General features: G+C 40.6%; 2 protein-coding genes and 1 pseudogene across 4 annotated transcripts; 2 read left to right on the top strand and 1 right to left on the bottom strand.

The window, feature by feature from the left end:
• Positions 1–8863: 8863 nt before the first annotated feature.
• LOC308642907 (centrosomal protein of 78 kDa-like) lies at positions 8864–14497 on the top strand. Of its 2 annotated transcripts, XM_081282291.1 has the most exons (5): positions 8864–9043; positions 11162–11328; positions 12198–12369; positions 12671–12718; positions 13299–14497. In XM_081282291.1, the coding sequence occupies exons 2-5, from the start codon at positions 11240–11242 to the stop codon at positions 13860–13862; spliced, it is 873 nt and encodes a 290-aa protein (XP_081138417.1). In that variant the 5' UTR covers positions 8864–9043; positions 11162–11239; the 3' UTR covers positions 13863–14497. The 2 variants fall into 2 exon arrangements, with proteins under 2 accessions (XP_081138417.1, XP_081138418.1); XM_081282292.1 differs by lacking the exon at positions 12671–12718 and having other exon boundaries at positions 8867–9043.
• Positions 14498–16790: 2293 nt separating this feature from the next.
• Positions 16791–19515, bottom strand: LOC308642557 (acyl-CoA 6-desaturase-like; annotated as a pseudogene). The gene has a single exon. The product of its transcript is annotated as an acyl-CoA 6-desaturase-like (transcript).
• Positions 19516–40922: 21407 nt separating this feature from the next.
• Positions 40923–69191, top strand: LOC308642369 (phosphoserine aminotransferase-like). The gene is given in 10 exon segments (XM_081281247.1): positions 40923–41055; positions 44094–44154; positions 45405–45474; positions 47844–47926; positions 47929–48048; positions 48925–49097; positions 49789–49958; positions 56428–56556; positions 66431–66568; positions 67820–69191. Coding segments are annotated over 10 exon segments (1110 nt in total). The 5' UTR covers positions 40923–40995; the 3' UTR covers positions 67926–69191.
• Positions 69192–72089: the final 2898 nt, after the last annotated feature.

Genomic DNA, 72089 nt, shown 5'->3' with positions numbered 1-72089 from the left:
ATGTTCAAAGAACTCAAAAAATTAAACAATAAGATAACAAATAACCCAATCAACAAATGGGCCAAGGACCTGAACAGACACTTCTCAGAGGAGGACATACAATCAATCAACAAGTACATGAAAAAATGCTCACCATCTCTAGCAGTCAGAGAAATGCAAATCAAAACCACCCTAAGATACCATCTCACTCCAGTAAGATTGGCAGCCATTATGAAGTCAAACAACAATAAGTGTTGGCGGGGATGTGGGGAAAAGGGTACACTTGTACACTGCTGGTGGGGCTGCAAAATGGTGAGGCCAATTTGGAAAGCAGTATGGAGATTCCTGGGAAAGCTGGGAATGGATCCACCATTTGACCCAGCTATCGCACTTCTCGGACTATTCCCTGAGGACCTTAAAAGAGCGCACTATAGGGATACGGCTGCATCAATGATTATAGCGGCACAATTCACAATAGCTAGACTGTGGAACCAACCTAGATGCCCCTCAATAGATGAATGGATAAAAAAAATGTGGCATCTATACACAATGGAGTATTATGCAGCACTAAGAAATGACAAAATCATAGAATTTGCAGGGAAATGGATGGCATTAGAGCAGATTATGCTAAGCGAAGCTAGCCAAGCCCTAAAAAACAAATGCCAAATGTCTGCTTTGATATAAAGAGAACAACTAAGAACAGAACAGGAAGGAAGAGCATGAAGAAAAGACTACATCAAACAAAGACGAATGGGGGGAGAGAAACGGTGAGAGAAGGGAAAGCATATGGAAATGGTAGGAGACCTTCAATGATACATAAAATTATAAGAGGTTATGAGGGGCAAGGGGAGGGGAAAAAAGGGAGAGAATTGAACAACAGCAAGGGAGGTAGAGAGGGAAGATGGGAGGGGAGGAGAGGGGAGGGGGGATAGTAGGGGATAGGAAAGGTAGCAGAATACAACAGTCACTAATATGGCATTATGTAAAAATGTGAATATGTAACAGATGTGATTCTGCAATCTGTATTTGGGGTGAAAATGGGAGTTCAAAACACAATTTGAGTCAAATGTGTGAAAGATGATATATCATGAGCTATGTAATACTTTAAATAATCAATAAAATATTGTGTGGTACTTACTTGGCAGAAAGCTTGACTGTGAAACAACCCTGGATACCTTGAATGGGATCTGTTTACCCCTTTTCTAATTCATATCCCCTGGAAAGGTTTCTTTTTTTAGAGCAAGGGGACAGAAGAACATGTGACTACTACAAAATAAAAATCAAAACATATCACCAATAATATATTTTTCTTTTTTTAGAATCATAGAATATTATATTTAAGGAGATCATAAAATAAACTCAAGGAAACTAAATATTGTATGATGTAGTCACCCAATTCATTGTTCTTATTTTACATACCAAGAAATTAATGGGCTGGGGCTGGGGCTCAGCGATAGTGTACTTGCCTGGCATGTGTGAGGCACTGGGTTTGATTCTCAGCACTGCATATAAATAAAGGTCTATTAGCAACTAAAAAATTTTTAAAAATCTAATTAAAAACTGATGGTTTAGTTGAATTTTCTTGTAAGATAAAATTATAACTTTGTGCTTAATAAAAGTAAAAGGGAAGAAAAGTTTTGATATTCTCCTTTCATAAATAAATTTTGTTACTTTATATTGCCTCACATCTAATCTCATTCTATTCTTCTGTTTATGTGGCCAGAAAATAAAAATTTATAATATTTTTGTACCTTAAAAAAGATTGTATTTATTTATTTTCAATTTTAAAGTAGAGCTTATAACTTATAGTAAGGGAAACACCATTTGGAGAGTTCCTGTTCTTTGTGTGTGTGTACTACAAAGTTCTTATTTTATTTCTTTGTTTTGTTTATTTATTTTTTTTGGTACGGAGGATGGAACCCAGGGTGTTGCACATAACAGGCCACAAAGCTACACACCTAGCCCCCCACATAAAATTATGATTTTATTTTAGAATGAGACTTTAAAATATAGAAAGTTATCCCTTTCTATATTTATCTACTGACTTATAAACAATAGAAATTTAATTTTCACTATTCTGGAGGCTAGAGAATCCAGGATCAAGGTGCTGGCAACTTTGATATCTGGGCGGGGGCCTGCATTTTGGTTCACAGATGGCACCATGTTGCCATGTTCTCCCGTAGTTGAAGGGCAGTTTCCTATTTTTATGTGACTATGGAGATTACTGATCCGGGGGAAAAAAAAATAGAAAGCCATTTGAGGCATAGCTCAGTGGTAGAATACTTTCCTATCACGCATGTGGCTCTGGGTTCAATCCCTATCACCAAAAGAAAAAAATAAATAAAAAGCACCAGACTTTCATTTTTTTAAAATTACTAATTTGCCGAGTAGAGACAAAATCTTTGGTTATCTAATCCTAATCCATTGTTGTTTTAGATGTGTTACATTTATTCCCTTCACCAGGGCACTACAAGATTACATTTCTAAAAGTGGTTAGAGCCATTGGGAAAGATCAAGGTTCAAAAATGTAGATAGACAACTTCTGGTGTCCTCTAAGCTCTTCTTCATTTTGAGAACCCTCTAAAATGATGGCATCAAGAAATTCTAACTATGTAAACCCATAGCAATCAACAGTCTAGAAGAAATTCTAGGCCAGATGTGGTGGTGCATGCTTATAATCCCAGCAACTCAGGAATCTGAGGCAGGGATATTGCAAGTTCAAAGCCAGCTTCAGCAATTTATGGAGACCCTGTCTCAAAATTTAAAAAAAAAAAAAAAAGCCATTGTAGAAGAAATTCTAATACAATTTTGAAAAATAGAAGACAAGTGGAAGAAAATCTAACTGAACAGAAGAATAAAAGAAAATCATCACCTGGAATATGCACAGGGGCAGCCCATGCTCAAAGGGAACCTAATCCTCCCTGCAGAAACTGCTCCATGCTCCGCTGTGCCTGCCAGAGGGAGTGGGATTAGAACTGTGACTAAAGTAGGGGTTGCTCCTTACAGTTTATATGTAGAAGAGTTGACTCCCAGCCCTACCTTCACTCTCTTAAAGTGAGGTAATCTGACTTTGGAAAAAAGGTAAATGATCTGAGAAGTAGAGTAACTAGAGTGAATTTCACGCCCTAGGAAAGGACAGTTGGGGATATCGTAACCTAACTGGCGGCCCACTTCTTTAAGCATAAAAGAAGCCAATCATCAGTTTCCAATGAGCTTCTATTCTTTTATTCTTAAATACAAAATAACTGTGGTTCACCGCTGGTTCAATAAAACTTACATGACAGGGGAAAAACAAGATGAAAAATGCATCCTGGTAGGGCCAGAAATAATTGAGGGAACAAAAATATTTTAGGAAAAAGGCATCTATAAAATAATAATAGGGTATAGTTTAAAAAGGAACTTTCAGAAAGCAAGAAAGGTCTCTGGAGGTTAAAATATGACTGTTGAGTCATGTGTGGTGGCACATACCTGTAATCCCAATAGCTCAGGAGACTGAAGCAGAAGGATTACAAGTTCAAGGCCAGGCCCCACAACTTAGTGAGACCCTGTCTCAAAATAAAAAGGACTAGAAATATAGCTTAGTGGTAGAGTGCCCCAAATATGTGTACATTTGTTGAAATAAATTCAATAGGAGTTAAGGAAACTTATTTCTCATTATATGTAAAACAAAGAAATGGAAAATATGACAAATGATATGGTCTTGAGGCTGTGTCTGTGAGGTCTAACATATTACTACATGTTACCTATACCTTGTCTGAAATGTTTGGGACCAGAAGTGTTTTCAAGTCTCATATTTTTTAGTTTTGGAATGTTTGCATATATATGCAAATATAATGAAATGTCTTGGAACTGAGACCTAAGTCTCAAAACACAAAAGTTACTTACATTTTATATTCATCTTATACACAAATCCTGAAGATAAGTTTATACAGTATTTTTGATATGCCTGTGGGTGTTTTTTTTTAAGTTGTCAATGGACTTTTATTTTATTTATTTATATGCAATGCTGAGAATTGAACCCAGTGCCTCACACATGCTAGGCAAGTGCTATGCCACTGAGCCACAACCCCAGCCCAGTATGCCTGTGTTTTGACTGCAACCTCACATGAAGTCAGATGTAGAATTTTCCACTTGTGGCACCATGTTGGTGCTTAAAAACTTTCACACTTTGAAGCATTTCATATTTTAGATTAAGGGCTGAAATCTCTGGTCAGGAGAGAAGGAAATTATCCCTCCAAAAGCAAGCAAATGTCTCTTAACAGTAAATCAAGGTCTCAGGTGTTTTGCAAAGGGCTACCCTGTGTTGAACAAGATGAATGAAAATAGACTTATATAATTGGACACTCTTTTTTTTTATAATATTTTATTGTTGGTTGTTCAAAACATTACATAGTTCTTAATATACCATATTTCACAGATTGATTCAAGTGGGTTATGAACTCCCATTTTTACCCCGTATACAGATTGCTGTGTCACATCAGTTACATTTCCATTGATTTATAAATTGCCTTTCTAGTGACTGATGTATTCTGCTGTCTATCCCATTCTCCACTATCCCCCCTCCCCTCCCCTCCCCTCCCCTCCCCTTCTCTCTCTCCACCCCCTCTACTATAAATCGTTTCTTCCACTTATATAATTTTTATCCTACTCCTCCTTTCCTCTTATATGTAATTGTGTATAACCCTGAGGCTCACCTTCCAATTCCATGCAATTTCCCTTAACTCTCCCTTTCCCTCCCGCCTATCCTCCCTGTTTAATGTTAATCTTCTTCTCCAGCTCTTCGTCTCTACCCTGTCCTTGGTTACTCCCCTTATATCAAAGAAGACATTTGGCATTTGTTTTTTAAGGATTGGCTAGCTTCACTTAGCATAATCTGCGACACTCTTTTTTTTTTTTTAAGCTACACATGACAGTACAATGATCTTGACAATTCATACATTTGAATCAAATGGGGTATAATTTCTCATTTTTCTGATTGTACAGGTTGCAGAATCACATTGGTCATACAGTCACCTATATACATACAGCAATAATAATGTATAATTAGACACTCTTCGTTGTGAAATTTTAAAACAGTGAGGAAAGATATTTCAAAAAGAAAAAAAAGTTAAATTTCTAAAAAAGAATAAAAATTAACCTTTTTCATGCTTCTTATCATCTATTATAGATTCCAGAAGGCATTGGAAAGATACTTCAAAGTTTTAAAGGCAAATAATTTTGCACCTAGGGTTTTGTATGTAACCAAGCTGTCAGTCTTAAGTGGTGGCTGAATAGGATATTTTGTACATTAACAAATTTGAAAATTTACCTCCTATGCTACAGCTTTCCTTGTTTAAAAATGTATGTAATCCAGCAAAATCGGGGGAAAAAATAAACCCAAAAGGAAGATGAATTCAGTATAGAACAACCAGTCTAGATTTGTAACTTTCAGTGATTGTGTGATTGAGAGCTTTAAAAAAACTTGAAGCACATTACCATGTATTCAGCACAATTAGAAGGGAGGAGGGAAGATTGAGAAGGAAGAAGGACATCAAACTCCAGAGGAGGAGAAAGCTCTGTTGACACAAACATAAAGCAGATTATAATGGGGCAGATTTTTAAACTACCATTGGTGTATGACAGGGAAGAAGAATCCACTTGGATTTGATAGTAAGAATACAAGTTAGTAGAATATTTTGTTGAGTGATTTTACTTTGTAATTTTTTGTTCCATAGTCCCTATTTTCTTCAAGGAGCATGAATTACTCCTAAAGGAGTTGTTAGGACAAAGGGGTATTGCTTTTTCATGAAAATGGGACATTATGTTTTAATTCCACTAGAGGGAGAAACTATTTCATGTAATTGTACTTTGGTGTTCTATATAGAACCAGTCAAGAATGGAAAAGTTTAATCTCTTTCCAGTGATGAGAGATTTTTGTTGTTGTTTGTTTGCATCATTGCTTAAATTTCAGTGTCAGTTTTTAGTATTAAAACCATTATATGAATAGTAAGAAGAGGCATTCTGAAATTTCTTTTTCCCTTTTGCTGTAAATATTTGGTTGGCTTTAACATTAAGAATCAGAAGTTACTACTGGGCTCAGTGATACACACCTATAATCCCAGCTACTTGGGAGACTGAGACTGGATAATAGCAAGTTTCAGACAAACCTTAGTAACTTAGCAAGACCCTGTCTCAAAAAAAAAAAAAAAAAAAAAAAAAAAAAAAAGAAAAGAAAAGAAACAAAGAATTTGAAGTTTTTAGAGCATTTACTTATTTTCAAACATGTTCTGAGTATAAAAGTATATACTTATTAAGGATAAATTTGAGTATAATGAAAAATTTAATTTAAAGGAAAACCATTTATGCGTGGTTTTATGAATTTTATTTTATTTTTGTACTGGGGATTGAATCCAAGGGTGCTTTACCACTGAGCCACATCTCCAAGTCCTTTTTAATTAAAATTTTTAAAAAATATGTTTTTGCAATTGTAGATGGACACAACACCTCCATTTATTTTTATGTGATGCCGAGGATTGAACCCAGCGCCTCACACGTACTAGGCAGGCACTGTATACCACTGAGCCCCAGCCCCCAATTTTTTAAATTTTGAGACAGGATCTTGCTAAATTGTTCTGGCTGGCCTTGAATTTGTAATCTGGGATTACATAACAAAATATTTTTTTAAAAAGAGGGTAGATTATAAAAAATCAAGACATGCACCACTATGCCCAGCACATCTGAATATTTTATAATCTACACTTTTTTTTAAAAAAAAGAAAGTATCAAAATATTTTGTCATTGAATACTCTTCAGAGAATATGTTTAACCTTATGAACCATCTCTCAAAGAAAAAATGCAGAAAAATTTTAAAGATACTTCTAAAGCTCATTTAGTAACTCTGATTGAGATCTTTATTATCATTGTTTTTTAGTGGCTTCATAGAATGTTCCTTCACATGGATGTGCTATTTTTTGTTTTACTAATTACAGTTTGGAAACTTTTACTTCTAGGGTTTTGTTTTAGTTCTCTGACATTATGTTGATAGTTCACCTTGCCCACATTTGTGATTATTTCCTGAGGGAAATCAGAGAAAATTGTTGGTATAATCTAGAGATTACTCCAGAAAATGCTATCAGTTTCCTTTCCTAATGTCAATTTGTAGTAGAGCATCTCCACTCAACACATAAGCAGGGTTAAACCTAAAGTTGAAACTGTGTTTAAGTGAATATTCAAAGCCTTTAAAATAAAAATGTATCCTGTTGTTTTAGTAAACATACATGTTCTGTTCATTTACTGTTGCACAACCACTCCAAACTAGTGGCTTAAAACAGCAGTAGTCATTTATTTTGTTTATGAACCTGGGGGTTGAGTTGTACATTAATTTTCTATCGCTATAAACGTGGTGGCTTTAAACAGTACTCACTTATTAGCTCATAATTCTATCAGTCAGAAGTCTGGGATAGGACATGATAAGCATCTCTGCTCAGAGCATAAAGCTGAGGCCCAGGTGTCAGTCAGGCTGTGTTATCATATGAATGCTCTGTAAAGAACCCTCTTCTATTCATGCATACATAATTCACTTGCCTATAGTCTCAGCAACTTGGCAAGGCCCTCAGCATCTTAGATCCTGTCTCAGTATAAATAAAAATAGATGGACAGGTGATGTAGCTCAGTGGTAAAGGGACCCCAGGTTCAATCCCCAGTGCCAAAAACAAACAAAAAATCCTAAACAACAGCCTCGAAAAAAGCAGTTCCCTTCCTGTGGTTAGGACTGAGATCCCATTTCCTTGCCACCTGTCAGTTTGGGGACTGTCTTAGCTGTTAGCCATCCCCTCCTTGCATTCTTTGCAACAACATCATACTTCAAAAGAAGCCAGCAATGGAGAATTTCTCTTGTGTCTAATTCCTTTTTTACTTGATACCTTTTATCAGGAAGAGCTTGGTCCCTTTTAATTGGTTGCTTGATTAGGTCACATCCACCCAGGGTAATTTTCTTATCTTAAGATCAATTGCTTTGGGGATCTTAATTGCTGTGTTTGATTGAATAGTGGGAGGTGCAAGAGGGTACCCCAGCAAAAGGATTCTTTGGGGGTCATTTTAAGGTTCTGCCTACCATAAGTAGTGACCCCTACTTTCAAGGAGTCTTAGTTCCTGAAAATGATAAAGGAGTTAACCCATTTGCATTTTATTTTTTTGACCTTGATGAAGGAGAAGATTACCATATTTGTGACCAAGACTGGCACCCAACTTCCTTAATTCAAACCTGGCTCTACTACTTAACTAATGATGTGATCTTGAGTGTGTTAATCTACTTTTCCTTTCCTTAGTTTTCTTATAAATAAAATAACACAATAATTGTACTTTACTTGTAAGGTTTTGATAATTCAATTAGATAATACCAAGAAAACTCTTCATATATCTGGAACAATGCTTGACATATGATAAAGTGCTTTGAAAGTGTTTACTTTTTAAAAATGCATTGTAGTTTGCAATTACAAAGTATGTTAATAGTTTCCTGCCAGACTCGGGAGGTTGAAACAAGAGGTGAGTTCAAAGCCACCTTCAGCAATGGTGAGGCGCTTAGTAACTCAGTGAGACCGTCTCTAAATAAAATACAAAATAGGGCTGGGGATGTGGTTTAGTAGTCCAGATTTCCCAGTACAAAAAAAAAAAAAAAAGTTTCCTATTATGAAGGACTCACAAATAAGAACAGAATTTTCCTTTCATGGCCTTTACTTTTCATTTATGAATCACTAACTAGATCATGTATACACCTTAGGGTGAACTGCCACAAATGTCTTGGAAACAGTGAGATTTAAATAAATTTGTAGCATGCTAATTTGGTATGTTTTGCTAATTAATTTCATTAGTGTGGTATGATATCACAAGTAGTATTCTGTAATTCCAGCTCTGCCCCTGAATACTTGGTGGAATCTGTAACTGGAAGAGCTTTGGGATAAGAGATCATAGTATGAATGAATTATAATATTTACTCTCTTCATTCTAGGGAAAACTGGAGGAGTGCCTAAAGCAGTTAAAAGAGGAAAGAGTAATAAGGCTTAAAGCTGATAAACGAGTCAGTGAGGTAAATAAGTTTTACATTCTGAAAGTTTTTTGTTTTTTAGTTTGAGCTTGATTTAATTCTAAGCCATATATACATACATACATGTAAACTTTTAAATATAGTTTAAAGTAAGAAAATAATAGTGATTGCAAATTGGTTCCATTAGGATAAGCTTTTTTATTTTGATGTCATACCTGTATTTGTTTTTGACAGTATTTGCTGACATATATGAGTATTTTTTTTTATTTGTTGTTTTAAGATATACATGATAGTAGGTATAATTTGAAATTACACATATATAGGGTGCAATCCATTACAATTTTGATCTCGTTCTTGTGGTTGTACATAATGTAGAGTTACATTGGTTGTGTATTCATATATGATTATAGAAAGTTACGTCCAGTTCTCTACTATCTTTCCTATACCCATCTCCCTATCCTTCCCTTCCCTTCATCCCCCTTTGTCTAATTTAATGAACTGCTATACTTTCCCACCTTATTCTCCCTTGTTATGGATGAGCATCCACATATCAGAGAGAACATTTTTTTCTGGCTTTTGGCTTTTTGGGACTAATTTCACTTAGCATGATATTCTATAGTTCCATCCATTTACCTGCAAATGCCATAATTTCATTCTTCTTTATGGCTGATTAATATTCCATTGTATATATATATACCGAATATTCTTTATCCATTCATCTGTTGAAGGGCACCTAGGTTGGTTCCATAGCATGGCTATTGTGAATTGAACTCTTATAAACATTGATGTGGCTGCATCCCTGTAGTAGGTTGTATTATTTTAATCTTTGTATTTATTTATATTTAGTGTCATGTAATTATATTTAAAGTAAGATGTAGTCTCTTATTTGTCTCTAGGCCTTTATACGACTGCAGTTTATTTTCTAACGCATGAAATGGACTTATTAGGCTTATACTGCATGTGCAGTAGCATAAAATGAATAATTTAAGTATAAGATAGTGGAAACACCACAAATGCAATGACAGATAAAAATCTATACTATATAGAGTATTAAATTAGACTAAGATGCATGAAAGCTAGAACATTTTTTATAAACATATATAATAATATAATTTGTACAAAGAGTATAGGGAGGAATTTTTGATAGTAATGCATTAGATTGAAGGACACTTAGTCAATTAAGAAATACTGAACACCTGATTGTATAAGGCAAAAATTACATTGCAAAGAAATGGTCTTTCTGAGAAATTAGTGCTGGGTTTGTGTATGATTTTAGATAAGTATATGATGAGAGGCAGCAGCATGCAGGGGAGTAAATATTTTCAAGAAGCCAACAAGGAGGTTGCAGGTATTGGTCGTTACCAGTTAACAAGACTTCCAAATCTTAAATTACTCTCAACTTAATTAATCCTTAACATTTAGCAGAATTATAATGGACTTTGCTCAAATCAGTCTCTATATTTTGTTTTCTAATTTACTTATTTTGTGCTTTTTAGTTGTAGATGGACACAATACCTTCATTTTGTTTGTTTATTTTTATGTGATGCTGGGGATCAAACCCAGTGCCCACACATGCAAGGCAAACTCTCCACCACTGAGCCACAACCCCTCGTTTTCTAATTTAAAAGAAAATCTTAGGCACCTAATTTTCTAGTGTAGAATGATCTGGTATAAAAATGTAACCAGTTAATGATCTTTTGAAATATTATTAATGAAATAATAACTTCCTGTTTTTCAGGAAATTTTGTCAAATGTCTCCAAGTTGTTTTTTTTGTTTGTTTGTTTGTTTGTTTGCTTGGTTGGTTTTTGTTTTTATTTTTTGGTACTGGGGATTGAACCTAGGGGTACTTAACCACAGAGCCACATTTCCAGTCCTTTTTTATTTTGAGACAGGGCCTCACTAAGTTGCTGAGGCTGGCTTTGTACTCAGGATCCTCCTGTCTCAGCTTCTCAAACTGCTGGGATTATAGGTGTGTGCCGCAGTGCCCAGATGTTTCCAAGTTTTGATCTGTTTACTCTTCTTGTCATCACTGTGAAGACTTATACAAATTAATTATATTTTTTAAATGTTTTATTTTAGTTTTGTTACTTAAAATTTTTTCTTTAGATTACAAAAAAAATGTATGAAAATTGTGTCACACTCTCAACCTTCTTTTGTAGCTGGAACATGAAAATGCCCAGTTAAGAAATATAAATCTCACTTTGTCTGAAGCCCTTCATTCACAGTCCGTGGCAAGCATGATCCTGGATGATGAAGGTGTTTTGGGCAGTATTGAGAATTCCTTCCAGAAATTTCACGCTTTCTTGGATCTCCTTAAAGATGCTGGGTTAGTTTATTTCTGTCTAGGGCATTTTTCCTTCCATAATTTTAATCTTAGTTTGCTAAGGAACCTGAGTGATTTTCAGAGCTCTGTAAGCTATATTTAGTTTGTAATGATAATATACTTGTTTTTTACATGAAAAATTTAGTTGTTAAAAAATGCAAAATGGCAATTCTGCCTTGGTAGAGAGCCCATCATAAAAAGTAGTGCTGTAGTAATTGGTAGGTATAACTCTTGGCACAGACTAAATTAAAGGCAATTATAATTGAAAATATTCAGGAATGTGTAGAAATTTTCTTGCCTTTTATTCATCTTTCTTGTTGAATAAGTTTAAATTGATATTTTTGTCCTATTGTAATGCTTATTAATCTCCTGGATAGATATAAATACAAATATAGATTGGTGGTTCTAAACCAGGAATAATTTTGCTAAAAGAAAGAGTTGGAGATAGTTGTTGAGTGATATTTTATATGTGAATGGGTTGATAGTGGAAATATTCATATTCTTAGAAATCGTAGGAAAAGTGGTAAAGTGTATGGGGATAAGAGGCACAAGGTGCCCCTGGTAAGTTAGAGCTTAAAATGGAGGAGTGATGCTAAGGACATAAAGTCAAAAGATATTAATACAAAGTTGTAGAGAATATGGAGTACAGGAAGGATTGGAGATCCAGTATGTACCCCAAGCATGAATATGGGAAGATCTGAGAAATATAGAGAGATGGGGGTTATGATCTGAAGTAAAATAATGGCTTCTAAGATCTTAGAAGCTTAGGTATTCATTTATACAAATATTTTGTGCTTGTAGGAGTAGGGAAATCCAAATTATTCTGATGAGATTACAGTAACCCTTCTTTCTCGTTTGTTCCTCTTATGCAGGCTTGGGCAACTTGCCACAATGGCTGGTATAGATCAGTCAGATTTTCATTTACTAGGTCGTCCTCAGATGAATTCTACTATTAGTAGTGCACCTAAAGAAGAAAAGAAGGCACTTGAAGAAGAAAAAACAGATCCAAAGCAAAATGCCCTAGGACAAATGCAGAATATCCAAGTAAGTGGGCAGAACTTAATGATCAAAGAATGATTAGTAAAAAGGGAATTATTCAATTAGAGAGAAAATGAGAACTGTTCCTCAGCTCCCAAGCTGGGGGACCAGAAGCCTCTTTAGGGTCCTTTCCATGTCTGAGATTAGTAAGTTTGTGTCCATTTCATAATATTATATTGTAAATAAGAAACTTATTTTGACAGTTTATGATTTAAAGCAGATTGTCTTCAGTAAAGAAGGAAAGATTAGAGAAAATACTCTAAATTTTAAATTTTGTAAATGTCTATTTTATTCACATTTCATCTAGGTTTCTATTTGTATGCAGTCAGCTTACAATGAAGGAACACTAATGAAGGTACAAATACTGATACAGATAATTTTAAAAAATAAGTAGTCCAGATATAACTAAAAGGCAATATATTGTAGGTAGCCACTGGTGATGGGAATGGGAGGGGAAAACCTGTCTGCCACAGGACTCCCCTGCTGCTTTTCCCCTGCCTTACCTGGAGCCCCATCTCTCATCAACCAATCTCAGACTGTTCTCAGGAACTGACAGTTTGAGAACTCAGTTGAGTTACACATTGGATACTACTTACATGCATGTGTTATATAGAAAATAAATTCATTTTCTTAGGAAATAGGTGTTGTTTTGTTGTTTTAGGTTTATTTGTTGCTGTTTTTGAAGGAGGGAAAGGGAAATGGACAGTAATTACATTAAACACAAAATCTGAAAACGTTCTAGACCTAACTCTGAATATAGCACATTTTGAGTGTGGAGTCATTTGCCAAGATACAATTAGTGGGGAAAAATGACTCTAAAATCTTCTGAGCAATCAGCTGATGGCTTAACAACAAGATTACAGAATTACAATCAAGTTCTGCACTCTTTAATGGTTAGCTTTGTTTATGACTGAATTTTTTGTTTTCCTTTCCAGTTTCAGAAAATCACGGGTGATGCTAGAATTCCTTTGCCTCTTGACCCCTTCCATGTCCCAGTTTCTACTCAGGAGGCCTCAGGAACTTCCAAAGACAACCTGGGAGACCCAGCTCCTGAGCAGCGGCAGGAATCTTTTGAAGGATTCATGGCGAGAACATGTTCTCCTTTAGCAGATATGATTTCTGGAACTGGAAATCAAAGAGAAGAAGAGGAATTATCTAGAAATAGCAGTTCACCCTCAGAGAAAATGACCCAAGCAGGTGAATATACCAAAAAACACTTTGCCAAGAAACAGCCTGGGAAGGACCTGCATTCCTATTCTGACTCCTTTATAAACCAGAAAAGCAAAGGAATTGGGGAAAATAGGTCTTTGGTTCATGAGTCAATTAAAAGTGAGTCTTCAAAAAACTACATTTCTGTCAAGAAAGAAAGTAGAATAGTGACTGTTTCATCCAAGACAAATAAAAGTAAATCCAATCCACTAGAACATTCTGAAAGTGATACTCTTGGATCTGATTTTGAAATTCAAGAAAGCATCCATTCTCTATCACGCTTGACGTAGGTCTAAACCTTCTGAAATTATGTTTTTACCTTCAAATTTTAATAAATTTTCTTATGTTTTTATTATGGCATATGGTGTCTTAAAATATAGGAATGGAAGCCATTAAAGGAATGTTTATCTGTGCTTTTTATCATAATGAAGATTCTGGCATATTTTCCCTTTTGATACTTTGCACTGTTCATTCAACAAATGTTTACAATACTATTCTGGGTACTGTGGCTTTCAGCAACAAAGAAAGCAAAGCTTTTACCCTTATGGAACTAATACTATGTGGAGGGAGAAAACAACAGCGACAATGCAGGGGAAGGGGACTAGAAAGGGATGAGATTAAGTTGATTAAGTTAGATATAGAAATGCAAATCACATGGCCAGAGGTCATTTGTCATTGACCAGAGCAACAAACATGTACTTAGGTACTTAACCAACCATGTTATGGATTACAGCAACCCTATACAGGAGTAAACTACTGTTATGCGCATTCCGTAGGTGAACTTGAGGAGATTGTGAATTGCCCAAAGTTGTCCAGATATAAACAGTACAGCTGGGTTTGGAACCAGAACCAGTGCTCATATTCATTTATCCATTTTCCCTGTTAGGAGAGAAACAGCTTAACAGATGGCAAGAGAAAAGCCAATGAGCACAAGAGGTGCAAAAGGGGCGGGGGTTTATCAGAAAGTATACCTATCCCTTACCCCAGCCTTTTTCAAAGGCAGAGTATGTAAATATGACCACATATCTAGACTAAATCATCCCTCCTCAGTAAAATATGCACAGATAAATCCTGTAGAACAACCAGACTAAGAGAAAAGCTGAGAGTGTCTGATTTCTCCTAAACACTCCTTCCTGTATGTTATCAAAGGACTACTACAATACTCTTGAATCCATTAATCTTGGCGCTTTAATAGTATGTGGGGTGGAGAGACTCAAGATGATATTTTAAAACTGTGTGTTCCATTCCATGGTGGGAATACTGAATGAATTTAATGTGTAGGGAAAAAGGAAGCTGTGAGAACGATTATATGAGACTAAGGTCATGTTTTTATCTAAGAAGAGATCATTTGGGTACCTAAGCTAAGTCTTAAAGTAGTTAGAAGCTGGTGAATAAGGAGATGAAGAGAACCACAAAAACAGGTAGTTCAGAGTTCCTGGAATGTCATCAGACAATGACATGTGACATTCAAGTAGGCACCCAAGAGGATGAGACCTGGTCTTAACAATCCCTGTTGCCTGAAACTAGTTCTCTTTCCTCAGGAAATAATGAGCTAATAAGAAATGACAGTCCTAGGTTTGAACATTAGATCACTTAGTATGGAAGATACACTAAAGAAGCATGGAGATTATTTTTCTTCTTTTCTGAGGAGAATTTTAAAAAATTTTTATTAATTCATTTGTTGGTATTGAGGATTGAACTCAGGGATGCTTTACCACTGAGCTACATTCCCAGCCTTTTTTATTTTTTGAGACAAGTTCTTGCTAAGTTGCCCAGGCTGGCCTTGAACTTATGATCTATTGCCTCAGTCTACTGAATCATTGGAATTATAGGTTTGTATAACTACAAATGGTGGGTTTTTAATTAAAGAACTTAAGCTCCCACTTACTGTCCTACCCCTACTGAAAGTATTTTGTGGACAAACGTAATAGAGATAGTGGCTTAAATAAAACTAAGCTGTTTTTTGTTGTTGTGTTGTTTTTTTTTTTTTTTTTTGCAGTGCACCTCACACATGCCAGGCAAACACTCCACCCTGAGCCATATCCTTATTCCCTCAAGCTGGTTTCTTCACTGTAGGCCTTCTCAGCACAACATAGGGCAGTGTTCATTCTAAATCTTTAATAAGATAGTCATATTGTAGCTGAGCATGATAGTACATGGCTGTGATCCCATTGACTTGGGCAGGAGGACCACAAGTTCAAGGCCAGCCTCAGCAACTTAGTGAGGCCTTAAAAAATGTAGTGAAACCTTGTCTCAAAAAGGGCCGGGGAATAACTCAGTGGTAAAGTGCCCCAGGGTTCAATCCCCAGTTCTTAAAACATCTTTTTCTTTCTTCTTTTTTTTTTTTTTTATGTGCAGCCATTCTCAAAAATGTTTGATTATAGAGTCCTTTTAAAATAGGCGTTCCTAGCAACTGATTATACAATTTGATAACTTCTGAGTTAGTCATAGTAAGAGGAGAAAGATTTGAAATAAGTATGATGAAGGAAATAAGCTTGAATCTTAGGAAATAAGATAGCAGTTTGTTACAGCAGTTAGCTTACTGGATATCACCCTCAATTTTGAAGAAGGAGCGGTATGTACATCCTTTGTGCAGTATGTACTCCATAAGATTGGGTGGTGGTGTCAGGGTTGAAAATAACCAAACTGCTTTGGAGAAAAGAGTTTGGTTTCGGATGTGGTGAGCTGTAAAGCACCTGTAGAATTCAGGAGGAGGTGACTGGTAGATTTTTTTTTTTTTTTTGAGAATAAAATTACTGCTTTTATTTCCCAAAACCGTAGGGGTGGGGAAGCAACGTGATAAAAATGAAGATCAGTTCCCTAGGATTCATTCTGCCTCCGGAGAGCACATAGGAGCTAGGTGGTGGGAGGGGTCGATGCTGCGGCGGTTCCCTTGGGGTCTCAGCCCCACTGAACTGTCATCAATCTAAATGTTGGTTAGTGGGTTAGACGGTAGAACTAGGCCGCTGGGCCGCAGCCTTCCCCCTCCCGCACACTCTCCCAAAGCCTTCATATGTCCTGGTCTCCGGCCGGCCTCCTCCTCTTCCTGACACCCACCTGGCCCTCACTGGGCCCCCCACCCCCCTGGCGCCTCAGGGTGGCCTCCTGAGACTCCCCTCCCTCCTTGCTTCCCTGCCCTCCTGCCAGCAGTGGTCTCCACACCCTGGGCCTGGAGGAGCCCACGGGGGGGGGGGGGGGGGGGGGGGGGGGGACTCATAAAAGGCATATGTCCCAAGACCCAGCCCATTGCCCTCCGCCAGAATGCATACCGTGGAACATGTTAAAATGGCAAAGATTAAAAGCAGTAAGACAGGAGAGCGAGGCTCAGTGCTGTCCCCCTGACACCCATTCTGGGGAGGGCCTGTGGCAAGCTCTAGTGCCCTCCTGCAAGGCCCAAGTCCTTGAGCCAAGTAGCCAAGGACTGACCGGAGCCTTTGGGGGGAGAATCTGAAGGCTGAATCTCGGACACTCAACTAGGACAAATATCTGAAAGAGGTGGGCGCGGGGCTGAGCCTCCAGGCTGGCCAGCCCCCCCACAACCTGGCCACCACCTCTGCCGAGCCCACACAAGGGACGCCCCTCTGCTCCCAAGGTCGTGGGCTCTGGAGTTAGGAAGACGGAGGAACAGAAGCTGCACAAGCCTGGGGGCCCAGAGCTCCAGTGGTAGGCGGTGGACATCCCCTGGGCCTCAAGGTCTGAGCTGGCCATGCTGCAGGCCTGGAGCCCTGGACAGCTGGAGGGAGGCCCCAGGTACAGACCCCAGCCGTGGGAAGGAGACCCAGTGCACAAAGCACACCTCCCTCCAAACAGGAGGGCAGAGCCAGGCCAGGACCCTGCCCACAGACCCCAAGAGTATCCGAGGGACTAGGATTTGTCAGGCCTGGTGGCCAGGTAGAAGGGGAGGAGTCCCAGGCCAGACCCGATGGATCTCTGGTCTCCTCAGATCTTTGGGGGCAAAGGCTGGAGGCAGGGACAGAGCCACTTCCCATGGCCACCTTTCTCTCTGCTCCTGGGGAGAAGGAGCCAGGAGGTAGTGGGTGAGGGTTAGGGCTGGGAGGGGGCAGGCCCCAGAGGGGTTGGTGGGGTGAAGGGAAAGAAGAGAAAGAAAACCAAACATGGGGTCCATAGGCCAGTGTGTACCCCAGCCTCATGGAAAACCCTCAGCACAAAAGCCAGCCCCTCCCTCTGGCCACCGCCCCCACCTGCGCCCCTTCCCCATGGGGCCCTCTGGGGGGAGAATCTGACGCTGAATCTCGGGGCGCTCAACTAGGACCAACATCTGAGAGAGGTGGGCGCGGGGCTGAGGGCGGCCACTTCACTTGTGGAGGTAGGCGTCCAGCCACAGCTCCCCAGACTTCTTCAGGGAACTGATGATGTCCATCAGGGCCCTCAGCAGAGGCTTCTCCTGGTACTCGATGCCGTGCTTGGCGCACAGAGACTTCACCAGCGGGGCGATCTTGTGCAAGTTGTGCCGGGGCATGGTGGGGAAGAGGTGGTGCTCGATCTGGAAGTTGAGGTGCCCGCTGAACCAGTCGTTGAAGAAGGACTGCTCCACGTTGCAGGTGGCTGCCAGCTGGCTGCTGAACCAGTCGCGGTAGTGGTCCAGGTCAATCTCCATGACGATATGATTCATCTGTGTGACCCACACAAACCAGTGGCTCTCCAGGAACCTGATGAAGTTGAGGAAAAGGAGGGACCCCAGGATGCCGTAGAAGGGGATGTAGGTGCAGAAGAAGCGGGCATAGTAGCTGATGGCCCAGGCCAAGTCCACCCAGTGTTTGTGAACGATCATGGTCATGATGATCTGATACTGGAAATACAGGGGTATGAGCAGCGGCGGCCCAATCAGGAAGAAGTACTGGTGCTGGTGGTTGTAGGGAAGGTACTTCAGCTTCTTCTTGCTGTACTCAAGGGCCTGCCATTCACCGAGGACGAACACGTGAAGCATCTGCACATCTGGATCCTTGTGGAAGATGTTGGGCTTGGCGTGGTGCTGGAAGTGGCGATGGTTCCACCACTTGGCAGAGGCTCCCTTTAAGTGGCCGATGACGAACCTGTGGACGATGTGGTTCCACTTGGACTTCTGGTAGACAGAAAGGTGGCCATAATCATGTTGCAGCCATCCAGCTTGGGCCTGAGAGGTAGCAAGGACAAAGGCTGTGACGAGGGTAGAAATCCAGCCATTGCCGAAGTAAAAGACAGTGAACCAGGCGATGCTCTCCGTGGCGATGATGTGGGCCAGGAGGAGGAAGAAGAACAGGTGGTTGGTCTTGAACAGGTTCATGTCCTCAGCAGTCTTCTTCAGGTTCCGGAAGTCCTAGGTGATCTGAGCACTCTTGCCACGATCCAGGCTGGGCTCCTCTGGGGCCCACTCGCCAATCAGCAGAGGCTTCAGGAACTTGCGGGCAAAGTCAAGGTCAGGGTGGAAGGCATTGAAGGGATCCGTAGCATCTTCTCCCGCGTAGTGCGCGATGACCCGGTGGCCCCCCGGGTGCCGCGTGGACCATTTGGTGACGTTGTAGACCTTGCAGTCGACCACGAGCCACTTGTCGGTGCGCTGGTTGCGCTTCTGAATCTCCTCCCAGCTGAAGGTGGGCATCGGCGCCTCGCGCTCGGTGGCCCCCTCGCCCTGGTTCCCCCCCTTCCCCATGCTGCCTACCCACCGGGATGCTTCGTGCGCCGCGGTTTCTGGGAGCCGGCGGCTGGCTGCACGGACCTTTCCCTCCTGGCCCGCACCCTCCTCGCTTTCGGCTTTTGTCTTCTCCTACTCCTCCTCCCACCGCGACCCCTCCCCTCGCCTTCGCTCCTCCTCGCCTTGCAAGTATCCCTGCCTTCCTCCGGTGTATCCCGGTTTCCCGGTGCCCCCAAGTGGTCCCCTTCCTCCGCCCCACCCTCAGCCCGCCCGCTACGACTTTTGCCTCCAGTAAAAACTCCCGGGGAGCTCACGGCCTCGACGCCTCCTCCTCCCGCCCCTCCAGCTCCCCCCGCCCGGGGTTCCGCATCCTCCCGCGTTCCCCGCCGCCTGGGTTTCCACAGGGATCAGCAGAGCGCCTGCACCAATCAAGGATCGTCGCCCCGCCTGCCATTGGCCCAGGAGGATCTTTCGAAGGCCAGCGGGCTGGAGCGGTGGGTCCCCGGCTCCCCCGCCCGCCCGCGTGGAGTCCAGCCCTGCGGCGAGGCCCGCTACGTGTCCGACCTCCTCCCGCCCCTAGATGCAGCCCTAGGGCCCGGAGGAGATCCCAGAGGGGCAGACCAGGGGCGGCGACTGGGCTCGGCCGAGCTCTGGGGCCATTGGTAGACGTTTTGATGAGTAATTGAAGACATGGAAAGAAAGAAAAAAGTCAATCAGCATAGTAGCTAATATGAGAGTGGATGAGATTGCCAGGAATTGTGGGGACTGAAATAAATGACAAGCAAAGAAAGGGTTCTGAAAGATATAAGTGATTGTGTTTCAAGAAGAAAGAAAAAAAAAATATATGATACCATGCTATGAAGAAGTGTTCATTGGATTTTGGCAGTTAAATCCTGGTGACCTTAGGGCAATTCAATGAATTGGTTGATGGAAAAATTACAGTAAGTAGATGGGACAGGGCTGTCCTGAGGAGACAGAGAAGACAAGATAGATTACTCTTTGAAGGAATTTGGATAAGAAGAGGAAACAGCTAAAGACAAATTCTTTAGAATAAGAAGGACTTGAATTTGATGGGATGACAGGAAAGAACTAATTGAAGAAGAGGACCATGTATGCAGCAGGATCTCAGATAAGGTGGAGCATAATATATGCTTATAAGACTTCAATAGATCTGAACAGATGAGGATGGAGATTTGGTTTCTGGATTTGAGGTGGCTCATCTGCATACATCAGGGCAACAAGTTCTTAAGATCTGGGAAATAGAGATTAAAAATCAGATAAGGTCACATCACAAAATACATAAAAAATAATTATGTACTATCAGAGTTGGAAGATGACTGGTTAGTGTGGAGGGAGATAAAGGTGGAAAATGGAAGTTAAAAGAAGTGCCTTCATTTTCTAATCAGTCTAATTTCAAAAGGGTAGTTATAATCTCTAGCCTTAGAGTCTAACACTTGATTTTCACAGAATCAGCAAGATAGGAGATGACTGTTTTTTTTTTTTTAATTTGATTACGTACCACATGCAGGAACTTGTATATAACATGATATATTTATATGACTTAACACATTCTTCTGCTCTTCCAGAATCCTCTTGAAATGACTGTAGAAGCGTTAAAACTTTTTAAAAAATTAATAGCAGAGTTGGAAAACCAGAAAATGAATAATATGGTATTTCTAGAAGACTAAAAGGCAGATTATTGAAGGACCAGTTAGTTAATATGTGGAATAGCTAAGCTATTCCACTTTGGAGCATCTAATTCTGGATTTTGATAACCAGAACTAAGTAAGTGCTATTTCAAGTGGAAATTATGACATAGGCAACTTTGGGATTGGAGAATAAGGTCATTATCCAAAATGACTACAAGAAGGAACTGAAGTTCCCACCCACACTCTTTTGCTATAGTAACCTGCCACTTCCCTTTATAATTGCCATAGGTACCTAAAATTAGAGTTTGTATTCATTGAAAGTTAACCAGTATTCTCATTTGGCTGAGGAAAAGTACTTCATGGTTTAATCTGTGGCCCTCATCTATAAATAGGAATAGCCAAGAATCATCAAATCTGAAGCAAACTGGTTACAAAAAGGGAGAGAATCCTAGGAGAACAGAATTGACATATATATTTGTTGAATTAATGACACAACACAAATATCAAGTTGGTATTAGACTTTACATCAGTAACTATATAACTAAGCAAACTGAACAATGGATTTTCAATTCAAGGAAACTGATGAACAGAGATAAGAATAACCCCTTGTCTTGGTGACCTGCTAATCCCCTTTAACAGAAAAAGGTTATAAAAGGTTAAATACTTACACATATGTGAAAAAGTCTAACTAAAATATAACATGGATGGAGACAGGGCAGGATATAGGAAGTGAAAACATGTGCAGGAGGTTGTAATATTCAAGGGCAGGATAGAGATAATGTTTTATTCTTGGTATTGATAGAAAAATAAAGTTAAGGGTATACTAGCAAAGTTAGGTGATGCTTCAGTAACAACCTCCAAATCTTGATTTCCAACATAGTTTTATTTGTGTTCATGCTACTTGACAAATTGTCTAGCGTTCCTACTGGATATCACCCTCAATTTTGAGAGCCAGCCTGGTAGAACATTATGTGGAACATTCCTTGTTGTGCCCAAGGAAAGTGTATGGACGGAACATACAATATGACTTCAAAGCTTCTACCTAGATGTAGTGAACGTCACCACTACTCACGTTTCACTGGCCAAACAAAGTCACATAGCCATGCCTGAGTTAATAGAATAATGAAGTTCAGACTTGCCACATGGCAAGAGAAGGAGAGAGAGAACCAAATACATGTCGACAACTTTAATAGCTACTAAACGACCAGGAAATGGAATTGAATTTTAAAATCTGCCAAAAGATAGAAGAAAAAAAAAATACAAAACCATGAGTAAAAAGACCAAGTTCTTTTCTTACAGTAAATGTGAATAAGTTAAATTCTGGAATCCCTAAGCTTAATGAAAAATACAAAATCTAATTATATATTATTTGCAAAAGATAAATTTAAAAGTAATGTCATTGATTATGAAGAGACAGGCAAAAATATAGCAGGCAGATGCTAACAAAAGTAGATGTGTTATAAGAAAAATAGTAGAATGAAACAGACATTATTACTTTATGTATATATGTGACTGTATGACCAATGTGATTCTACAATATATATAATCAGGAAAATGAGAAATTATATCCCATCTATGTATGGTATATCAAAGTATATAAGTGCATTCTACTGTGATGTATAACTACTTAAAACAAATAAAAAATGCAAAATAAAAGAAAAGGAAAAAAGTTGAATAAAATTATCTACCCATTAAAAAAAAAATAGATGTGTTGACTTCAGACTAGAACCCAAGGTGAAAACCATTAAAGAGGACCTAGAAAATTTAGAAGAACACTATTGCACAAAGATTTTTTAAATGTCTGCAGTTTTAAAACTTCATTTCAAAATTATAAAGTAAAAATCTTAAAATACAAGAAAAAAAGAAATCTGTAACACCTGTACCTCAGATACAGTATTTAATCGCCAAGATATACAAAGAACTCAAAAAACTTAACACCAAAAAATAATAATAATAATAACCCAATCAATAAATGAGCTAAGGAACTGAACAGCCACTTAACAGAATAAATACAAATACTCAAAAAATATATGAAAAATTTTTTAACATTTATAGCAATTAGAAAAATGCAAATTAAAACTACACTGAGATTCTATCTCACTCCAGTCAGAATGGCAATTATCAAGAATACAAGTAACAATACATCTTGGTGAGGATGTGGAGAAAAAGTTTCACTCATACATTGCTGATAGGACTGCAAATTAGTACAACCACTCCAGAAAGCAGTATGGAGATTTAGAAAACTTGGAATGGAATCACCATTTGACCCAGTTATCTCACTCCTTGGCTTACATCCAAAGTACTTAAAATCAGCTACAATAATGTAGAACTATGGTACTATAAATAAAAGACAAAAGATTGGGAAATGTGTGTAATACAACAAAAGGTTTAAGGTACATAATATAAAGTAACTACAAACAAAAAATTGGACACCAATTACACACTTAAGAAGAAATACAGCACATAAAAACATTCAGCTTCACAAGCTGAGTTATTTTAATACATTAAAATGACACTTAAGAATTGGTAATAGTGCTGGAGAAGATGATGTATGGAAATCAGTACTTTCAGTCATTGTTGAAGGAAATATAAATAAGTAGTTTTTTGAGTGGGTAACTTGGTGGTGTTTGTCAATATTTAAAATGATCTGCCTTTGATCTAACAACTCTAAATGTAGCCATTTACCCTAAATATTCATGCAAGTATCCTCTGGGGTATATGGCAGTGTGTACTGAAGCATTTTTTTAAATAAAAAATTAGAAACCATAATTGTACAAAAATGCAGAAATTGTTGAATTAGAATATACCCATTCTGCTCTTATTTACACTTTGGGGCTAATATTACATATGGCACAATGACATATGTAGTATTATGATTGACAAGATCATCTCCGATAGGATTAAGATATAATTTTTTTAAAAAAGATAATTTACTGACATGTCTCTGACAATCTGACTTACTAGACAGCAAACAATATATAATACTGGACAAATATTTCTTTATTCAGGAGTGAGTCATGGAAAATTTAGGACATTCAGATTATTTAACTTGAGTTCAGCCTTTTTGTGACTTTTCTGAAAGTGCAAATAATTCTTTGGATTCAGAAAGTTATACAATATGCATGGTTTCTTAAGTTTGGTTTTAAAATCTAAAGTTTTAAAAAGAAAGTCCATTATAAAGAATCAAATGCATAGACAATATGTTAAGTTCACTCTGGAGGCCAAAAACCTCCAAAGAAAGCAAGAAGAAACAAAGAAAATGTAGAATTTTTATATAAATACAAAGTATGTATTGAAGATCTATTTCTACCAATAAATATTAAAACAAAGAAAAAAATTTCTAATTCCTACCATGTAATAGTCTGCAGCAAATAAAGACAATAGTTCTACAGTGTGGACATGAAAATATTTCTGAGACATACTGACAGAAAAAAACAAGTGGCACAATAATCACACACTCCAGTTTACATTCATATAGTTAAAACCAGTTTACAAATACATACTGCTTTTGTGTATCTGTGTGTGCCTAGACAGTAGTACATACTAAGTTAACTGGTTTCTTCTACTAAAGCAGTTGTTTTGAGGGAGGAAGAATGCAAGACAGTTTTTCATATTTTAACTCCATTTACTTTTGGGTTATTGAATTTTTTTAAAGTAAGTCTGGTTTTATGTTTGATAAGTGTATAAATTCCTCTTCTGTCATGAACCTGGGTGATGTTGGGTACACAGGCAGAAGAATTCACCAAAACAAAGAGAAGCAGTTTAGAGTTCATTAGGGAAATGATACCCTAACCCTAACCCTAATCCTAACCCAGGATGTCTGCCAATGACTCAGAGGGTATAAGATCAGGGCTTATGTGCACTTTTGAGTCCTTTGTTCACCTTTGGTGGACTTTTTCCTAGGAGTGGTTTATGCAAAGCAAGGGGTGATTGACAGATTCCTGTCCCTTTTTCATATGCTTATTGTGCATGTGCCATGTGCTTGTTCCCGGGGTTTTAGACAAGGACTTTTCCTTATTAGGTTACTCTAGGTCAAACTTGGATCTCTGTGCATGCTTCTCAAGATGGTTGGCCAATATTTTGAAAAACAGGATATTTTTGTTTACACTTGGGGAAGTTAGTTCCTCAGATAATACAATGGGTTGGGATAAAAGAGAGTCTTTAGGCTTATATCAGCTATGCTAATTGAGATGGGATGGGGCTTGAGACCTATCTTGACTCATTTTCATTGTAGAAATTTGGAAAATTAAAATGTGTGATGTTATTCCTTATGCCCTGTGTTCTTTTTTTTTAATCCTGTCTTATTTTTTATGTCTGTCTTATTTCCTTATCTATGTGAATGAAAAACAAGCTTTACTATGTAAAATTCTCTCAGAGCTTTGGACCTTGGAGTGTTGGTGGAGCCTATATAATGTACTCAAACCTTCTTGGATAGCAACCTATCATATGATCATATTTTCTACTTGTGTGCACATACCATGAATGGAAAATTTCATAAACAATTCTTATTGTACATCTAGCATCTCACTCTGATTTGTTCTCTTCTAGTTCATGCCTTTAAAGAAAATTCTGCTTACAACCTACTGTTTCACAGTCCTGTAACGGGTCATGTCCTATAATTTGAAAACATCAGCTACAAGGTTTTAAACATCAGTTCTGTGAACCCCTGATAAAGCTGGTGGCATAGGGCAAATCTTTCCTACATTTGCTTTATTTTGGCTAAAAGTAATTTCTACATTCAGGCCTTACATCAAAGCCTAGCTTTCCTTTTTTTTTTTTTTTTTTTTTCATTTTCTGTTTTTTTATAGGTGCACTATAATTATACATAATGGTGGAATATTTGTACACGATATAACAATTTTGTCAATACCATTTCCAGAGTATTTCCCCTTTTGCTCTTCTCCTCACTCCCCTCAAAGTGTAGCTTTCTTCACCTCTTCATCTCTTAATAGTCTTAAGGTAATTCTCATTAGATTCTTTTTTAAAAAACTTTGGATTTTCACATATGATTTGGTTAAAAACGTAGAAAACAAGAGACTTCACCCTGTGGTTTAAGGCATTTGGTATGCCTCGCTGTTCCCAAACACAGAATGTACTGTAGAGGTTGAAAGAGCTCAGCCTGATGCCTGGATTCTCTTAGTACAATTTTTAAATTTTAAACCAGTTTGAATTTAAAAAGAAAAAAATCCCACCAATCTCTGAGTCAAACAACCCTGAAATAGATGGAGTAAAATATGTAAAGCTTCCTTGTGTACTTCCTCACTCAACACTACCCCTGGTAGTTTAGGAATAGATAAGAATACCTCCTATAGATCAAATAACCATTAACTTTGTTCCAGAGAAGCCTGTGAAGATTAGTTGGTTTATTTAATGTCTTAGAAAGATAGTCCTCAAAATCCTTGAAATGTGGAAGAGGCTTTATCTCTTTAAAAAACAGAAAACAAAATCTTAAACTAGAAAATCCTAATTCAGGACCTTAAATGATAAAATTTGAGTAGGATTTGAATACACTAAAATCAATTTGATAGTCAATCCCAATTTTTTTTTACCAAAGTCAAAATTTACTTAACCCTCCTGGGAATCGCATGCTTTATTGTATACCAGACAAGAGACACTTTCATACATTATTCCAAGAATCAAGAACCTGTAGGGGGAAAGTCTTATCTTTATCTTAAAGATGAAATGAGGCCCCTAGAAGAATTGATTAAGTTTTTAGGGGGTTTCAAGGCAGGAGCAGGATTTGTTGCTTTCAAATCTGTTTTCTTCCCACAGTGTGGCTTTTGGCGCTCTTTGATGCACAAATTTATTCCAAAATATTTATTGTCACTGGTTGTCACCATATATTCAGAGAGGCTGAAGCAGTGAATGATCCCCTAGCCTGAGCTGTTGCTGTAGTAAAAGGGACTAGAACAGCCCATGTGCAAGAAACGTTTTTCTTCATTTTTTGTTCTTTATGGACACTTGGGTTTATATCACTTTCTGTAATTATTTTCCTTTCCTTGGTATAGCACTATAAGTTTAAATTGGCTAGTGCCTCTAAATGTTTTGGTGTGTTTTCCATTCTATTTATTTATTTTTTAAAAATTAAATATTAGCTAGGTACAGTGGCACACTCCTATAACCCCATCCCTCTGGGAGACCAAAGCAGGAGGGTCTTAAGTTCAAGGTCAACTGAGACAACTTAGTGAAACCCTATCTCCAAAAATAAAAATGACTGAGGATGTAGCTCAGTAGGCCCTGGTTTTAAACCTCAGTACTACAAAAAAAATTTTTTTTTAAATTAAATATTAAAGAATTTAAATTAACTTTTTTGCTGAAATCATTTATTTTAGCGTGAAGTCCATAGTCTTTAAGGCCTAGATATTGAGTACAATAGACAAGATACAGTTTGATGTTTTCTCTCACTAGAAAGAGTAGATTTACCCTGAGTCTTTTACCAGAGATTAAGATTTTTATATCTTTCACTTTAAGATAAAATAGAACTTCAGGTCTAAGGCCCTTGACTGCCCATGATTTTGCCATCCCTTTGAAGTGATTGCTTTTTTAATTATGACTTTGTTTTGCCAGGTGTGGTAGCTTGGGCCTGTAATCACAGCTACCTGGGAGGCTGACACAGGAGGATCAAATTTTGAGGCCAGCCTCAGCAATTTAGTAAGACCCTGTCTCAAAATAAAATAAAAAGGGCTGGGAATGTAGTTCAGAGGTAGAATACTTCTGTGTTCAATACCCAGTACTGCAAAAATAATATGGACCATGTTAGATTTTACCATTTAACCTGAGTTAAAACATTCTATAAAATTCATGATGATTCTGATCATTTAGGGGTTTTTCAAGTCATGTTTGAGACTGGACTTGAACTTGAGACTCATAACTGTTCCCTACAATAAAATTTTATTTTCTAAGCTGAGAAGTGGCTTGCACCTATAGTCCTACATATGTGGGAAGGAGGATTGCTTCAGCCTAGGAGTTCTGGGCCAGCCTGGGCAACATAGTGAGACCTTGTCTCGAATAAATAAGTAAATAAAATAAATAAATAAAAGTAAAGAAGATTCTTTTCCAGCTGCCTATTCCATCTCACCCTTTCTCCGTAAGGGGTAAGTCTCATTCCCTTGGCTTTTAGGTTGGAGAATGTGGCCCTTGGTTGTCTGAGCATGAAGTGGCCCTACAAGCTTAGACACCAGGGGTCTTCTGTCAGGAATGGCTCCGGGGGACTTCAGAGTCCTGTGTGGAAGAGGCACAGTGCTTGCTAGCCCTGGCAGAATCTTACCTCAAATCCTCAAATCAGCCAGAGATGCCTCTTACAAGTGGGTTTCCTTTTAAAACCTTGAGTGGCAGCAGCTCCTGAGGAGAGCCACCGAGCAGCAAGACAGCCCTCAGCCAGCCCTGGACCTGTGCCAGCAACGCTGCCTTATAAGACCGGATTCTCCAATTATATCCGCTAGTCCTGGACTTCAGACTATTGGCCAAGACACTGATTTCTGGAAGAGCCAGAAGCTGAGATTCTTCTGTATGGATTGCGGCTGCCAGAGAAGCCAGACTCGACCACCATTTCTAAATGAGAACCTTCTCACTGACCCTGAACTTAGAGAAATTGGACAGGAAATTTTTAAATTTTTTTGGACCTCCACCTGGGCTTTACATTTTTTTAGACTTCTACCTCCCTGAAATTTTAATAATGGGAAGTATTTCATATGGTTCAAATCAGAGCATTTTAATATTGCTGGTATTTATTATTTGGAATAGTTTTATGGCTTCATTTAAGTTTATTGAATATTCTCCAGTGAGCTCTACTGAACGTCCTACCTGGGAAAATTAAGGTGGAAAACAGATTGGAAAGTGAATTTTTAGGACAGAGCATGTTATAGCCTTGAATAAATTCAACCAGTGTTCTCTTCAGACTCATTTCAGAGCCTTCAGGTCTCATCAGTGACCTCAGGAGGATTCCTGAAAGAATTTTGAAATACTCCCATGCATGTTCTTTCCAGAAAGAACAGCTGCATCTGTGCTGTGCTGTGCTGAGCTGAGCTGAGCTGTGTGAAGAGGCAGCGGAGAGACATATTCCCTCCCTTCCAGTGTCAGCCAAATCCATAAAGACGAGTGTCTGTTTTTCAGAGGCTTTGGGGACTAGACTTTTGCTCTTCTAGCAGACTCCCTTCTTTCAGACTGACGGAGTAACTTATTCAGCCTGATGAGATTGGCAAAAAGCTTACTATGCAGGCTCCCTCTGGTTCTGTTTTGGCTGTCTCCTATTCCTGGGCAGCATGCTGTCTTCCCTCTGGTCTTATGCTTTTCTATTGTAAATTCACCAGGACCTTGTCTGCCTCCGTTATAAAATGGAGCATAGCAGGCCTACCATTGCCTCCTGAGTAAATTCCATTTGTTGGGGAAGAGGAATGGGAAGACAGGACTTGGCTTCCAGTCATAGTCTCCAGTTCACCTTGAAAAGTGCTGAAGGTCAGATAGAAGCAAGAACTCTGGTGTGCTATTGCACAGGTGGGTGATTATAAATAACAATAATTACTGTACACTAAGAAATGGTTATGAAAGTTTTCACCATAAAGAAATGATAAATGTTTGAGGATAAAGTTATGTTTAACCTGATTTAAACATTATACAATATACACCGGTATCAAAACCTCACATCAGGCCTGGGGCTGTAGCTCAGTGGCAAAGTACTTGCCTAGCTAGCATGTGTGAGACACTGGATTCCATCCTCAGCAACACATAAAAAATAACATATAAAAAAAATAAAACATTCTGTCCATCTGCAACTACAAAAAAAGTTAAAACAACAACAAAAAAAACAAGCCTCACATCATATCCCTTTAATATGGACATTTTTATGTTTCTACATACCAGCTAAAAATAAATTTTAAAAGACAAAAGCTGGATGTGGTGGCACATATCTGTAATTCCAGATACTTGGGAAGCGGAGGCTGGACGATTGAGTATGAAGCCAGCCTCAGAAACTTAGGCCCTGAACAATTTAGCAAGAACTTGTCTCAAAATAAAAAATAATAAAAAGGGCTGGGGATGTGGCTCAATTGTTAAGTACCCCTGGGTTCAATTCCATATATATATATATATATATATATATATATATATATATGTGTGTGTGTGTGTGTGCTGAGGCTGCTATTCCAATTCTTTTGGTGCCCGTTGGGCTTCTATGAAGACATTTTGGTGGGCTCAGAATTTTGGAGGGAGCAGAGTAGGAATAAGTAATATCCTAAAAGTTCAACACACACTGTCTTCCATCACATATGAAAAAAAAATATGACAATTGACTCTAGAGTTCACCCCCATAGTATAGCTTCTGTCATAGAAAGACTTCTTCAGTTCTAGCTAAAAATCCTGGGAATGGGTCTGGAGTTGTGGCTCAGTAGTAGATCCCCTGCCTAGCATGTGTGAGGCACTGGTTTGGTCCTTAGTACCAAATAAATAAATAAATAAATAAATAAATAAATGAAGTTATTTAAAAAAAAAAAAAATCCTGGGGATGCCATCTAACACTCATTAGAATGGCTACTATCAAAAAAGCAAAACAAAATAGAAAATAACAAGGGCTGGCAAGAATATAAAGAAATTTGAATCTTTTGGGGATGCAAAACAGTACAGCCACTATAGAAAGCAGTACAGAGGCTACTCAAAAAATTAAGAATGCTATTACCATACGATCCACCAATCACATTTCTGGATATATAGCCAAAAGAACTGAAAGCAAGATCTTGAAGAGTTATTTATACACCTATATTCATAGCAGCATTATTCCCAATAGGCAAAGATGGAAGCAACCTGAGTGTACCCTGATGGATGAATGTATAAACAAAATGTGGTGTATGGGATATTATTCAGCCAACATATGAATCTCCACTCCTGGAGGGAAGAACGCCGAATATCCACTGCTGCCTACCGTCATATAATGTCATATAATTTGAGACAAGTGAGATGTTGGAAAACTCTGGAATCCTGTAGCTAAAAATCTTTGTGACAAAGAAACTCATAAATGGAACTGACGTGTTATCAAAATTTTTGCTGAACAAACAATTCTGTAGTTTTTCTTTTTTTACAAAAGGAGGAATGAGATATTTATTCTTTTTGAGTTGTTCAAGTCAGAAAAATAAAACTACTAAATCTCAGGAATTCAATCTGGGATGACAGGGCAGGATGTGCAAGAAAGATTTTGTTGTTATTCTATTTTTTGCCAAAGCTCTAGGATAGCAAAAACGTTCTTGTATGATATTTCCAATGATGTATGGTCTTCTAAGTCTAGCAGTCATATGCAACTCAGAGCCACAATGAATTACTGATTTTAAAATAAAACCTTTTTGTTTTTGTAACCTCACCTCACGCTTGGGTTTGAGATAAAATGTGTCATTCATTTTCTATTGAAATGTAGATTTCAGTGGGCTAGTACCTCCTTCTAAGAGGACTCCCTGTGTGAATAGTGACTTGGAATGTCTGGGAGACAGTTCATATCCCCGAAACTCTCAAGTTTCTGAATGTTGACAAAAATTGTGATGGTGTCACTGGGCAGAGCTGTGTAAAGGAGGAGGGAGGACGAGGTTGATATATGGCATTTACCTTCTCAGCCTTCTGCCTCTCTTCTGCTAAGAACATTTCCATTTGGGCTTGAACTACCCCCACTCTATGGTATTGTGGTTCATTGGATGCTGCCAATTGTATTGCTCTGTGTTATGGTTTGGATATAAGGTGCCCCCCCCCCAAATTCCTGTGTTGATGTAGGGATATTCAGAGATAAGATGGGAGCCGTAATCTAATCTGTCCAACCTAGTTTGAATGGACTGACTGGGTGGTAACTGTAGACAAGTGGGTATGAATGGAGGAGCTGGGTACTGGAATGGTTCACTTCCCAGTGGCCTCTTCCTCCTCCTCTGCTGGCTGCCATGAATAGAGCTGCACTCCTCCACCACACCCTTCTGCCATGATGTTCTGCCTCATTTGGGGCCCATAGAAATGAGTCAGCCTGCTATGGAGTGAACCTCTGAAACCATGAGCCGACATAAAACTTTTCCTCCGGTAGGTTGTTCTTGTTGGGTATTTGTTCACATCAGTGAAAAGCGGATTAACGCAATCTGCATCTCACAGTGCAGGAGTGGGGGTCTGTGTGACCCAAAGGCATTGAAGTCATTCTGAGTTGATTTTCAACCTAGAAACAAGAGGAGAGAGAGTCTTTTCTCTAATGACAAAGATGGCACAGTCACTGTGGTCACAGGCTTGAGGTGAATGCCAGTTTGAGTGAATGAAATGATGTGTGAGAGAAGAAAAGATAAGGAAAGAAAGACATCCACAGATGCAAACCTCCTGGCATCTGGGTTTTTTGTTCACCCACACTGAGGTTTGGGTCTAGGTTCTATGAATGGATTCAATCTGCTAACCTGGTCAGAGTTGAATTTATTTTATTTCTTTTTTTGGTGCTTGGGATTGAACCCAAGGGTCTTGCATATGATAGGCAAGGGTTCTACCACTGAGCTACATCCCTAACCTGGAGTTGGATTTCTGTCACTTTAAATTCCAGGGTTGGAGCTCAGGGCACCAAGCACAGTCCACCTAGCATTTCTCCAGATGAAGGAAGCGCTCTTCTGAGGATGGAGTTGTCATCCAATTGGGCTATTACCTTCCCTTCAAGAGAAAACCACAAAGAGCAGGAAAAGGTCCCTGGAACACTGAACAAAGGAGGGAGCACCAGTTTACTTCAACCATTAATGGGCCATTGATCTTGGGTGAGTTATTTTCAGATCCTCTGTAAAATGTGGGGTTAGACAACAATGTCTGAAGGGGCACTTTCAGCTCTTATGTTCTTTCATATACCTCAGTGTCAATCTGATTATGCTATTGAGTCTTGGATTTTACTCCACCTCCACCTTCAGGTTTTCTTTCTTTTAGTCAATTCTTGCTTACATTTTTAGAAGGCTTTAACATTTTGTTCTTCTTGGGTTGGCCAGAGGAACAAAGTCAGGGAAAAAAATGCATATCCTATATCTCCCTAGTTAATTAAACATCCAGAAATTTAATAAAGAAATCACAGCAGAGTAGGGTATAGAAAAGGCAAAAGAAAGAACTGTCAAATGGTCTTGGGGATATTCCAAGACTGGATACAGTTTCCCAAGATAGAAGTAGCTCAAAGATAGAAGGGGATGTAGCCAGAGATTTGGTTGTACTGTTTGAAAAGTGGTTTGAATTGCTATTATGGAAGACACTGGAAAAATTCCCTGTGTAGGTCTGAGTTCCCCCAAAATAGCAACCTAAAAGCTGTTTAAAAGACTGGGACTATTTGTTCTTAAAAAAAAAATACACTGGGGTGCCTGTGTTCAAAAAATATCTTGTCTGTTGTGATGAACGAAAATAACGGGGTGTCTTTTCAAAGGACTTAGTCCTTTGCTTATTTGTTCCTTTGAAATGTGTGTGTGTGGTGGAGGTTAGGGGAATGTCAAAACAAATTTTTAAAAATTGTCATTTGTTGACACTGTAAATTTTCTTTTTTTAATTATTTTTTATTTTTAGTTGTAGATGGACATAATATCTTTGTTTCATTTTTATGTGGTGCTGAGGTTTGAACCCAGTGCCTCACGTGTGCTAGGTGAGCACTCTATCACTGAGCCACAACCCCAGCCCCACACTGTGAGTTTTCAATTTTTATGTTGGGAGAAATAACAAAATGTGTCAGAGGATTTCTTGAAACAATTGCGCTTTTAGAGGCTCTAATGAACTATTAAACAAAATCAAAGGCTTGGGCATAGGGATGTAGCTCAGTGGTAGAGTGTTTACTTAGCATGTGCAAGGCCCTGGATTCAAACTCCAGCACCAAAACCAAAACCAAAACCAATTCCGAGGCTGGCTACCTTCATCAGCTCTGGAGCCTGGGTTGACAAGTCTTAACTCTCAGAGGCTGATAATTTTATTTCTATTCATACTATATTTAATAGTAAAAAAGGAAAAATTCTCTACTTGCTGTCTCTTAAAATGCTGTGATTTCTGTTTCCTTGTGAGAAAAGAGTCAAAGAGTAGAAATGCCCAGAGGAGAGGAATCCTGGACTTGGGTTGATTCTGAAAACAACAGAGTCTCATAGTGTCTTCTGAATAAGCAAGAGATGTGCCTGGGCAGTTCTGCTCTCAGTTAAGGTCCGGACCCCACCTTCTGCTGCCATCTATCAATAGCATCTTCTCATCCAAATCTGTTATCTCAGAAATGGATGTTTTCCCCCTCACTGGTTTATGTCTTTGTAAGGTATAGCAGTCAAATACTTTATCTTGTTTAGTAAGACAAAGAACAAAAGAAAAGTATGTTTGTGTGTTTGCACCCACATGTACCTACATGTATGTGTACATATAGTCTCTAATATGTTTTGTGTTAAGTAAGAAAAATCAAAATATGCTTAATATTTGGAATGTTAAAGAAAGACGCAAAGCAGTGCATATAGTATGCTACATTCTGTGGTAGATAGGGAACATGTATGTATTTGTATTTGCTAAAGAAACTGGAAAGGAACAAAAGAACCCATAAAATTTGCTACTAGTGGAGTTGAGGCAGAACCTAGAAGGTGAAGGACAAGGAAAATTTCAATGCACATGTTTTATGTTTGATTTTGAAAAAATTATTTATTCTTAAGTTTTAGGTGGACAAAATATCTTTATCTTACATTTACCTGGTGCTGAGGATTGAACACAGTGCTTTGTAAATGCTAGGCGAGCACTCTACCACTGAGCCACAACCCCAGCCTCTGTTTGATATTTTTAACCATGCGAATTATAAACTAAAGTTGTCCTGGAGAGCTGGATAGTTGATGACTACACTCGAAGTTCTGTAATATTTGAACATTTAAAAATGGTTGGATGCTGGGCTGGGGTTGTGGCTCAGTGGTAGAATGTTTGCCTAGCATGCATGAGGCATTGGGTTCGATCCCCAGCACCACATTAAAAACAAAACAAAACAAAAAACTAAAACAAAATAAAGGTATTGTGTCCATCTGCAACAAAAAATAAAATAAAATAAAAATGGCTGAATGCTGTGGTGCATACTTATAATCCCAGCAACCTGAGAGGCAGGAGAATCTGAAGTTCGAGGTCAGCCTCAGCAACTTAGTAAGATCCTAAGCGATTTGGTGACACCCTGTCTCAGAATTTCTAAATAAATAAATAAATAGATAGGGCTAGGGAAGGAGTTCTGAGTTCTCTCACAGTACAGTTTTTTTTTTTTTTTTTTTTTAGGTAAACAACAAATGCTATTAACATTTTTCCTAAGTAAGGAAACCTAGGAAAGCAAAGGCAAAGCATCAGAGGTTACTTCAGGAACTAAAACCACATGTGAATGTTCAAATAGTAGAGAGGAACAGTCTCCCAACTATTGGATCTTCTGTGTAAACTAATCTCAATATTTTAATCGCAAACCAATAGCTTCTCCTCTGAGCCACAGCCTAAGGATAGTTAAACATTTCCCTATGACACTTAGCAGTTGCAGCAAGGTCGAAGACCAGGCCAATGGTAATAGCTAACTTGGTGATAAACACATGGAAAGAGCCATAGATCTACAAAGAATAATGTAAAACTTTAGCCAAGGCTGCAGAAGATACCATGCATCAAATCCAAAGCTGGTAGGATAGGAGGACTTCACCAGTGAGAATCCACAAAAGCGAAGTCCTGTCTTCCTACTGGAAGGAAGGAGGAGCTGCAGCATCTCCAGGAGGCAGGGTAGGGCAGGGCGCAGACTTGTGCAATGGCTTCCCTGCCCACACCCTTCATTTTCTAGATCTTATCTGATTGCTCAGGTTCAGTTTGTACCTCTCAGAGATGGCTCCTTCTTGGGAGAATTTAAAAGTCTTTATCTTTAAATCACCTTTAAAAATAGGGCAGTGTGCATAATACAGAGGATTATATTCTCTGGAAAGGAAATGTAGTAGTTTGGTGTCCTTTCCTTGGTTCGGTTCAATGACCAGAATCTTGGTGATCCTGGACAAATCCTCGATTTGGGGGCTGGGGAAGTATCTCAGTGGTGGAGCACTTAGCTAGCAGGCGTGAGGCCCTGGGTTTGATCCACAGCACCGCTAAAAAAAAAAAAAAAAAAAAAAAAAAAAAAGAAAATCCTTGATTCGGGTTTTACCTTTTCCTTCTATGAAATGAAAAAAAAAAATGTATTACTAGTAAGGTACAGAAGATTTACCTATGAAGCCACAGATGGAAGGACAGTCTTCCACAGGTATATCCTTGGGCGATTTCAAAAAGTGAAGGAGTTGCTCCTGGGATTTGTGATCTGAATTTAACAATTCAGTTCCCAAAACCCAACATCCAACACACACACACACACACACACACACACACACATGCATGCACACAAGACACAATGAAAATACTTCATATTTTGATATGCGAAAATGATCCTGTATTGTTTGAAAGAGAGTGGATATCTTTGCCTTTACTATTCATTGGGACATTTGGTAATTTTCTTTGATCTGTAAACTGAAGAGTTTAGAATTCATGCAGTTTCTTTTGTCTCCTGAATTCTACATGGTCAGTACATCTGGTTAGGATTCATTAAAATTATCTTCAACTCCCTAAGGAAATTTATTTCCATTTAGAGATTTGAGACATGAGGGAATAGCTTGGGGACACTGAGTCATTTTGTTACTTAACAGTGCCATTTGGGGGCTGGGGCTGTAGCTCAGTGGCAGAGTGCTTGCCTAGCATGTGCGAGGCACTGGGTTTGATCCTTAGTACCATATATAAATAAAATAAAGGCATTCTGTCAATCTACAACTACAAAAAAAATTAGAAAAAAAGAGTTACATTTGGATGATACAAGTCAAAGGATGCTGGGATGTACATAGTTCATATAAATAGCATTAAACATTTTTTTTCATTCTGTTTCTCAGTTCTGTCAACCTCTTTCCAAATCTTTGGCCTGTCATCTGGGAACAGCTTTGTGCTGATTTACAGGGAATGTAATTTTCCCTCCTCACTGCCTCAGGACAATGCTGTGAGAGGTTGGCTGTCAGAATGTGTGGGTAGATGATTCTAGATGATATTCCAAGATTCCTTCCAGCACTGTGAGTTTGGGAAACAAATGTACGCAACACCCTGTTCGTCTAACTACCTCTTCTCCCTCACAAAACACATCTCTTGCACAGTCTGCACCTTGCCAAGGTCTGCTGTAAACTTTGAATAGTTGTGCAAATCTAGAGAAGAGTGACTGGAACTAAAGCAAGTTGAATAGAAGCAAAGTTTTTGGTGATCTCCCACATGTAGCATCATTTGTCAGTAAAAGCACTGACCTAGAATTCTAGTGGCAGGGCAACATGTTAGTGCCCGATGAAGCATGTAACCTTGGCAGAAAAAAGGAAGAAGGGCCTTGGCAGCCACAGGCTCTCAAAGGCTGCAAATGGGTGCCCCTGGATCTTCAGGGTTTTTTGATGGTTGTTAGGCCTATCCTCACCCCACTTTTTCAAAATATCCAACTTTTAAAAGCATGTGCTGGAGGGGCTGGGGATGTGGCTCAGGCGGTAACGCGCTCGCCTGGCATGCGTGCGGCCCGGGTTCGATCCTCAGCACCACATACCAACAAAGATGTTGTGTCCACCGAGAACTAAGAAAAAAATAAATAAATATTAAAATTCTCTCTCTCTCTCTGTCCCCCTCTCTCTCTCACTCTCTCTTTAAAAAAAAAAAAAAAAAGCATGTGCTGGACATGGTGGTGCATGCCTGTAATCGCAGAGATTTAGGAGGCTGAGGCAGAGGGATTGCAAGTTCAAGGCCAACCTGAGCAATTTAGCAAGAAGACCCTCAACATCTTAATGATGCCCTGTATCAACATATAAATAAAAAGGACTGGAATGTAGCACCCTGGGTTCAATTCTCAGTAGTGAAACAAACACATAAAACCACAACAACCCCCTCCCCAAACAAAACAAAACATGATTATTAATTTTTAAATGTCCACCATAGGAAATTCTGAAGAATAAAGGGCTGAGAAGGTGGAACACTGGTAGTCCACTTGCCTAGCATGTGCGAGGCCCTGGATTTCATCCCCAGCACTGCAAAAATACCCTAAAGCCAAAACAAAACATTTATTTCCTTTCTTCTGTCTTACATGTTTACTCAAGAAGTATCTGTCAAATTTCTAATATGCTTGATGCTGAAGATACAAACATAATCTCAGCTCTTCAGAGAATTTACATCCTAGTGAGGGGGTGATCCCTAAATAGGTAGTACTATTGCAGAGACTGCTGAGTTATGAGAGACAGCTAAGGGCTGAGCCAAGTGGTAACCAAGAACCAGGTCAGTTATAGTCTTGTGGATCCATTAGAAGTTTGGTGGTTGTTCTCACTGCGTTGGGAAGCCTTTAGAGGGCTTTCAGCAGGGAAGTTACATGATCTCTTTATGCATGTTTTGAAAAGTTGACTGTGAGCTGGGAGTGTAGCTCAGTGGCACCACACCTGCCTAGACTGTGAGCCCTGAGTTCCAATTACCAGTTGATGGAGGTTCCTATTTGGAGTTGAAATGGGAAGGAAGGTAAGATGGCAAAGAGAGTGGGAGGGGGGCAGGGGAAGAAAAAGAGGGAGAAGTTCTGAGGTAGAATAGACTATGAGAATGAGGAAAGAGAAGACCTTCTTGAAACTATGCCAAATGGGGAAGGGGAACATTAACCCATAAGGGCAAATAGTTTCCTGTCTCTAGAGGTAAAGACTTGAACTTCAAGATAGGCCTCTTTTTAGTTTAGGGTGATTATCGAAATAGATCCATTATTTATAAATTCATTCTTTCATTCAAGAAATCTCCATCATGAGTTTACCCTGGGCTAGGCACTGTTCTTGGTATATCAGGAAACCAAGAAGAAGAAAGTGCAACCCTCATAGAGCTTACATTTTACCAGACAGGCAATGCTTGTAATAAATGGACTAATGATATAGCATGTGAGGTGATTCATGCTTTGGAAAAAAGAAAAAGTTAGCAGGAATCAGGTGGACCAGTTGTGGAGAGGAAGGTTGTGGTTTAAAGAGGGTATTTGTGTTGAGATGTTTTACATGAAAGTCCAGTCAGGCATTGTGATGGGATATGGGGGTGGAGGATGACGAGACTTTCTTCACACACAAGAAGCTTTCAGTACAAAGAGAGACAAAACAAAACAAAACAAAACAAAACAAAACAAAACAAAACAAAAAAACCCAAACAAACAAACAAACAAAAACCAAAAAACCATGAGAAACCATCACAGTCATGCAGAGACTAAGGAGACATGGCAAGTCAATAGGATGTGGACCCCAGGACAGAATAAGGATATTAGGTTAAAAACTAAGGAAATCTATGGACTTAATACACCAATACTGGTTCATTAATCATAATAAATGTAGCATACCAACATGTGATGTTAATAGTGGGGGAAGCTGAGTGAGAGGTGCACATGGAAATTATGTGATGTCATCTCAATTTTACTATAAATCTAAAACTATTGGAATAAATTAAAGTCCACTAATAAAAAGACATGAAAAAATAAAATAAAATAGAGTGTATTTGTGCAGGCCTCATTGATTGGATGACAATTGTAAAGTGGAAAATTATTCTAAATACCAGAAGCTTCAGAAGGGCAGGTGCCATGCCTGACGTCTTCATTGCATGTAGTAGCAATGCACAATGTGTTGAGTTACAAATGAAAGCTAAATGACCAAATCTGAATGCATTTGTTTATGTTCTGGTTTACGAGAATAAAGAGCGGAAATTGTGGCTCTAAGAAAGTGGGATTTTAAATTTTTATTTATTTTTTTAAGTTGGGGTATTGTTATTTTGGCTGTGTGCAAAGAGATGAGGTGATGGGAAAACAGTTTTTATTTTATTTTTATTTCACATGGCATATTCCTACATCATTTAATGATTTTTAATGGTCATCATAGCACATCCTGCCACATTTAATCAACTTTGCCCCTCCCTTCTCCAATTTCATTTCTGCGATTAGATGGGATTACAAAAATGCCACTCCAAATTTCACTCAAAGACCTTGGGAAGATATTTTCGTAGCAAAAGAAGCTAAGATAAATTATGAAGTAGATGTAAAATTCACATTAAATGATGAAAGTCTGGACTTCAAAGGAACTCCTTTCTGCAGAGAAGAGGGCCTCCCTGTTTCAAATCTCCATGTGAGTCTCCACTGGAGTTCTTTCCAGAGGGGAACCTATGTGGAAAAATTTGAGTTGCGCTGGCTCTGTGCCGGGCTTGGCTCAGTGCCTCCTTCCTCTGGCTTGGTCTGTGGCTTCCGCTGTGTGTGACATTCCTATTAGTTATCTTCTCACGTTTCTGAACTCACAGTTGGCGCAACCCGAGAGAGAACGCCAGCCTCCAGCTCGTCCTTTCACAAAAAGGGAAAGGAGAATCAGTAACTTTAAAGGATTTGCTTGGGGGCATGCAGCCACCCACAGTCCTGGGACACCTCCATCCTTTCATCTTGCAGGAACTAGGGGTCCAAGTGCGGGTACAAAGAATCTTATCCACTCATCCCCCACCCCCGCACTTCCCTCCATTCTCGACTTTGCATCTTGGGTGTCTTGCCAGACTGAGTCTGGCAGTCGTGAGGGTGCTTAGAAAAGTTTGGTGAATTAATGACTGTTGTGGTTCTGGAACAAAAAGTTATCACAGCCCAGTCCAGAGGCTAGTGGAAGAGAGATGGGTGGATTAAGAGCGACTGATTTGCATCGCTTCTCCGGATCCGGCCCAGAAAGACAGGCTGGGTCGGAGTTGGGGTAGTGGAACCAAAGGAGGGTTCAGAGGCGCGAACACAGTTTGGTAGGACCAGCCTCTTCTCGCCGCCCACCGTCTTCAGAAGGCAGCTCAGCCAAGCCGGCCGGCTGGTGCAATCTCCCGAGCGCCTTGCATTGATCCAAAAGGGGGACGAAACACCGAAAGCGAGGAGCAACCGTAACCGTAAAGGGTTGGTGAATGAGACCAATGCGGACGCAAGCTTTCTAATGAGAACCAATCGGCACAGGGCTTGCGACAGCGGACCAATGGGGCGCCGGTTTGACGCTGGAAGAAGGCAGGGGCTTGGTGCCCGCGGCAGACTAGCAGGGCTGCTGTTAAGAGTCGCTGGTGTTCCACGCGGTCTGTCCTATCTAGCTGACTAGCTGCTCTCCTTGCTGCACCATGGACGCCCTGAAGCAAGTAATCAACTTCGGGCCCGGGCCCGCCAAACTGCCGCACTCGGTAAGACTCGGCGGCGTGCTTGGGAGTTAGCTCGAATTAGATCGCTCACCTGGGTGGTTTTGCATCCGTGCTCCGGGTGCCCAGATCCCGGCTTTCCAACGCGAGTCCCCCAACCTCTTTGCAACCTGCATGCATGAGGGGTTCAGGAGCTCTTGTGAGAAGGATTCTAGAAGAATGGATTTGGCAGAGGAAGCTCTTTGGGACATGTCTCTGCAGCTGTTCTTGGCTCTGACTGCAGCTCTCCTGCATGCAGATCCCGTGGCGGTGCCTTCTCCCCGACCCAACTGGACCAGGCGGGAAATGCGGCGCGGTAGAAAAGAAAAAGTTCTTATCTCGGCTGTGCTGCAATCCCTGGCAGTGTGCATGGAATGCATGACTGGGTACTGTGAGTGAATGATACAAGGGAATGAGCAGATAATAGATTTTGCATACTGCAGTGGTTCAGGATTTCTGAAGGGGATTGCAAACTGAGGGATCGCTTGCCCTCACCCCCAAACGTATTTAGTTCAGCCGTCGCTGGGAATACTGTAGTCAGAAATTAGATTTGAAAACCCCCTGGTTCCTGTCCTCCACAGAACTGACCCATTCTTTCTTCTCTCTGTTGTGTTTTTAAAACCTGCTTGTCCTCTAAATTAGGCATTCAATGATTCAAACTCTAGTAGCATTGGTCTGCTTTAGTCCAGTCTGTTCACTTTGTTCTGGAGCAAGTAGATTAGATTCCCCCCCCCCCCCCCCCCCCCCCCCCCCGGGCTACAACCACACGAAGTAAATGCAAGTGGAACTCAATTCTTGCCTCCCAGCCCCCAGCCAGGCTCTGGCCCCTCCCTTCTCACCACCCTCCCCACGAGCACCCTCCCCCAGCTCCATCAGCTGTGAAGAAGGCATTGTCTCTGATGTGCCTTGCACCCTTTGACAGGCTTCCGCCGCCTGTCTGATAATGTGCAGCAGCATGGGAGCGTAGCCAAGTATTTTACAATTATCTATTGTTGAACACTAGAAATGTCCCTGGGACAGAGCCTTCTCTGTGTGGTGGTAAGAACAGGGAATCTTACAATGTGAGAGAGGAAAGGAGATCTTGCTCTTCCTGGGCGCTCACAGTAGCTGAGAACAGAGCCCACCTGCAGCACTGGGGATTGAACCTGGCCCTGCACGTGCTAGGCATGTGCTCTTTCTCTGAGCTGCATCTCCAGCCCCCAGGGCTCATTTTTTTCTGTTACCATTGTTCATTTTCGCTGATAGAGCTATGGAAATAATTCCTGTAGTGCCCCTCATGCCCAGCTGTGTTTTAGAGTCTTCCAAGTATTTGTATCCCCCTGTTATTTGTTATGAAATTGATTATGGTGGCATTTGTCATAAATAATACACTTACTTATTAATTATTTTTCCTGAGAGGACTTTTTTTTTCCTTCTATTACCCTGTAACCTGGTGGGGCAGGTGCTGCTGCTTGGGTGTCTTCTTGATTTAGTTGAATTGTAAGAATTAGAAAAGTTTTCAACCTCTGTCACCATAGTGGAAAATATGTTTTACAAGATGATGAAGTACATGCATTATAATTATAATTATAATCTAAAAATATTAGGAAATAATATTTATCCTACTTGTGATAGACACTCTTTTTGTGTTCTATTCTGCTCTAGTTTGCTCTGTTTCCTTAAATAAATTAGTTGTGAACCACAAAAACTATTGCATTCTGCAGTTTGGAAAAAACCTCACTGCATTATAGGGGTGTGTTTGTGGGTGGGTGGGGGGTTTGGCTAGAAGTCTTTTTAAAAACTCCTTGTGATGATTTTAGAAACTTTTATAGTTGTATTTTTCAAGGAATGCTGTCTAGAAGAAAAATTTAAAGTCTTAAAGCAAATTCAAAGATGTTTCTGGGGATGGTGGTGTAGCTCAGGGGTAGAAGGCTTGCCTAACACTTGTTAAATGAGGCCCTGGGTTTAGTCCTCAACACCAAAAAAAGTAAAAATTAAAAAAAAAATAGTCTGGATTATTTTGTTTCTCTTTATTAAACAAAAGGATTCACATAAGTTTGTTTTTATTCTTTTTGGTTAACTGTACATATATATGGGGTAAGATTTTATCACCTGTGTACTCTGTGATCAAGTCAGTAATTTGATCAGCCAGTGCTAGCTAATAAGCATTCAACAATTCAAAACACAATAACACTTTCTTGAATCTCACCGTTGAGGCAGTCTTTGTGTAATTCTTATTAAAATATTTTTTCAGACAAGTTGCAGGTCAGCTTGTATTTTAATGATGTCTTCCTTATCTAACATCTTTTAAAGAAGTAATCTCCCATTTGGAGTCCACAAAGGGTCTCTTGTTCTTTGTGTTCATTTCTTAGAGCTTTTCATTTTCTCTGTATTTTTTGTTATGGAAATCCTCAATTCACTCAGGTTTAGAGAGAATAATGTAGTGAACTCCCAGGTACCCATCTATCAGCATTTTGCTAATCTTGTTTTAACACATTGAGATAACACCCCCAACCTCCTTCAAACCCAGGGCTTGGGATGAATCTTAATTTACAGCAGGTGCTTCCTTTTTTTTTTTTCTTTTTTTCTTTTCTTTTTCCCACCTTACCTGTCCTAATCTAAAAAAAAAAAAAAAAAAAAAAAAAAAAAAAAAAAAAAAAAAAGCCTGGAAAATTGATTTAACTGTATCTCTATAATTAGAGACTAATTGATTTTTTTGTTTGTTTGTTTGTTTCCTGGACCTAGAACTTTATGCATCCTGTACATTTAACTTTTAGGGAGTGGCAAATGAGGTTGTGGAGGGAACATTTTCTAGGGAATTGGTAAATTCATGTCTTTGGGAACGCATGTCTTAGCATCTATTTTGTTGCCTCATTTCAGGCTCAACTTGTGTGTAAGTTGCATTAGAAAAGCTCCTGTGGGAATGGGGAGGAGGAGGTTTGCCTGGGACAGAAGCCTGGGAATCTCACAGGCTTGTGTGTGGACTCCCTCTTCTTCTTCAGGTTCATATATACAGAGGGAAAGCTGTGTATAGCATATTGAAATCACTTTTTTTTTTCTTCCAGGTGTTGTTAGAGATTCAGAAAGAATTATTAGACTACAAAGGAGTGGGCATTAGTGTTCTTGGTAAGATTTGCTTTTGGATTCTGGTCCTGGTTTCAGAGGGAGTTAATTTATTAAATGCAGTCAGCCTAGAATTTCTACAGGTCTTCCCAATAGGCTTTTGTAGATACATTTTTAAACTTTAATAACTGTGTTTGCTAGGAACAGTTTTGAAGATGATATAAATGCTGGTGGGAGGCTTAGACATCTCAGCTTTCTGTTTCATGATTTTTTTTGGCTAATAACATAATCTGTGACCAGAAGACCCTGTACTTTTGCATAACAGTACCATCAAACATTTATAATTTCTTTAATTCAATTTAGAATTTTTGTTATACTTCAAGTACAAATTTACTAAAGTTTAAAAGTACACAAGCCTTCTATGAAGATTTTACACATTAGTAATTTTTTTTTTTTTTTTTTTTAGAAAGTGGGAGAGAGAGAATTTTAATATTTATTTTTTAGTTTTCAGCGGACACAACATCTTTGTTGGTACGTGGTGCTGAGGATCGAACCCGGGCCGCACGAATGCTAGGCGAGCGCGCTACCGCTTGAGCCACATCCCCAGCCCCCACATTAGTAATTTTATTGTTCAGTTTCTCTCCCCTGTGGTGTTGGGCAAGAGGACCTCTGAGTTCTAAAATCAGTTTTCTTTTATTTAATTTTTTTGTTTTGAAAGTTCCAAAGGCTACATGGTATGAAGAGACCATAGTGGGGGTTGGCTGGGGCTGGGGCTCAGTGGTAGAATGCTTGCCTAGCATGTGTGAGGCACTAGGCTCAATCCTCAGCACCTCAAAAAAATAAAATAAAGCTATTCTGTCCATCTACAACTAAGAAAAAAAAAAGAAAGAAAGAAAGAAAAAAAAAGAGACCATAGGGTTAACTGTACTGCTTATTTGTGTTAACTTATTTGTGTTCCTGTGGGTTTGAGACATATACTTAGATTTCTGTCAAGTGAAATCACAGCCTGGAATTTTGTGCTCTGTCCTAAAAAGAAACCAATGCCCGTGGATTCCTGTTTGTGAGAAAGATGTGGTATTCACAGTCTAATGAGAACCTAATGATGAGTTTAAGTGGCTTGTTCATTGCATGTGACTTGAAAAATCATTTTGCTTTGACTATAAGACTAAAATGTGCACGACTTGAAAATAAATTTGGATTATCCCCTACACTAAGTGAGCATGGGCCCACTATTTGAATGCAAAGTAACTGATATTTTTCTTTATTATTTTCTTGCCAATTTTGTAGACATTTTTGTTGTTTATCTTCCACAGAAATGAGTCACAGGTCATCAGATTTCGCCAAAATTATTAACAATGCAGAGAATCTTGTGCGGGAGTTGTTGTAAGTCTAAAAAAGGCCAAATTACTTTTGTTCAGTATTTCATAAACCTGGATGTCTGTTATATTATTTTCTATATTTTGTGTTTGTTCATAATATTCTACGATTAAAAACAAGCTTTTTAATCCCCTCCCAGATTCACTATTAGTACATAATGTTTCTTATGTGTTTTCCAGCCTGCATCCGTGTGTTATTTTTATTTTATACGTTATTTCCAAAGATGTGAAATATCTTGGAAAGATTTTTAGCATTGTGCCAGTTAAATTGGCTTGAAAAGGCCTTAAATGAGAAAGAAATGGTCACCTTTTTCAGCATAAATAACTATAATCTAGTTCAGGAATTCTTAAAGTGGAAGCTTTCTGCTATCTGTCAATTAATTACCTGGTTACGGGTTGATGTTAAACAGTTCAAGGCTCACCTGGATTTGCTGAGTCAGAATGTCTGGAGAAACTATTTGTAAGAGGATTTGGGGAAATTTAAGAGTTCTTAACTCCAGGTACTGCTCTGCCTTGATAATATTTAAAGGAGAGAAAGAAAGGTTTTAAATATGTAGATACAGTTGCATATACATATGGCTTTTTTTTTTTTTGCTTGGTGGGGAATGTGTTCTACTACTACAGCTATATCTCTAGCCCTAAAACCACGTTTTTTTTTTCCTGCTTACAAATATAATGCACATTTATGATAGAAAGTTCAGAAATAGACTGCAACTTATAAATTAAACTGAAATTATCTATAATCCCACCAGTCAGAGATAATCAACATTGAAGGTCTGTTCTGTTCTGACATCATCATTTTATTAAATTGTCCTGATTATTTCATAACTTTTTTTTTTTTTTTTTAATCTTTTGGTACTAAGGATTGAAGCCAGGGGTATTTTACTACTGAGCTACATTCCCAGCCCCTTTGATTTTTTATTTTGAGACAAGTACTCATTAAATTTCTTAGAGCCTTATTAAGTTGCTGAAGCTGGCCTTGAACTTGTGATCTTTCTGCTTCAGCCTTCGGAGTTGCTGGGAGTATATCACTGCCCGGCCATAAATTTGCTTTTTAAAGTGCTTTGAGAAGCTGATTAGATGGGCAGGCTTGGAGGTAATTTTGTGAGGAATAGTGGAGGCCCATTGCACTGAGAGTGTTCGGATCTGGTGATCATCTGCTTGGCCCATCTTGCCCACGTCTGCCCATTGGGTCCCCTGTGACATTCATGGAATGATGAAGGAAGGAATATTTGGAACTTTAGCCTGGGACATTGGCATTGACCAGATGGCTGTAGGCCTCTTCTGACTAGAACTACTATTTAATTATGGACCTAATCTCCTAACCAAGCTCCTGTCTGTCCCCCTGTACTTGGACTTCTGCCTGGTTTCCTTGCATCTGAATAACTGATAGAGTCTCCTAAGATATGCGTGGCTGCTTTGCTATTTTACTGGTTACAGAATGTAGGCCAGGCAGAGTTCAGAACAAGATATTGCACACCACCTTTCCCCCAAGACCCTACTCAGTTGCCCTGTTCTTTATTATTTATGTGTATGCTAGAGCCCTGTTCCCTAGCCACTTGCCTTTTGTACCCCTTATTCTAAGCTCTGACTGCTCTAAGGCTTGGGTCCAGCTTCCCCGGCCATGGATCCCCGAAGCTGGTGGTATTCTGCTGCCTGCAGCCATTAGAATTATCATCTTAATTTTCCATCCTGGAGTCAAAAATTTTTGTTCTTAATCTTGATCTACATTGGGTTTGTGATTACATGACTTGGTCTAAGTGGTAATCAAAAATCCCTCCCAAGGGTCTTCCTGATTCATAGCATGCTATCTGACATAGAAAGTTTCAGGAGTTTCAGTGACAAGTGACGGGAACCTACCTCACTAGCTTTAGCAAAAAGTGCAATATTTACCCCCTTAGAGAAGTACAGTGGATTTAGGAGCTCAGTTGATACCAGGAAGGTCTTCTCCTTCTCCTGCCTCTGCTTTCATATGTGTTAGCTTTGCCAGATGGCCACTAGTGGTTTTAGGATTAGCTCCCACAAATTTATTCTTTCCCTCAAAAGAAAGTTCAAGCAAAGATCTAAGAATTGAATACCATTGGCCAGCTCGGGGGAGGGATGATTCCCTAAGAATAACAGGGTATGTTACTAGGAAAAGGAGGAGATGCCTCTGTTCAGATAGTAGGCTGTAGGCTTCCACAATAGTCCCAATAAATCGTTGTCCTATGAACAAATGGGTAAATGACTAAATTGGCAAGACAAAGTGGTAGTGGGACTTTACTGTATTACTTATAGAAAAGCCACCCAAGACAAAGCACTTGGTAGAGTATCACTCATTCTCCATCTTTGACCTTGTGAGTCTGTTTATGTGCGGTTACTTGTGTTTCTGTCCAGGGCAGTTCCAGAAAACTACAAGGTGATTTTTTTGCAAGGAGGTGGGTGTGGCCAGTTCAGTGCTGTCCCCTTAAACCTGATTGGCCTAAAGCTGGAAAGTGTGCCGACTATGTGGTGACTGGATCTTGGTCAGCAAAGGCAGCAGAGGAAGCCAGGAAATTTGGGACTGTGAACATTGTCCATCCTAAACTTGGGAGCTATACAAGTAAGTTCTGGGAGCTGGGCTGGATAGTAATGTGCAGATTGGTGGCTTACCCCTGCATAGGGTGATATGCAGTTGATTTTAATGCTTTCTTCCCCTTGTCAGCATTTAGTTTGATACCATTTAGGTTGGGTGGTTGCATTAATAGAAGACTACTAAGTAGCTTCTGCAAAACAGAGTACTGATAGGCTCATGTAGGTGAAAAGTCCAATAGCCAGTTTGGCTTTAGGTATGGCTTGATCAGGGGTTCTAACAATGCCTTTGGGCCCTGACGTCTCCTTGTTTTCTCTGTGATTTCCTCCACAGCCAGGAAAAGCTGACCCCTCTTTCTGGGACAATGACTATAGCTGCTTTTGACATTACTTATATTCTCCCTAAGTTTCATATGCTATGGAATTTTCAGTGACAGTCTCATGTCTCGTGCCCAGTCTAAACAAGTCCCTGTGGCTGTATTTGAGTCACATTCTAGCTCTTGAGCTGTAGATTGAATCAGTTGTTCTGAAACCACATTTGCTGAAAACCTGGTGAGGGCCAGGGTCTCAGGAAGAAACTCCTGAACTCTTAGTGGACACAGGATAGATGGATTCTGGGTGACAAGAAAAAATTATTTAGAGATCCACCGTGTTTTTTTTTTTTTTTTCTTTTCTTTTCTTTTGGTTCTGGGGATTTAACTCAGGGGTGCTTTACCTCTGAGTCATATCTGTAGCCCTTTAAATTTAAGACTGGGTCTCACCAAGTTGGCAGGGTGCTTTCACTTGTGAAATGCTTTGGGATCAGCTTTTTACTAAAGGGGGAGAAGTGTCAGTCTCCTGGTCAACACCAATCTATATTAGAAAGGAGGGTAAAAGTGCAAAGTCTCAAACTTGTCTTCTGTGATAGAAATTCCAGATCCAAACACCTGGAACCTCAACCCAGATGCCTCCTATGTGTATTTCTGTGCAAACGAGACCGTGCATGGTGTGGAGTTTAATTTTATACCTGATGTCAAGGGAGCAGTACTGGTTTGTGACATGTCCTCAAACTTCTTATCCAAGCCAGTGGATGTTTCCAAGGTACAGTATAAGAAGAGTGGTTTCTTTAGGGGGATTCTAGTCCTTGAAGCCAGGGCAGATGTCATTGAGAAGACTGACATTTGCTTGCAAGTGGGCCACTCCTGCACCAGGTGCATGAAACCAGGGGGAGAATGTCTGTAAAGAACAGTGCTGGACTTTTGGATGTTTTTAAAAAAATTTAAAAATATGAAAATTTTAAAAATTTTAGAGTTTTACCATTTGAAATTGTTAAAAAAAATTAAACATTGTACAGATAAATTTTTGGGATAAAAAAAATTGTGTTTCTTCTCTTGGTTGCCAAGAATATTTAGAAACTTCATTTTATTTTTTTGTGGTGCTTGGGGATTGAACCCAGGACCTTGTGCATGCCAAGCATGCATTGTTCCTCTGAGCTACATCTCCAGCCCAGAGGCCCAGGATTAAAGACTGTTTGGGTGTGCAATGGAGGTGTGCTGTGAATGTGAATGTGAATATGGACATGGCCTTTACAATGCTGGACTTCGGTAGCCCCTTTCAGGTGAGATCCAGGCCTTGGGCCTGGTGATTCCTACAGACCATGGGATGCTCTCTAAACAGGAGTGGAGTCACTTCCTCAAAAAAACATGCTTTGGAAAGAAGTTGGGAAGTTTGCATATATTGATAGAAAATGACCACAAATGCTTCTAAAGCAGGATACCTTTCTGTTTTTAAGTTTGGTGTGATTTTTGCTGGGGCCCAGAAGAATGTTGGCTCTGCTGGGGTCACAGTGGTGATCGTCCGGGATGACCTGCTGGGGTTTGCCCTCAGAGAGTGCCCCTCCTTCCTGGAGTACAAAGTGCAGGCCGCAAACAACTCGTTGTACAACACACCTCCATGTTTCAGGTAACTTTGGGTTGTGTCGCTATGGACCCCGCGAGGAGTTCTTACTATTTCCTATTAAAGAGGGGATGAGTTTTTAAAGTAGAGTGTGCTCCTATGAGCCATGACCTAATAGCCCCAAATATTTTACCAGGATTCTTTGTTCACGTCTCCCCCTTGACCTTCTACTGAGCAGTTTTTCTTGTTGCCCTTTGTAAAAACATTTTTAAATTTTTGGGCCATGTTTTTGATCTTGGTACTTCAGGCCACACTGGCTTGAACTGTTGTCCTTTTATGAACTGTAGCTGGCTTCTCTTCAGTTGGTAGGAACCTGCATTGCAGTATCTCAGGGAGAGAAAGGTTGCCCTGCTTTAGAGTCTTTTCACTTCCAGATTTTTGTGAAAACCTTCATGATGCCTAGTATTTCACCCTTGGTTGGGAAATTCTGCTACTTACTAACTGTGTGACCTTAGGAAGTCCCTACCTGTCTGATATTGGGAGTAATAACTGTACCATCCTCAATGGGTTACTGTGAGGATTATGTGATCTATCTATCTATCTATCTTAGTAAGTACCTGGTACTTGGTGACTTATATATGTCAGCTGCATTCTTTCTTTTTTTTTTTTTGGTACTGGGGATTAAACCCAGGGTTGCTTAACCACTGACTGGGCCATATCCCCAGCCCTTTTTTGTATTTTGTTTAGAGACAGGTCTCACTGAGTTGCTTAGTGCTTCGCTGTTGCTGAAGCTGGTTTTGAACTCGTGATCCTCCTGCCCCAGCCTCCCAAGTCTCTGGGATTACAGGCATGCACCATCATGCCTGGCCAAGCTGCTTTATTTCTGTTGTTAATTCCCGGAGCCTCAGCAGGGGCAGTGTGACAAAAGGGAAGTGCCAGAGTTTATTAATTTATCTTTCCAGGCAACTATGATGTAAAACAGTGGTACTTTATGTGTGGGACTCCATTAACCCTCCCAATCGCATAGGAGGTGGATACTATTACTGTTTTCATTTTGCAAGGGAGGAAGCTGAGGTCACATTCTAAGAAATGGCAGTGTTGGGATTTGAGCCCAGGCAGCCTGGGTGCCTTCCACCCTGTATTTTGGTACTTTGCAAAATGACCAGAGTGGATTTGTTTTTTAAAGGATTCTGTCTTAGGAGAATGAGTCCAGTTCTTCCATTCTATAGGATTTTTCCATGAGGGGCCAAAGTTCTCTTAAACTTAAAGGGGTGGGTAGGCTACTATGCATTTAGTAGTTCCATCTGGGTCAGGATTTTGTTAAAGCTCTCTCCTCCCCTAGGTGCTGCCTGTGGAGAATGTCTCCCATGTAGTCTACTATAGGAAAGAAAGGAGATTTTTTTTTTTTTTTCACAGTTAGAACTCCAGTGGAAATTTCTGCAGAAATCCAGGTATAGAGCAGATCCTCATTGTGTGTCCCCCATTTTCCTCAGGGATGTTCTAGGGCTAATTCTCCTGGTCATCTCTAAACTCCACTTTCTTGTAACTTGGCTGAAAAGATTGCTGAAGTGCGAGTGTGTCAGGGCGGACTGAATTCTGTCTCCTACTCCCTTGGTTTACCACTGGGGCTCTAGGCAGGGAGGTAGCACCACTGGTCACTGGCTAGCCAGGGAGCACACTGGGCAGGCTCAGTGTTGCAGGTCCAGTGGGAGACTTCAAGGGCAGGGATCCTAGAGAGGGGCTTTGTCAGGCTCTGTGGGGCAGGAGAGAGAAGGTGGTCATCCTTTCTTGGAAGGGTACCTGGAGGTGGAGCTGGGGTACCTGCCTCGAAGTTAGGTTAGTCTTTCAGGGGGAGGCCAAAGCCACCACTGCCTTTTGAAGCAAGGAGGTGGGAGGCACAGGGAATGAGTACTGTCCCTGAAATGTGCATCAAGGCCAGTAAGTTCTGTTCAAAGCACAGCCTGGAGGGACAGGGTGAACAGTTGCTCCCTTAGGCACCTTTTCTAAGAGCTACCTTGAAGCATATTTTAAAAAATTGAACACATTTTTTTGCTGTTAGGGTGAAAATGGCTTAGTGAGAACAGTGAGATGCTAGCGGGAGATGAAAATGGCTGGAGATACAGAAAGTCCTCCTGGAAGAGTGAACCCCTACCAGCCCCTGTTTGGGCCTTGACTGACCTTGAACCCCTCAGCTGGTGCACTGGGGCTAGGAACACCACTTAGGGAGAGGCAGGATTCTTTTCCCAGGGCTGAAAGGGGCAAAATTTCTTTTACAAACAGATAAAATAGTGATAATTGAAAATGTCTTAAGGCAAGTTGGTATGGCTTAATGAATTTTGACTCCAATATTCCCCCTGGAGGTTGCTTTGCTTTGTTATACCTTAAAAAAAGACAAGAGGAGAAAAGTTCTGTACAATTCTGCAAGATTGAGGAATAACCATGAGTCTGTGGGTTGAAATACTTGGAGTTCATTTGCAGTGCTTCAGCATTGAAGGAGAGGAAGTCCCCAGGGAAAACCTTTTCCACATGGACAGAGAGATTTATGCCAGGTACTCTCCCCAGTCTTTGACTAGGAGGCTGATAAGGCACCTAGCATACTTCCTAACACATAGGTAGATAAGGCTCCAGGTTTGAAAATGTGCCATGGATTTATTTTGTTTGTTTTATTTGTGTTTGTCAGAGGTGAAATACCACGGGCCCTGAGAACTTTGTTTTAACTGTGCTAGATAAACTGGGCTACAAATAGCTCTCTGTAGCCCTGAGCAATGAACTGGGGTGGAATAAAGGGCCACAGTGTCATTCTCTTTAACCCCTTGGTAGAACACATTAAACTCAATTAGTGGGCAGAGGAAAAGATGCCTAAATGTCCCTTTTAACTCCACAAAACATTTTTTACTTATCATAACTACTAAACCTCCAAGTTTCAGAATGAGGGCAAGTAATGCATTTTTAATTCAATCATTTTTATTTCAATAAAAATATGAAGTGAAGAAATGATTAACTCAGGTCACCTTTTTTACCAGAATGGGAGGTAGAGATGAAGTCTGTAGGTCTGTCCAGAGGGCTTAGCTCGCCCCAGGTTCCCTTACCCTGGGTGACATGCAAGAAACCTGGAGTCCTAGAATCCACAGGGGGGCGGATTAGTAGTGAAACCAGCTCTGGGAAAAGTGCTCTGCTCTCTGGTTGCTTTCATTAGTTCTGGAAAAAATTGAGCCACAACGTCCTCAACCAGAAGCTCCTCTGCAGAATCAGAACCTTCGGGAGTTTCCCACGGGAGTTTCCCACAGGAGTTTCCCACAGGACTTCTGGGGAATGCTGTTCAAAGCCCTGGCACATGGCAGTAGGTTGTATTCCTTTAAGAAATTTGTGAAAGTAACACATACTCCTAGCAAAGACTTCCAAGTGAGCAAGTCACCAGGGTAACCACTTTAACTGCTTGTCGTGTATGTATCTTGGTAGATTCTTAACTGGGCATATGCAAATCCAGTCTTCCCTCAGTGTCCATCACGGATTGGTTCCATGGATACCAAAATTCTCAGATGTTCCTGTCCCTTATCTAAAATGGTGTAGTATTTGCATATAGCCAGTGCACATCCTCCTGCATACTTTAAATAATCTCTGGATTACTTGAATACCCAGTCCAATGCAAATGCTATGTAAATAGTTGTAATACTGTGTTGTACAGAAAATAATAAGAAAAAAGGTTTGTACATGTTCAGTGCAGACATAATTTTTTTAAAACATCCACTCTTTTTTTTTCTTAGTTGTATACAGGCACAATACCTTTGTTTTATTCACCTGTTTCTATGTGATGCTGAGAATCGAATCCAGTGCCTCACACACGCAAGGCAAATGCTCTACCAACTGAGCTCCAACGCTAGCCCCCAGACACAATATTTTTTTTCTGAATATTTTCTGTCTAGGGTTGGTTGAATCCATGATGATGAACTCACAGATATGGAGGGTTGGTTGTATACTGAGCCATATGTTTAATTGTTCAAATGCATTCAGACTTAAGTGAATTCCTTTCCCCCACCCAGCAATATGCCATGGGCACTCTCCCATGGCAGCTCAAATGCCTATCTTCTTTTTTTTTCTTTTTAATAGTGGTGTGGTATTCTGGAGAACTCTCAGTCTCACTTTTCTCATCTGCAAAAATGGTATAATGGTGGCTCTGACCTCCTCAGTGGATTAATCCATTGCTAGCTGAAGAGACCAGTGGGAAGTGATGGGAACTGTAGGCAGGTGTGGCATGGTTGGAGCAAGTAGGTCACTGGGGGTGTGCCCTTGGGGACTGTATCTTCTCCCTGGGTCTTTCTCCCCCCTTCCTCTTTTTCTTACTCCCTCTGCTTCCTGGCTGACACCCTTTGCCAAGATATTCTGCCTCACCTTGGGCCCAAAGCAAGTCCAGCTGACCATGGACTAAAACTTCTGAAACTACGAGCTAAAATAAATCTTCCTTCTTCCGAGTTGTTCCTCTCAGGAACTTATGTCACAGTGATGAAAAACTAATATAACTTGAGTTTTTGGCCTACCCAGTTGAGAGTCTGAGAGCCAGTCAGTATCAGGAACTTCCTGTCTTAAGCCTTTGGCTGTTGGAACATCTTCCAGACCTGGGCTCTCCTGTGAGCACCTGTCCTGGTGTTGGTAGACTGAAGGTGTCAGTAAATAAGAGGGCAGCTGGGCTCAGGCAGTGCCACCCCATTTTTGCTGAGCATTGACTTCCATCAAATTTTTGCCTAATTCCCAGAGGACCTTTGTCCTGCCCCTTCTGGAGACAGCATAGCTGAGAGCTGACCTCCTCCAAACTCCCAACTCAAGGAGGGTGGTGTCTTGCTAGTGACCTGTAGTCAGTGAAGGACACCTGGAAGGACACAGTTCCTTTTTAAAGATGGGACATTCGGAAGACTGCTGGGCAGAACCATCCACTAGTCTTCAATTGTGTGTATTTTTGGCTTAGTCTTGGGCACCTAACAACAAAGACACCACTAGCTGCCATTTGGGTGGTCCATCTGCCTGTGCCAGGCTCTGTGCTAAACGCAGGTCTTGCAGGGGATAGGGAGTTAAAATGCTTAGTTCAGAAAGGGTTGGGCCCAAGCAAGTTGTCGGAGGGACTGGGGTGCAGCCAGATCATCAACACTATACCATGTGCTCTCCATTTCTTTTATTTTCTTTTTTGTGGTATTGGGGATTGAACCCATGAGTGCTTTGCCACTGAGCCATACCTCCAGCCCTTTTTATGTTTCTATTTTGAGACTGGGACTCACTAGGTTGCTGAGGCTGGCCTTGAACTTCCTCTCCTCCTGTGTCAGCCTTCTGAGTCCATGGGATCATAGGTGTCTGGTTTGCTCTCCGTTTCTTGCTTCTCAGCTGGAATGTTGGCTTCAGTTTTTTTCAGCTGAACTTCTTTCAAATGTTTCCTAGAAGTGAGATCCCCTAGGGCTTTTACCTTATGCCTTACAGTATCACCAACCCCATGATTTTGCCTCTCTTCTCACTCCTGGGTGAGAGAAAATCCCAGGGAAGTTCCTACTATTTACTTACTTATTCATTTATTTATTTTTTACATTGCTGGGGATTGAACCTCACACATGCTAGGCAAGTGCTGTACTACTGAGCTATGTTCCCACACCCCAGGGTAGTTTCTAATTGGTCTGTATAGATTCCATGCCCAACTTTGAGACCAGGGGAGCAAGACTTGTTGGGAATTTGCATGTTGAGTCGGAAAGCCTAGGCTTAGATTCCCAAGGAGGCTCTGTAGTATGTGTGTAAACAGCAGCACTGGGATTGGGGTCTAGACTGTAACTGGGAGCCATGGCGTTAATCATTGTGCCATACCACATCTGCTAGGTGGAAGGCTTTGAGCTGGGTCTATGAGGTAGAAAAGGTGAACAGTGTGAACTTCCAGCCTTTCAAGCATAGCCCCAAACCCAGACACACAGAAGTATAAAAGAAGGACTGAGTGGTAAGCTACACAGGTATTATGGGCAAGGGCATCTGGGATCAGAGTTTAGGAAGTAAAGATTAACCCTGGAAGAAGTTGGGGAGTTGGACTCTGATGATTTGTTGTGGGAAGTATGTTCTAGGTGTCATGGAGAGTTTGCATTAGAGCTGGGCTGGACAGAAAGGGACTGATGTGACATCCATTGAACGGCCCTTAGAGATTTAGAATTGTATTGACCCTTCCTTGCCTCATGACATCCTCTTGTTTACATGTGGTCTGCATTTATCTTGTGTCTTTCCTTAATTTTATTTTTTCAGTATTGAGAATTAAATCCAAGGGCACTCTACTATGGAGCCAGCCCTTTTTATTTTTTGAGACAGGGACTCACAAAAGGTACCTAGGCTGGTCTCAAATTTGTGATCCTCCTGCCTTAGCCTCTCTAGAAGCTGAGATTATAGACATGCACTGCTGTGCCCAGCTATCTTTTTCTGTTTCTAATAATGTTTTTAAGATTGTCTTAATGCAAGGTACCAATTTATTTGAAAGGTAACAATTTGCATTAATGGCTTTTTGTTTTAATTTTCATTTTAGCATTTATGTTACGGGCTTGGTCCTGGAGTGGATTAAGAACAATGGTGGGACAGCAGCTATGGAGAAGCTCAGCTCCCTCAAATCTCAGAAGATCTATGAGATAATTGATAATTCTCAAGGATTCTATGTGTAAGTCAATGGTGTTTTATCCCACGTTTTGCCTCTTCTGAATTAAAAACTGTATACCTTTGAAAAGCAGCCATAATCACCTTTCCCTAAGACAGTGACATACTGGTGAGTATGTGTGCACCTGTGAGCAGGAAGGTTGAGTTCTTCCCTGCTGCATCCCACTGCTGAAACCCAGGTTTTGGGATCCAGGTCCCAGTGGGTAATGGCTTTTCTCACTCCAAAGATATTGCCCTGGGGGTGTGTCCCCTGGGATAAGTCCCTTCTACTCCCTCCTTCCTTGTGTGTCACTTGCTGGAAGCTTTCAGCTTTATTTGAGTCCTCCTGTTGGAGTCCCCTGGTATAATTGCCACGCCTGGCTGCCTCCGTTACTATAGGAGAGATGCTCCCATCCCAGGCCTGTAGGGAGTAGAATTGGTTGTGGCACAGGTGTACTCCTAGTTAATATTTTCCTGACAAAGTGATGGATGAACATGTCTTGACCATTGCCAGCACCTGCGAGGGCTACAGAGAATGGACGGGTCTTGTATGAGCTTCTTAGGACAGCCATAACAAAGTGCCATATACTGGTAGCTTAAAATAATAGAAATTCCATTGTGGAGGCCAGACATTTGAAGTCAGGATGTCATTAGAGCTTTGCTTCCTCCACAGACTCCAGGGGAGAATCCATTTCTTGCCTCTTTCAGCCTCTAGTGGCACCAGGTAGGGCTGCCTCACCCCAGTCTCCACCTCTGTCTTCACATGCCCTCCTCCTTTCTGCTTGGGTCCTCTTCTCTCTCTGATAAGAACTGGCCATTGGATTTAGCACTCCCACTCTGGGTAGCTCAGGATGATCTCATCTCCAGATCCTTCTATTTATGCCTGCAAAGACTCTTTCCAAATAGTTCAAGATTCACAGATTCTAGGGGTAGGACCTGGACATGGGGTCACCATCCAACCTACCATAGCAGGCTTCTCACCAAAATGCAGATGTGAGGCACCTAATGCTGAGGAGCATGGGATCCAGAGAGTGTCCCAGCATCATTGCCATCTAGTGTGGCATGTGCAGTGTGTAAGTGTGTGTTTGTGTTGACACTCAGTTGTCAAACTAGGACCCTTGATTTTTTAAATTTTTTTTCCACATGACATCTCACTATTGCCCAGGCTGGCTTTGAACTTCTGGGCTCAAGTGATCTTCATGTCTCAGCATCCTAAGTAGCTGGGACTTCAGGCTTTTGCTGCTACACATAGCTTAGGACCCTCATTTTTAGTGCTCATTATCTTTGAGTTTTACTGTTATAACAATAATATATCTATGCCCCTGCAGTAATGGGGAAATTTGTACTCTCCTTATTACATGGGTCACCTGGGATAGAAAATATAATGCTTCAGTTCTAACTTGGAATGTGTGTTTCAACCACGACTTGTCATGACTCTCTGTACCATCCGTGGTTGAGGGGTGGAGTGGACTCTGGACAGCCGGGGTGAAAGCAGCATAGTGCTGCCACCTTTCCCCTGAAATGCCTGTCACCTACATCTGTGAGTTCTTGGCATCTAGTGGCTTCTAGCCATAAGCCCTGGGGGAATTGGGCTTGGCTGGATATCTGGGCCTCTGGGTTCTGCTCCATGTGCCCTCTGGGGGAAGAGATGCACCCTGCACCTTCCTGTCTAATCTGTGGTTCTGTGCAACCGAGCTTGGTCTTGGGGAAGCTTCCATCCTATACTCAGTGTGGAGGTGGGGGTAGCAGTGCTTATAGGAACTATGCATGATTAGCAGGAAATGGTCCAAGGAGTTCAGGGCCAAGAGCTAAGGGATGTGGCATGAACTTGGAACAGGGTGATATTGTTGGGTTGGAGGGGACGGGAGAGCTTTTGGATGAGCTAGAGCCTTGGTGAGAGTAGAATTAGGCAGAGAAATGGGCGGGAGTACTTGTAGGGACTTGGAAGGCAGGGACAATCCCACAAAGGCATTGAGGGAGGAAGCACAGTGTATTGGGGAGCAGACAGTGGGCCTCCTGGTGGCAATGGCTTATGCTGGGATTGAATGGAAGTCATGGAGAGGTCTGAGATGTTTTTGGTCCATTTCTTCACTCTGCTGTTGACCCATCTATCTACCTTCCTGTGCACCTATTTACTCAGCCATCTAGCCAGTCACTCATTCACCCGCCCATCTTCCTGTTCATCTGTCCACCTCACCATCCATCCTGCAGATGGCTCCTGAGTACCCTGGGCTAGTCTTGCTCTAGGCTCCTGAGATACCTAGAAGAAGAAATCACCATCCCTGACTCCCCCAAAGTGCTCAGAACCTGAATGAGTGGAAACATTTGGTGATTATTATGTAGTGGAGAGCAGTCTATTAGCTGTAGCTTCACTATTTCTTAGGAGGAGTACACACATAAAAATGTCACCCTATCAACCACCTGCCTAAAAAATGTCATCTCAGAATGACATTTCCTGAGGAGTCCAGAGCAGGTGCTAGCTCTGTCTCCTCTGTTTACTAAAAGCGGGAGACTCTCTAGCTGTTCCTGTGTGCCACTGAGGTCTCAGGAAACTCTTCACTCTTCTTTTGAACTATGGAAAGAGTTTGGCAAGATGGCCCTGAAGCTGGGCAAGGTGGTGCATGCCCGTAATCCCAGCAACTTGGGAGGCTGGGGCAGGAGGATTGAGAGTTCAAAGCCAGCCTCAGCAAAAGTGAGGCACTAAGCAAATCAGTGAGACCCTGTCTCTAAATAAAATACAAAATAGGGCTTGGGGTGTGGCTCAGTGGTGAAGTGTCCTGGAGGTGGGGATAGCAGTGCTTCGGGCCTCACTAAGTTGCTAATCCCTGGTACCCACACACACACAAAAGTTGGCCTGGAATACTGAGAGATGGATCATGATTTGCAATTTGCTATTGTCTTTGCTTCTTGTTTTTATCTTTGTCATGAACCTCCTCTCCCTTCATGCTCCCTAACTTGTAAGGCAGCCCCTTTCCTAAGCCTCTCTGAGTGGCTTACTAGGGACTGCAACAACCTACCAGTGACCCAACGGGGAGTTCTTGGACTAGATGAGACAACCCTTGAAGTCCCCAAGTTCATTCCACAGCCTAACCACTCCCATGACACTGGTGACCTGGAGTTGAGTCCAAGTGGCAGCATAGCATAGTGTCTTGGGCCTCGAAGCCCCATATTGCCACTATTGGCACGCGACACTTGGGCAGATGACTTGATTGTTGTAAGCCTCAGTTTCCTCATCTGTGCAGTGGGTATAATAATGGCACATGTGTCTTATGATTGTCATGAGGATTAAATGGCAATGCCTGTGATATAGAGTATATAATAAGTAGGTTAAGAGGATGGGCTCTTGTGCTGGTTAATTTGCGTAAAGCACTGGAAACAGTGGCACCTTGTGAGTATTCCTCCTCATGAGTTGGCTCTTCATATTACTATTTGTGGTTGTTAATATGTAAAGTACTTTGGATGTTCCTGACACACAGTGCTTAACATACATTAGATATTAACTCTCTCATCATAAGGATGTTCAAGAGGCAGATTCCTTATCCAGATGTGAGGTCACCTTGGTTGCCTTCTTAGGAAAGAGAAGGAAGCATGTGATAGATCTAGTGAAGACTAAATTAAAATGAAGCAGGTGGAGTACCAGGCACTTTATACATAGGCTTTTTACACACTGTATTGCCATTGCTGCCCTGTGAAATAGACAGGAAGCATGTCTGACAGAGGCACAGACAGGATAAGTCACAGCTGGGAAGTGGGATCAGCCTGGGTACGAATGTGAGGTGGGTGGGCACTATGTCACCAGGGCCTGTGTGGCTCTTTAATTACTACACCTAAGAGATGAAAAAAAAAAAAAAATCACAGATGGCAGATGGTGTGACTTTCTATATTAAAAGTGCAAGAACCAGCAGAAAACCGTAGGAATGATCAGTTGCAGAAGTGTGATCACTTAGAGCTCAGTTGTGATTCCATTCTCCACAAACATGCAATAAAGATGGAATTCCTAACAGACTCAGAATTATAAAATATCACCAGGTGCGGTGGTGCATGCCTGTAATCCCATCTGCTCAGGAGGCTGAGGCAGGAGCATTGCAAGTTCAATGCCAGCTTTCTCAACTTAAGTGAGGCCCTAAGCAACTTAGTGAGACTCTGTCTCAAAATAAAAAATAACAAAAAGGGCTCTGGATATAGTTTATTGTTTAAGCACTCCTGGGTCCAATACTGGTACCAATAAATAAATAAATAAATAAATAAATAAATAAATAAATAAAATATTTAGCAATCAATCCAAATGTCCACCTGTTCAAGTTAAAGCAAAAGGATGGCTTAAAAACTTTAAAAATAGAAAATGGTACAGGATGAACTTAGCACATTATCTATTATAGTTATATAAAGCCTTGTTAATTTACACAGGGGCACTGGCACAGGGGTAGACAATAGGTGAGTTAAAGAAGTTCATAAATGGCTGGGCACAGTAGTGCATGCCTGTAATCCCTGTGGCTCGGGAGGCTGAGACAGGAGGATTGGGAGTTCAAAGCCAGCTCAGCAAAAAGTGACGTGCTAAGCATCTCAGTGAGACCCTGTCTCTAAATACGATACAAAATAGGGCTGGGGATGTAGCTCAGTTGTAGAGTGCCCCTGAGTTCAATCCCCAGAACCCCATCCTCCCCACAAAAAAGAAGCTCATAAATGCCCATGCTTACTTGGGAATCAACTGCATGTTAAATTAGCTGAAAAATATTCATAACATGCTGTTTGAAGCCATGACAAATTAATTTAAACAAATTAGCATTATTTGCATCATGCCATACTCAAAAATAAATCTAATTAGTCAGAAAGTTCTAAGCTGGTTGCAATTATGCACACCTGTAATCTCAGTGATTTAGGAGACTGAGGCAGGAGGATCACAAGTTTGAGGCCAGCCTCAGCAACTTGGTGAGACCCTGTCTCAAGATTAAAAAATGAAAGGACATGGGGATGGAGCTCAGGGGTGAAGTGCCCCTAGGTTCCTCCTAGGTTCAGTCTATAATACCAAGAAAAAAAATGTTGGTGAGTCTTTTTTAAGTTTAGGAATACAGAAGCCTTAACTAAAAACAAACTATTAATCTCAAAAGCAATAAAGTAAAAACTGACATTTAATTTCACAAAAATCTTAAAATTTTACATAGTGAACAAAAACAAATGTCAGACATGAGAAAAGTTTTGCACTATATAACAGAAAGGTTGCCATCCTTAATATAGGCAAGAACCCACAAATGACTGAAAAGGATGACCAAGTACAAATTAGGGCAAAGGGTGTTGCTTCTGGTTTAAATAATCCAGATGAAATACAGCTGGCTAACACACACCAAAAAATGCCCAAGTTCATTAGTTCTTTAGGAAGTGCAGATTAAAATCATGAAGTGTATTTTTTTACCTTTGGTAGAAATTAAAAAGTAATTGATAACCTTTGGTGCTGGCAAAGGACCACAGTTGGATGGAAGTATTAATCTGAATAAATCTGGGGCAAAGTTTGCAATATCCATCAAAATTCAAAGCAAACTTGCCAGAGATATTATGTCTAGCAGCCACCCTACTCTGGAATCCTGTTGGATGCAGCCGTTTGCACAGAATTGAGCCGCTGTGGGTCCACTATAGGATGGGATGGTGAAAAATCTGCAGAGCGCTGCCACCATGCCTGTCAGTGGGGATTCGAGGAAGTTTAGTAGGATCAATGCATAGTAAGTGTTATGGTTTAGATATGAAGTGTCCCCCAAAAGCTCATGTGTGAGACAGTGCAAAAAGTTTTGAGGTGAAATGATTGAGTTGTCAGAGCCTTAACCTAATCAGTGCATTAATCCCAGATAGGCATGACCTGAGCAGTAACTGTAGGCAGGCAGGGTGTAGCTGAAGGAGATGTGTCACTAGGGCTGCCTTTGGGAAATACATTTTGTTCCTGGTGAGCAGAGCCTCTCTGCTTCCTGTCATGTCCCGAGCTACTTTCCTGTGCCCCCCTCTTCTGTCTTGATGTTCTGCCTTACCTTGGGCCTGGAACAATGGAGTCAGTCTGTGGACTGAGACCTCTGAAACTATGAGTGCCAAATGAACTTTTCCTCCTCTAAAATTGATCTTCTCAGATATTTTGGTCACAGCAGCAAAAAAGCTGACTAAGACAGTAAGAATAATGTGTACACTGGGAGTGAGGGTGTCTGAGCAGACACTGGAAGATGACTGTGTATGCCAACGGGCTAAAAGGAGAAAAGTGTAGAAAAGGATGTGGCTGTTAGTCTGTTTATGAAACCCACATTTGTATATGTAAATGTCACATAAGTATATACATGTTCACATATGCATACATATATACCTATTTTGACACGTGTTCATGTTTATATATCTGAAAATTCACGGAGGAGCACATACCAGCTTATTGTTGATAGCCACCTCTGGGAAGGGATGGTAAATCTTCATAATTTTACTCAGATTTTTTTAATCACATAAAGTAGTTTTTAAAAAATGTACTTATTCACATACAGTTTTAAAATTGATTTTTTAAAAAATTAATTAACCAGCCATCCTCTTATCTCAGCCTCCTGAGTTGCTGAGATTACAGGCATGCACGATTACATCCATCTTAAACCTTTTTTTAAAAAATATATTTCAGTGAGAGAGGGGAGAGAGAGAGAGAGAGAAAAATATATATATTTCAAACTTTTTCTTTCCTTTTTAGATGTTCATGACAGTAGAGTATATTTTGACATATCATACATGCATGGAGTATAACTTCCCATTCTTGTGGTTGGACATGATGTGGAGCTACACTGGTCGTGTATTCATATGTGAACATCCAGCTCAGACCTCTCTGACTAATTAGAATTTACTAGTGTGGTGTGAGGCAGATAGTTCTGATTTGTGTAAGTGGAGACTGTAAGGTTTTAAACCATGGAGATCTATGACTATTTTATGGGCTTTTCTCTCATGTATTGTACTCTCTATTGTTTACGTGTTCATTTCTGACACATCTTTTGGAGGGGACAGACTGAAATAAGTGGGTCAACCCCTTGTCCACTGACCTGACATTCTGGTACCCCTGACCCTCACCACGTCTGTGAGACAAGTACCTCTTGTTGAAGCTGCCCCTTCCCTCACGCGTACCCCTCCTCCAATACCCTGGGGAGTACTTGGGGTGTTTTGGGGGTGCGAGGGCTCTCTGGAATGCTAATCCCCTCTGTGGGAAGGGTTTTCAGAAGATATGTTTGGGAGAAACTGTCCCTTCATGACCTCCCCCTGGGGATTCATGCCACAGGAGGCCCAGGAAGTCAGTAAAAAGCCTGGTCAGGCCACTTAATGCAGCATTCCCTAAATTAGGATGGCTTGAGGCTCCCCAGGGCTGGGCTTGGGACAGGCCCTGTTTCTTTTGACCTAGAAAGTTCTTGGTAAGCACTTTCCAGCAGGTCTCTCTGTCTCCCAGTTTCTTCACCCTCAGTCTCTGCTAGTTCTTTTTTTTCTCAAACTCAGATCTGTTGTGCAAACTTCTTGTTCATTGCTCAAGGACCTGGTCTAATTCCCAGCAGAGTGAATCCACAGGGCCCTCCATGGGCCAGGCCCTGCAGCTCTCCCCTGCTACCTTGTCCAGGAACCCCACACCCCAAGTAAGCTGGAGAACTTGCCCGCTGCCTCTGTGCCTTGGAGCTGCCGTAATGCCCTCCCTCTTCCTCTCCCTGTCTTGGCATCTCCCACAGCCCCTCTGAAACCTGTGGGCCTTCTCAGCAGAATTACTTGCTGTGCTCTGAATCCACAGGTTATGGCTCTTGGTCCTTCTTGAATGGAGCTGTTAATTCCCTGCAGAGCATCTCTCACTAGTTTGGGATCAGTTAACTCCCCTTGATCTTTTCCTTCTCCCTCACACTTGTTTCAGCAACATGGTCACGAGTGCTGTGTAAATGTCTGTTGCATGGCGACTTCAACTTTAATTTCTATCTTTTATGACATTATTGCTTTGTGATATCTCCTACTTTCATGATAGGATGGGTAAGCTGGGGAGGTGAACTCTAATTACAGATCCTTAATTTCTTGTAATTTTTTATCTTAACTGTGCTCTTTTATTGGTTCACCTCTCTGATTGGAGCCTCATATTGGGAGCCTGAGGCACAGAATATCAAAAGAGGGTAGCCACTGAATATTTAATTTAAATGTCAGCTATGAAACTTGCTGTCTTCTGGAAGGGGGGCTTGGAATTGAGCCGAGTCTGCTGCAGTTGCTTGGTTCCCCTTCTTGCCTCTCTTCCTGGTGGTGTGTACTTGACTTCCATTAATTGTAATAGGGATCGTGGTTGTGCCAGAAGGGGGCTTCTCCCACTTCATTTATTTGCTGTTTAATTTTAGTGAATCCTGCCTATAGAAGTATAAGAATAAAATAGGATGTACTTAAGAAAAGGGAGAGAGGGCCATATGTTCTGCCTTTCTTTCATTCTGGAGTTATAGTTCAACTCATCTTCCATTTGTCTCTTCTGGTTGTCAGTGGAGAATAATTTTGGCTGCTTATCTTCCAAATCAGATACTGAAGTCAGATACTAATCTTTTCCAGACAAAAAATTCCTCATTCATTTTTGAGAGTCTCTGTGTGCCTTAGGCAGGGTGCTGGGAGTAAAAGGATAATTTTATTGCATTTAACAGATACTTATATAGCATTGATATGTTCTGGATGCTGCTTTAAATTGCACCAGGTATATCAGTGGCCTATCTCTGTGTCACAGAAAACTCCAGAACTTACTAACTTAACCCTTTTCCGTGCTCATTATTCTTTGGGTCAGCAGGTTGGGCCGAGCTCAGCTGGGTGCTTCTGCTGGTCCCAGGAGCCCTCAAAACTGAAGGCATCTGGTGATTAAGCTGCTGCCAGATGGTTTAACGTGGTTTCACATGTCTGGCACTTGGTGCTGGCTGTTGGCTGGGATACTTACCTCCATTCTGCTAGCTCAGACTTGTGTAAGTGGCAGTGATGTTGAAGATGGAGAGAAAAGAAGCTGGTGTGAGGTAGAATTATTTATTTTGCAGTCCCTTGGCCAAACTAACTCACAAGGCCAGGCCAGAATCAAAAGGTAGAGAACTTGACCTTGCCTTGTTAAAACAAAACAACAAAAACATTTTTTTTTTTTTTTTTTTGTATTGAGGATTGAAGAATCCCAGGGCACCAAATTTACCACTGAACTACATCTCTGGCCCTTTTTATTTCTTATTTTGCTAAGTTTCTTAGGGACTCACAGTTGCTGAGGTTGGCCTTGAAATTACAATCCTCCTGTTTCAGGCTGTGGAGTTGCTGGAATTACAGGTGTGCGCCACTGCACCCAAATCTTTTAAAAAATTTTTAATTATGCCCTCAAAATTCTCTGTTAATACTTGGTTTATTTAATATATAAACTCTTGAGGAAAGGTTCTGATAGTGTTCTCACTGTTCTGGGAGGAAAGTGAGGCACAGGAGGGAGGTAACTTGGTCGAGGTCACACAGCTTAGAACAATACAGGGTGACAAACCCTTTAAAAACTGCTCCTCATTATTTTCAAGCCTTCCAAACACTGTTAGGACAAATATACCTCTGCATCTGAACAGAGAAAGGGTCCTAAACACTTGCTATATGGCACCCTTGTGTTGGATCCTTCCTACCTGTTGAATCTTTGGATCATTGCAACTAATTTGCAGTAGAGGTATTATTCCCAATATTCAGCCGAGGAAACTGAGGCTTACAGAAATTAAATACAAATCTTACAAGAGTCTGGTCTGTCTAGGTAAATTATAAATGTCCTGGGACAGATTTTTGGTTTTGTTTTAATCGTCTGCTTGCATCTAGAAAATGGTTTTTAAGAACTTGTAAGTTTCTTAATGATAGCCTGTGCATTTCAGAAAAGTAGTTGGAATATGAAATGTGTTTTTCAGATGCCCAGTGGAGCCCCAAAATAGAAGCAAGATGAATATTCCATTCTGCATTGGCAATGCCAAAGGAGACAATGATTTAGAGAAAAGATTTCTCGATAAAGCACTTGAACTCAATATGATTTCCTTGAAAGGCCATAGGTGAGTACACCTCCAAACCAGATGCTTCAGAGATTTTTTTTTTCTTTTTCTTTCTTTCTTTTTTTTTTTGGACTAGGGATTTGACCCAGGGGTACTTCTTTACTGCTGAGTCATATCCCGGCTGTTTTTATTTTTTATTTTTGAGATAGGGTCTCCCTAAATTGTTTAGGGCCGCACTGAGTTCCTGAGGCTGATTTCAGATTTGTTGTCCTGCTGCCTCACCTTCCCAAGTCACTGGGATTACAGGCATGGGCCATAAGCCTGGCTTGGTTTTGTTTTTCAAAGGCAAAACAAAACACATCTGGGAGCCTGCTCAGCTTGGAGGAGCAGTTTTGTTAACTTGGGGGAAATAGTTGTCTCAGTTGTATTCCTTCCTCCTGTCTATAGAACCCAGGGCACAGTTCCCTGGCTCCAGTGGAGTCACAGCTTCTATGAGGTTTTGTTAAAAATTACCTTTGAAAATCTCTTAACTGCTTTTACAGCCGTCCTGTCTGATGAGGCTGGCACCACTCTTTCTATTGTTAGAACATTGCTGCGTCTCCAGCTGAACACCAGAGGATTAATTTTACATACTCCAAAAAAATAAATGTCCTCACACACGACACCAGCAGCAGCGAGCTGCACATCCCAGTCTGGCTGTTGCAGCAGGATCATGAGTGGCCTGGTGCCGAGCCCCACGGTCACCATCTTCATCCATGGATCTTTTCTTCCCCTTATGTAGTTTTTGTATTTATCAAGAGTGAATAGTTTGAATTAGTCCAGGTGTGAGCAGCACTTTCACTGCATAAGGGAGATTTTTTTTTTTTTTTTTCTAATGACTCAGACATGGAAGCTAAATGCCACCTGTTGGGAGTTTTCAGGTGGGAGGTTGGGCACTGTTGGCCTCCAGTGCTGTAGCTCTCAGGAGTGATGATTAGGCAGAGTTGTGTTGCTACTGAATTAGATGTGTGTGTGTGTGTGTGTCTGTTGGATAGAATCCAGGGCTTCTTTCTTGCTGGGCAAGTTTTCTGCCATTGAAACCCCCAGCCTCTACTTCTTCTTTTTTTTTGGTACCCAAGTGTGCTTTATCACTGAGCCACATCCCCATCCCTTTTTATTTTTTTGAGACAGGGCTTTGCTAAGTTTCTGAGGCTGGTTTTGAACTCGTGTTCCTTCTCCCTCAGCCTCCTGAGATGCTGATTACAGGAGTGCACCATTGCACCCAGCTGATACTCTCATTCTTAATGATTGAATCTGTTTTGGTCATTCTAGGTCTGTGGGAGGCATTCGGGTCTCTCTGTATAATGCTGTCACCACTGAAGATGTTGAAACCTTGGCCACCTTCATGAAAAATTTTTTGGAGATGCATCAGCTATGAAAGAGACCTATTCTCTGCCTTTGTATAATGTATACAGAGTTTAAAGTAATTGGGAATGGCTACAAAAACTTGACAGACAGGTTAAGTTTCTTCAAATAAACATGCTTATTATAGATTCCATTTTCAAAGAACAACAGCAAGACATCCACAGCTCTGCCCAGTTGATGCAACCACCAGCTACTGGTCACCTCAATTCTGACTCAAACTGGAAGTATTTTTAAAAATCTTCCTCTTGCTTTTCTAATGAATTCCAGCCTATTTTGTCTTTGCTGCTACTTTTTCTAGCTAGACCTCAGTATTTGAACTTGCTTGGACTTAATTATGCCAGTTGCAATTAGTTATGGAGGGTGTGTGGGGGTCCTCTGGGTACAGAATCTGGGAGTAGTGGGGTCTCCTGGGTTCTGCAGCTTTGATTAACCCATTATTCCCAAGTTTTCAACTCTGCAAATATTTCAATGAAATTGACACAGGTGCATAAATTAGGTTGGAAATCATAACCTAAAGCTTATTATATAGTTTATTATCATTAAACATATAATGATAATCATTAATTAATATTAATATTATCACTAATCATTCACCTATTACTTTTCTCAACAAAATAGAACTCGAAAAACATAAATATTTATTTCAAAGTTATCAAAGGTGGTACATTTGTTGCTCAATTTAAGTTTTTTAGGTATTCCCTAAATGGGATCATGGAACATAATGGGTTAAGGTTAATATTGATCATTTGGTGAGCATGTGGAGGGCCAGGCAAAAGGGCAAACTGTAGGTCTTTATACTGTTATTCTCTTGAAGAGATAAGTGACTTACTGTATAAATGTTTATATAGTAGGGTCTGTTTTTAATACCACTTCATTTATATCTCAGTGCATTTATATTTCTAATGAAACGGTTCTCAGTGATATATAGAAGCTTAGAGTTTGTTAAATCCCTGACCTTGTGTACTACAGCATTGTATTAGGATCAGTTGTACCCCCTCTTCAGCCCTTTCCCCTTTGAACCTGCTCCATGGAAAGAATCTAGAAGTTTCACAATTTGCTTTGACTCTTCCTTTCAATAGGGGGAAGAAATGGTTGTGTTATGTTTTTCATTTATGCCATTAAACTGAAAATCTGTTAGATTCCCTTATCCTGTGTACACTTGGTGGTTTTCTTTGTATTGTGTGACCAGAGCAATACTGTGACTCCCAGAAGATCTTTGCTGGAGTCTTTTCCCCTGTTATGTATCTGTTGTCAGTATTTTATGTTGAATGTGAAGAACATTAAAATCCTGAGATGTAATAAAGCCTTGTGAATGATTCTTCTACCTGACTTTTAGACAAATGTTTCTATTTTAAGACATTTTGGGGCTGGGGATGTGGCTCAAGCCGTAGCATGCTCGCCTGGCATGCATGCGGCCCTGGGTTTGATCCTCAGCACCACATACAAACAAAGATATTGTGTTCGCCAAAAACTAAAATAAATAAATAAATATTAAAATATTCTCTCTCTCTCTCCCTCTCTCTCTTTAGGAAAAAAAAAAGATGTTTTGATGAGAAAACTAGAGTCTAAAAATAGCATGTGATAGTGTAATTTAATCTAAGGTGTAAGACTTGAATCTTGTGCAATTGTGTTTTAAAAATTGAGTGCAGTGTGGAAGTTTTCCATTTGCTTTTAGAACAGACATTATCAGCAAACCACCTTCTGACCCAGCTCACCGGGTAAAGTTCTATGAACTCTGTCCCCCTTACCCCAGAAACATGCCAGTGGGACAGTTTTGAGCTCTGTTTCTGTCATGTTTGATTGTGTAATGAGCACTCCACTGACTTCTTGTTCTGTCTCTGCACTATTAGTTGAGTTTTCTGGTCAGGTCTCAGACTCCTGGGCTTGGTTCTCATCTCTAAAAGGAGGGGTGAAATAACTGCTTCTTATCTCAGGAATATTTAAGAGTTTAAAGCAAGTGCTTGATGTGAATGATAATCATAGTAAACCTTTTAGTAAAAGCCAGCCAGTCCATGGAATCTGACTAAGTGTCCACCTACAGTAGTGGTGCTTGGCGTCCACTGTGCCTCCTTCCTCACATGCGGCTGCAAATCCCTGTTATCTCTGCCAGCGCTGCGTTGCTCGGTCTGTGCTTCTTTCCATCCTGCTGTCAGGGCCAGCTCTGTTGTGTCACCCTGGTGATTGCTTCAGCAGTCTCGTCTGCCCTGTCCTCTCCCACCGCAGCCAGTTGGACTGTGACTTCCCCTTGTTCTCCTTGTTCATTCATAAAGAACCCAGGCCTCTTACCCTGGCAGTCACAGCTTCATCACATCTGGCCTGACCCCTTGTCTCCTATGTTCATGGTTCTTGGAATGGGGGCATTTGATTTGCCATGCTGTGACGCCACCAAGGGAGCCTGGGGTTCCTGCACTCAGTAAGCCAAACTTCCTTCAAGGTGTCTGCAGCCTCAACCTCATTCATGTCTTTACTGAAAGTGTTGTTGTTTTTTTTTCCTTAGTTTTCACCATGGTGACCCTTCTGTCCCATCAGAGCATCTCCAGCTCTGTTCTTCACTCTACTGAGGTGGCCACTTGTCTTCTTCCCTGTAAAGCAGTGGAGAAGGAGTCGAGATTCTCCTGCCCCTGACAGCCTGCCTTGCCCTTGGGAGGTGCTGGATAATTGTCTGCTGAATGAATTGAAGGTCCTAAGGGAGGTCTTCCTGAATGTTGCATACCCAGCCTAGAGTAGTAAAGGCAGAGAGAGAGACAATCTCAAACACGTCGATTTTTTTTTCTTAAATTTCATTTTTTCCCTTCTCTTTTTTGTAGTACTGGGGATAAAACCTAGGACCTCACGCATCTAGGCAAGTGCGCCACCACTGAGCTCCATCCCCAGCCCTTGTTTCCTAAAATATCAAAGGTTTAGTATACAATTTCATTTTTTACTAGAATGGTCAAATATGGTTCCATGGTTGAATGTGGAAATTTAAAATCTTAGCGGTTCCCTAGAACTACCTAAATATGCAAGCTTTTGGAAAATGGTGAGTAGCTTCCTATAGACAAAGGGTATCCACTTATCTGGCCACAGGAGTAAGTTTTGAATACAGATTGCTGGAAATTAGTCATCAGAGTGTAACACTCGACCCTTGTCTCAAGGAATGAGCTGATGCCAGTCTGCTGACTATGTGGAAAGAGGAGGAAGGGGAGATAAGGATGCAGACAGCTGGTAGGCAGGCCTTAGGAGAGAACCGGCTGCTCTGTCATTCAAGATTAAAAGCCAGGTAGACAAATGTGTCCTTGGGGCTTTCAGAGGCTGTGCAAGGGGCTGCCTTGTGTTCCTTGGATTCCTTGTATTTCATTGAACTGAATCTGAAGTTGTATTTTTCCCTTTTGAAATTCTTTATAACACATAATTGTTCTAATGCCATCCCAGTGAGAAAAAACAAATTGGTTCCCCTGTTTCTGAGGTTTACCTCCACACACTGCTTTGTTTTCAGTACCCCAGTTCTGTGCATAAGAAATGAGACTGGGTTCTGTCTGTAACTCCCCATGCCCCTGCTAGACTGTTTATTGAAGTACCCATTGCCATTTTGTCACAACATAGTTGATGCTGGAAGGTTTGGTGTGCTCCTGGGTGAACTATATGAAAAAACATAATTATCCCTCTACCCTTCTTTGGAGCTGAAGCAGCGGCCACCAAGGCTCGTAAAAATGGACAAGACCCACTGATAGATTAGATGTCCAGTTCTGCCAAAGGCATTGCTGGGCCTGGCCTTGTATCACTCATGATAAATGTTTGTTGTATTATGTTCTTTGGAAGGAAAATAAAATGAGAATTTTCTTACATTTGATTGGAATGAGCATAATTAAAAAGTGAAATACTACTGAGTCTGCTAAGAAATCAATCACTTTAATTAGAAAGAAGATTCCTTGCCTCTGTTGGTAATTGGGCTCTTGGCAATTTAAAATCGGAATCCCTGACAGTTTGTGATAAATTGGCTCCTTTTGGGCTAAAGCAGGTAAGAAGTTCTAATTACCTCTGGATTATTCCAGAGTGGATGGAAAATCTCGATCAAAGAGCTGTTGGGAGAGACAAAAGCTGACAGTGAGCAAAGATTTATTGAATTTTTTTTACAAGAAGCTAAAGAATAACAGTTCATTTGATGTGACAGAAACAAGAGCTTGTATATTTGGAATCC

The sequence above is a fragment of the Spermophilus citellus genome (genome assembly GCF_964194105.1).
Source record: "Spermophilus citellus genome assembly, chromosome: 2".
NCBI lineage: Eukaryota > Metazoa > Chordata > Mammalia > Rodentia > Sciuridae > Spermophilus > Spermophilus citellus.
This window is presented reverse-complemented; position numbering and strand designations above follow the sequence as displayed.

Coding starts and splice junctions, on each gene's coding strand:
- LOC308642907 (XM_081282291.1), top strand. CDS start 11,240: ATGATCCTGGATGATGAAGGTGTTTTGGGCAGTATTGAGAATTCCTTC. Junction 11,329..12,197: donor GATCTCCTTAAAGATGCTGG/GTTAGTTTATTT, acceptor CCTCTTATGCAG/GCTTGGGCAACTTGCCACAA. Junction 12,370..12,670: donor GACAAATGCAGAATATCCAA/GTAAGTGGGCAG, acceptor CATTTCATCTAG/GTTTCTATTTGTATGCAGTC.